The sequence below is a fragment of the Pleuronectes platessa genome, chromosome 21, assembly GCF_947347685.1.
Source record: "Pleuronectes platessa chromosome 21, fPlePla1.1, whole genome shotgun sequence".
In the NCBI taxonomy this organism is placed as follows: Eukaryota; Metazoa; Chordata; class Actinopteri; order Pleuronectiformes; family Pleuronectidae; genus Pleuronectes; species Pleuronectes platessa.
In genome coordinates, this window is record NC_070646.1 from 7,242,505 (window position 1) to 7,312,265 (window position 69,761).

Here is a 69,761-nt window from a genome sequence, read left to right on the forward strand (position 1 = left end):
GCTTGACGCAGCTCGGAGTGCGAGCCCTCTGCGCCCTTTGGTACAGATCCGAGTCTCCAAAGTAGCGAGCTCTGTATAACATGCCTTCCTCTGCAGGAAACGATTCATGAAAGACAGAAGAGAGGAGGGAGGTGACAAAAAACAGAATATGTTTTTTAATCATTTGCCCAGAACTGGCAGAATAAACAGTCCATATTCGCAGCTTAATAAAGAAATCAGCCTGATTCGTTCTACTGGCACACGTACTTTGTTGTTTCTCCTTCCAACAATTGTTGCGAAGGTTGGAAATGTAATCGTCCTCCACCGAACGCTCTAAATTCCTCCGATTCATCCCCGTAAACTCTTTGGAGAACTGATCCCCCACGTAATATGGCACCTTCAGGTGCTCGGTTAGCCTCTTCTGGGTGTAACCTGCTGACCTGCACGGGGGATAGAACAAAAGTGTGAGCGATGTGTCACGTGACCGGTGAGGACAAGGTTGACAGGCCTGGCACCGTCTGTCTCTGTGAGCACGACTCTGATGATGATAACGGCTGGAGTGCGGGCCAGAAACAACAGAAGTGGATCAGGGACACAAAGGCAGGAGAGAAACGTGGAGAGAGGCCAGACACACGGAGCCAGCAAATCATGTGGAGGCGGTTTGGAACCGTTCTTTCCAAAACAGACAAGTCACAATAGATCTGAGGCTGCAAAACAACTAGTAACATGACAACAAATCTATGAACCTGAGACATTTCAAATTGCTTTTGTTAAAAAAATTCATGAAAATCGAACAATCAAACTCACGGCCTGAAGCTGAGGCTGTAGGGGGGGGTGTTGACCATGATCTGACTGAGCGCCGACACAATAACCAGGATGAGGATGGGCATGACCTGCACGAAGAGAGCGAGTCCCCCCTGCAGAGGAAACATGACATCATTCCAACCTCTCTCTGCTTTAAAAAAACAGACACTTGAATGTTGCGTAGGTAAAAAAAAATCACAGATGACTCGAGGTCACCCCCTGCTGGTGAATAGTAGCATTACATCACATCTGCAGGCTGCAGGAGTTAGAAAGGAAAACATCCAACTCACCTCTCGCGGCCGCTCTCGTCGGTCTCTCCTTGGGGGACGCATCCGCCCGTTAGCGTACACGTTAGCAGTACCTGGATGAAGGAAGCACACGTGGCACTTTACATACAGATCATAACCTCTTTAAACTTGAATGAAACATACTATTTATAAAGTCCAATAACACGTCTCCACTTCCTCCCCTTATCCAGAAATGAAGCCAAAATATTCTGAATATACAAATGCAGTCGCAGTTGAACAACCGTGAGTCCGTCTGTCAATTATAACGTTTCATCCTGTTTTTATAGCATCAAATAACAAATTAAAACCCAATGAACACTAAAATCTGTGTTAGGAGAGCAATATTAAATTTGACTTTTTCTTTTGGTCCATCTATTAACATGGAGGAGGAAGGGTTTATGACCACCAGGGGACGATGGAGCCGTAATGTCCTCCATCTTGATTTACAGTCTATGGTCTGAAAGCACACAGTGTATCAGTGGCCCTCACTTGACGGGTATCCTCCCCCGAAGAACATGTTGAAGAGGTCTTCAGGTGAGATGTCTGGCTCGAAGTTTCCCTGACTGGGTTCCTGTGTGGACGGATGTTGCCTCTCCTCTTCACACTGATCGTACTGCTGCCGTTTGCCAGCGTTACTCAGGACGGCGTACGCGTTGCCGATAGCTTGTGGAAAGGAAAAACACAAAGTCAAATTGTGTTCGAGCATCACAGAGAACAGACAGTTTAATGCATGTTACCTTTAAACGCCTCCGTGGCCCCTGGAGCGTGGTTCTTGTCTGGATGGAATTTCAAAGCAAGTTTTCGGTACGATCGTTTCAGTTCGTCCTCAGGCGCGTCTTTCTGGACCCCGAGGGTTTCGTAGAAGTCTTTGCATTGTTTTATCCTGTGAAGAAGAACACATCACATCAGATTCCATATAAACAGAGAACATATACCCGCAGAGTAAACTCGGTATCAGTCGATCTGACCTCCTCACGGCTTCCAGCTGCTCCGCCGTGTAGGGTTTGGAGGCGTCTGAGGGTTTTTGTTCGGGTCTCGCATCTTCACCGGTGGTCTGCCGCTGTCGAGGCCCCGAGCGCCCACTGAAGTCTGAGTGGCCGCCTGCTCTGGGTGTGAATCCATTCTTCGCTATCAGGTCCAGCAGCACTGGAACCAACACAAAAGCACCATTGTGAGGATTAATAAATATGCAGGCATCCAACACACTTGCATAGAGAGATAAAAACAGAGAGATATTTCCTGTCTGATCTGGTCAGATTAACCAGGAAGGTCCAGAAACACTTTAAGAGGAAACACCATGAAATATCAGAAACAGTGGCAGCCTCAGCGTAGTAATACAAAAAAGGGATTGTAGGTTTCCTTGACTGTGGATGATGTGTAGGTCAAATCTTTATATTCATACAATCCACATTATTTTGAGTGTGTACTTGTGTTTACTACTTCTGCCTTTGTTTCCTCCCACAGTCCAACAGCGGATTGGGGGATGGGTTAACTGGATAAACGACTTCTGCCGTTGTGAGGACCAAAGACAGACATGGCAGAGTGAGGACATTCTGGTTAAGAGAGGACATTTGGGCTGGTCCTCACTTTTTAACACACATTCGTTGAGCAGCTGCAGGATCCAGGCTTAGTTTGAGAGTGTGCGAGTGTGAGTGTGTGTAGGCCTACTTGTGTCTCATTGCAGCCTCCCTCTTGCTCTGGAGCTGGAGTGTGTGTGTGTAGGCAATTGTGTACACATTTTAAACTCAATAAACACATTTGTTACATATACAAATATAAACATACTTTTGTGTTTATGCTGTATTTCTTGCATAATTATTACCTTTAGTGAGTGTATTCCCTTTTTCTGCTGGTGCTGCAACACGGTTTATTTCACAGTGGTGGGACCATAAAAAGATCATCTCCTCTCATCTCATCTCATCTAATGTGCTGACACAACTGGCTGTCACACAACTGGCTGTATTTCTGGCCCTGTAACTGACTTTCTAGGTTTAGCGTTCTAATAAAAACGAGCAGCCAATAGAAAAGTGACATCACTGACTCCCTGTTTACTGTTTCATGTACAGTTAACTACCACCAGGGTGCAATCATTGTAGATGTGCTTCAGCACCCCATCTGCTGTGTGCACACAGGGACTGCAGCTGGGGGGGTCTACGCGAGGCCCCGGCTCATCCGGGACGATGCAGGTGATGCTGCAGGTGATGATCTAGCTGATGCTGTGCACCCCCCTTCTCCCTCCCTCCCCAGCTCCCCCCCTGATTCCCTTTACTCCAGCTCGGCCATTTTGACTCACCCCTGGCCTTCTCGGTCGGGAACAGCCTCTGCGCTTTCTCCAGGAACCGCTGCGCCTTCTCCGGCTGCTCGTCGGTCAGCGCCGCAGTGGCGATGTCGATGCAGCGCTCCGCCTCGTCCCTGTTCACCTCCATCGCAGCAGCAGCGGCAGATACGCGGAGCAGGAGTAAATACAGGCGCCTGCTGATGCCGTCATGTGGATGCTGCGGATCCCGTCGGCCGGTGACATGAAGCCGTCAGAGCCGTGATGCTGCCGCTGGAGTCGGGAGCCTCTGGAAATACGTTCGAGCCCGTGTGCGCGATGTGATGACAGCGTCCGCTCCCTGCGCCGCCTCGTCTCCCCACTAGATGGAGGCAAACCGCTTGTTTTCAGATGAGTCCTCTGATTGGTCCTTGAGGAGTGATCGTGAGTGAGCAGCAACACGAGTTCTCGTCTTGGTTAAGTTTTTATTTCAAATAAAAATATCAAAACATGCAACAAACGCAACAAGTAAATCCCTGAGTAGGAACAAGTCAATGCATATATTGAGTCCTTTCCCCTTTTTCATAGTTCATGAAATCGTTATGTGAAATGTTCCAACTTTTCGTTCCTAACTGTTTCATCTCGTCTGATATTTTCCTCAGTTTCTTGTGTTTCTTTCAGGTCTTTTTGATTTATTAAACTCACTAAATGTTAACAGCCATTTCAAACCACAACAAACTCTGCACTATCTGAACTATGCACAGGCCCCAGGGCCCGGATCAACCCATGACTCAGTTAATAGACTATTTATACCATTTGGAATAAATAGTAAGGGTAAGGGTGGTCTTTATTGTCACTTGTAATTTGGTTTGCAAAGAGTCTTCACAAACCAAGAAGTTAGTGCAGAGCCTTGAGTCTGTAATTCACCACTTGAATGAGAATCATTCACGTTCCTTTTTAGTAGAGATTCATGAACAATTTGTAAAATAAAGAGAACGAAACAATGCTTTAGGAAAAATAATTAGCAGGTCTGTCACTCTGGAAAATAATCTGCAAGTTGATAAATGAAAGTTGCGTTCCAGGGCGCGCTGTTGAGCCATTTTGCCACGCCCATTTAAAATTCAGACTCAAATTCAGACCCATTTTACTCCAGAATACATAAATTATATTCACCACTAAACTTTGGTAACAATTTGAGCACGTTAAAGCCCTCAAAAAGCCATTTAATTTGCCTGGAAAAAAAAAAAAGACAATTTCAAAAGGGCCTTCCAATGTTCGGTGCTCGGGCCCTTATAAGCAGAAAGCCTCATTCTTTTGATTGCTGAAGAGTTTCTATTCAAACATCAACCCAGCACGTATAGAGCACGTGTGTCTATGTAACAGTTTAACATATCATCACTTTGGGGATTTTCTGTATTTGCATTGGTGGGGTGAGGGTGACGTGCCACAGCTGTGTTCTATCTGTGGGCGGGCAGAGGTTTCCTGTAAGAGCGGCAACTAGAACAACCTGTACCCAACATGTCTCAGTGCCACATGATTACTTATTTGTTTTAACGCTTGCTCATGTGACCATGGCTTCAGATCCACGCGCGATCGGACCCACGGTGAAGTCACTGCGTGTCTAGACAGCGGTCCAGCTGCTTTCGTCGCGCGGAGGTAAATATACATCTGGCCGCCCAATGAATAAAAGGTGAACAGCAGATAAACAGCCGGCCAATCAGAGGCCGGGGCTGAGGCGAAGCACTGCGCGCTGATTGGCCGCTTTCACCTCCAGCCCCGGCTCCCATTGATTCTCGGCTGCGGCGGCGCTGACGAGCTTCTCTCTCCCCCTTCAGAGCTGCTGGAGCTCCGCGTGCAACTCGCCAGGCTGCCCCGTGTCCGCCGTTCCCTCCCGGTGAAGGAGAGAAAACGCATCCCCACTCGTCTGTCGTCTGTAGGTGAGTTGTTCTTTCTCTCCGCCGCTCATCCCTCCGTTTTTTCCACAGGTGTAACATCTGCGTTACGCAACCGCCGGCGAGTGTCGTCAGAGAAGTCAGGAGCATCATCGCCACATCCACGCAGCTAGCTAGCTTCCCTGGATAGCGGGATTAATAACAATAATAATGATTTAAAGATGGACGCATTTATTGTAACACTGTGTTTGGATGGTGTTTGAGGCTCAACCGACGTCTCTCTCTCTCTCTCTCCCCTCCGTGTCACAGCATCGCCACAACCGCAGCCACGATGACGGAGGCGGAGGCTTTGGAGAACAAGCCGCTGCAGCAGCGGCACACGTCCGGCAGCGGGAGCAGCGCCCCCCCGGAGCCCCCCAGAGAAGACACCGTGGATCACACGTACAAAGAGAAAGAGGGGCCCAAACCCCCCCGGGTCATCGTGTGGAGGAACGTCGTACTGATGACCGTCCTGCATCTAGCCGCCGCGTACGGCGCCCTCCTCATCCCCTCAGCATCCCCCCTGACCTTGCTCTGGTGTAAGTGCACAACACTTCTACCTGTTACTGGGCAGGGGGTGTGGGGGGGGGGGCTTTCATTCTCTCAGTTATGTATCCGTGTAACATCTCCTCGGCTGTTATGTCAGCAGCCCTGCCCACTCCCTCTGTCTCTCTCTCTCTGCCTCTCTCTCTCTCTCTCTCTCTCTCTCTCTCTCTCTCTCTCTCTCTCTCTCTCTCTCTCTCTCTCTCACACCACTGGTGTCTGCATGCAAAAACACGGTCGCTTACATCAGTGCATAATCCTCCCAGTAGCCTGCATGTAGGGGGGAGTGTGGATGAGGCACACATCCTCACAGATATAATGTCTGAATGTTGCTGCCGCTGCTACCCGGGGAACAGAGAGCTGCTGTTAAGTGACAGCACAGAAGAGAAGACGTGATTGGTTGCTCGGTCGATCAGCAGGAAACAATCCAGCAACTACTTTGGGAATTGATCGATCGTTGTGGGGAATCAATTACAAATCAAATTTATTAGTCTGGAAAATAATCGGGGGAACTGTGGGAAGTACCTGTCAAATGGATTATTCTGGAAAAGAATCTACAAGTGAACTTATAATAAAAAACAACATTTAGTTGCAGCCATACAACAGTATATATATTGGTTATAACATTTATTGAGATGTAGGTTTTTCATTAGAGCAAAGAGGCTGGACTCGTGGGTAGATTTTAATGCCTCCAGTTTCAACATACATGTCAGAGATGCAATCATCAAATGGTTTAATTCGTCCAGTCATCATCTGATATGATGCAATTACACGAGAGTGGAATAGATGCATTGTCTTGTGAAACAAGCAGGCGAGTACAGACCAGTCATAGGTGGATTTTAAACATTAAAATGTTTAAGCTTTTGGGGGTGAATTCACTGATTTGTTGCCTTTAACAAACAGTAAAGGTTTTATACGCTACAAGGTGATTCAAAGACTTTGCAATGAGAAGTATCAGTTCTTTTGTCGGGATCAGATCAGCATAACGTGGTCAAACTAATTTGTCCTTTGCATTTCTTTCCACAGCCGTACTTTGTTTTGTTGTAAGTGCTTTGGGAGTTACTGCAGGAGCTCATCGCCTGTGGAGCCACAGATCCTACAAGGCCTCCACACCCCTCAAGATCTTTCTTAGTTTGGCTAACTCCATGGCATTTCAGGTACCTGAAATTAACAGCTCCACAGGCACACACTTTCATTACAGTGTAAATACCATGTTGTGTCCTTCAATGTGTGTAATCTGCGTCTTAACTTATAACCCTCAGAATGATATCTATGAATGGGCCCGGGACCACAGGGTTCACCACAAGTATTCAGAGACGGACGCGGACCCTCACAACGCCGTCCGAGGCTTCTTCTTCTCTCACATCGGCTGGTTGATGCTCCGCAAGCACCCGGACGTCATCGAGAAGGGACGCAAGCTGGAGCTCACTGACCTGCAGGCCGACAAAGTCGTTATGTTTCAGAGAAAGTAAGTCACTTCATTGAATGATCTATTTTTACACTTGTAGATATAGTAAAAAATATAATTGTAAAAAAAAAAAACCTTTAGACTTTAGACTTTTGTCAGGTGATTTTGACTGGAACCATTGTCTCAAACACAGCGTAAACTTCACCTACTTAGGATTAGGGGTCACTTAAGCAGTGCAGGTTAACTTTGTCATTCTGGTTTAACCAGGTGACAATTACCAACATGTCATTCATGCACGTAGAGATCTGCCAACAGTCACTCTGTCATGTGATGGAAAGTGAGGGCGTGAGCATGTGTGAAGAGCAGCGCACTTTTTGTTCCATGATTATGTTGCACTGAGTAAATACTGACTTCCATTCTTTCCATCTCCACCCGCTGTTTCTCCCTGACAGCTACTACAAGCTGTCGGTGGTGCTCATGTGCTTCTTCATCCCCATGTTCGTGCCGTGGTACCTGTGGGGGGAGTCCCTGTGGGTGGCCTACTTTGTCCCGGCGCTGCTGAGGTACACGCTGGTGCTGAACTCCACCTGGCTCGTGAACAGCGCCGCGCACATGTGGGGGAACAGGCCCTACGACCACGGCATCAACCCCAGGGAAAACAAGTTTGTCACGTTCAGCGCTATAGGTACGGAGAAACATGTCAAAAGTGGAATCTCATTTCAAAACCTGCTCAAGGCTCTGTCGTGCTTTACGAGAACTTTACTCTCTTTAGGTTTTGCCAAAATGTAGAATAAAGTACCTTTATGCACTTTTATCTTGACATAGCATAATCTCTTTGGTGGATTTAATCACATCGAAGTTGTTAAATCTGTTTGCCATTACAGGTTTGGTGACATTTTGAATTAACTGGTCCTAAATCAGTGGAAACGTCTGTCTTCAGTCTGAAGTGCTCACCTATGTTTCCTGTTGCTTACAGGCGAAGGATATCACAACTACCACCACACGTTCCCCTATGACTATGCAACCAGCGAGTTCGGCTGCAAGTTGAACCTTACCACGTGTTTCATCGACTTCATGTGCTTCTTGGGTCTGGCCAAGGATCGCAAGAGAGTGTCCAGCGAGCTGATCCTGGCGCGGGCGCAGCGCACCGGAGACGGGAGCCACCGGAGTGGCTAAGACCGCTGGGCCGCGGTCAGCTTCGAGGGGAAAACAACAGAGAGAGAAGAAGAAGCTTCCCAGTCTTTGACAGCTATACATTTCTCATCCTCAGAGGATGAACGTCAGCTTCATGAGGGCCTTGACCACATTTTGCTTGTTTTTGTGGTTTTTTTGTAGCTGTAACTTAACAAATTGTTCAAGTCGGATTTAAAAAAAACAAAAAAACGTATGTTGCTAAGCTCTTGGCCCTCAGTTTCTGTATTGTTCAGTCGGGCCAAGGTCTTGCAAAGTTGTTTTAGATTTGAAGTAGATACGTTTTAAAAGTCAACTTCATTCTCTGCTGTTTTGCCACTTTGGTGTGCATTTCCTCATGCAAGATCAGTCATGTAGCCATTTTTATGTAGATTTTACTCAATTATTAATCAAAATGGATGAGAAGTGCCGTAACAAAAAAGGAAACAACATTTTATTCGATAAGTTGTGATACTTTTGCCTTTGTTGACGGTTTACATCAGATTTTTTACAGTTCTGATATAAATTAAGATTTGGAGCACTCTAAAAGATGTGTCAAAGTTTAAAGAGAGTTAAAATCACATTTGTTTTGTTGAAACAAAGTAGCTGGCTTTCATGAAATATGGCACCTGATGGATGACTGAGGGAACCCAGACCATCTCTTTACGACTTGACAACCAGGTTGCCAAAAAGTGAACAGAAACCTCAGTCATGTGGTTTGTTTCTTTCTAACTGGGTGGTTCTCTGCCGAAAGCAGAACTTCGAAAAGGACTAATGCTTTCTTTAGTCTGTGTAGTAATTGGAGACAATCTTAAAAAAACTGCCAATAAATATTACTAGTAAAAGATAAATGTTATTTTACCTAAGAACCATGCAATGTGTTGTGTGTTTTTGATGGTTACATAACAGAAGAGCGTGCCTGTTGTCGACTGACTCATTCATAACCATCTCTATCCAGCACGCTGAGTCAACATTGCTTCTGTATTTTTTTTTGAGAAGTTTTACTGTGGTACATGTTCCTCCTTTGTCCACAAACACCTGCCGCAGTCGTCTCATTGGTCGACGTAGCAGCAGCAGCCCGGTCATGTGACAGCTCTGGCATTTTGAAACATCATGCCACCCCATGCATGACGATATACCGTAGTAGGTGTTTGTAGTGAGGTGTTGTTTTTCTTTATCGACGGCAGAGCTGCGTCTGATTTTTGTGACGTAACCGCGGAGATGCATCGCTTTTTTGGATCAACAGAGCTGTTGCCATGGTTTCCCAGCAGATTTCAGGTGTTTACTCTGGTTTAGTCTATTTCTTATTGAATCAAAAGAATATTGCTCTAACCCGAACCTGTTTCTGCTTTGCAAGAATTGGATGAATGTCTTTTAAATATCAAAAATACCAAATTGGAGCACATACGTACTTTTATCCCCCCCCCCAAGAGTCAGGATACAACTTAATGCCTTATATATACATATAAATATATATATGTCCAGTCAGATAGATATAAAACCAGACTAAGGTCCATGTTTACAGGAAGAAGCACCAGGTCCAACGTTATTACTTATTGTTTTTTATTATTTTTGTATTAAATTCAGGCAGCATGACAACATTACGGTATTGTGAATGCAAATGGATCTGATTCAAATTTAACACACAGTGTTTAATCGTGAGATTTAACTTGCAAAACATGGTTCCCCTGCTGGATGTGCCAACTGTGCTCTCACAGCATCTCACTCTTAAAAACCTGCAAACAAACAGGTGCTGTCTTCAGACGTCACTCAAACCAAACCCGACAGTGAAATATCTCCACACATGCCAACATCTCCGTCTCTCTGGTTTTATCTAAAGGACCCGGTGGATGGAGAGGTTGTCAGTCTGAATGATCATGTCAAATCTAAACTGTATTCTATTCTGAAATAAAAGTCACGATATTTTCAATACACTCGTAGTTCAATTCTAACTGTCGTTGCTTTTTAAAATGTGGTTTATCAGGGTACTTACTGTCATTGTCTCAGTGTCGGCTGGCGCGGCTCTTGACAAGAGAATCAGGTGATGTGGCGTCAGCTGCCAGAACACTCCCTCTGATAACATCTGCAAACACGACGCATCAATCAGCAGATAAAAGTGTAAATAATTATTTAGACTTAAACAACAGGAAATGATAATAGTAATAATGTGTCATGAACACTGGGTGCCCAACCTTCCTAAAAACGAAATATTGTAAAGTAAATTACCTAAATACTGTTCTTTTTCTTTGTGTACACACACACACACACTCATGCACACACACACTGAGTCAGATATCTCCTGTATTTAGTGCTGCAGTAATTAGCTGTTGCCCGCAGATGAGTATAAGACTCAGGTTTCCACAGGTCAGAGAGGAATGTAGGACCGATATGTCGACCAGTTTAAAATACATCGGACTCCTTCAGGGTGAAGTCATGGTCAGTGGAAGTTCTGAATGAATACAAAAAAATCTACCTACTCTACTTAAGTAAAAGTGGAAATACTACACTATGGAATAGGTGGCAGGTTAAGGAGATGCATACAAATTTAATAATACTCCTATTACTAGGCCTTTATATTGACAGGTACCGTTATTATAAGTTTTCAAAATAATATGTGATCATAATTATTGATGCATTAGTATCACTTTAGCGTTAATGTATGGCAGGAGGGACTAATTTGAACAACTCTATATACTTTATTCATTACTGTCTTCATTTTTGGTATTATATGATTGTATATGTATTTGATGTGAATCTGTAAATGTAGTGGTGAAGAATTCGATGTAGACGGCAGCAGCTGACTGACTGTTTCTGGTCCAGATGAAATTCTTCATACGTGGAGTTTATATACAACAATAAATATTGTTTGCGCATAAATATGGATCAGATTTCCCTCAGTGACATGTCACAGAGTCACACTCAGCTCTTGGCTCACTTATTCAACTGCTGGTGGTGTGATGCTGCATGTTGCCATCACCCCAGGGTGACATGACACCAGGTTACTGCAGTTCACCATCGGCCCCCAAAACATTCACGCCACGCGGGGTTAGAAGCGTCTGACTGCAGCCGACCAATCACGGGCCAAGATCTGACTTATGATCCTCCTGGACCAATGGGACGAAGGGCGGGTGACGATCCAGATCACAAACTCTCAAGACGTTTCTGGAAGTGACTGTGGATCCAAGCGGCGAGTTTTGAAATCTGCTTTGGTCGCAAATATAGACTGAGGTGCATTCAGCAGCAGGGGGAGGGAGGGAGAGAGAGAGAGAGAGAGAGAGGGTGTGCATGTGTGTGTGTGTGTGTGTGTGTGTGTGTGGGTGTGTGTGTGTGCGTGTGTGTGCGTGTGTGAGTTTACACCCCTGACAGAGCACCAGGCAAATACATGTCTAGTACCTTGTAAAGGAAGAGAAAAATCACGTGTTGTTATAAAATGGAAAACACCCAGTGGCAATACTGCACAAACACAGCAAGAGCACCATTCAAATGTCACTTTACTGACACAAGACAAGTGTACTTGTAGCTAAAGTACACATTGCCCCCCCCCTCCCCTTCAGAGAAGTAAAATACCTTCTGTTCTGTAGGATTGTGTATTTTGTACTTATGACATTTGTTTCCAATTTACCTCTCTCTCTCTCTCTCTCTCTCTTCTAATGAGGCACCTTAAACAAACCTAAAAACTAATGTTTAATTTAGGTATCAGCTGTTGATTAAAACAAGAAGGAAGTTGTTAAAATGAAAAGGTGGTCTCACTATATAAAGCTACTGGGTTTTCCATTTTCAAATATGAACAAAGGGTCACCTGTTGCTCTCCTGCAAATAAAGCAACAGCTCAAATCATTAATGATGAATGAATGAGGAAATATTCAATTTTTTCCTCATAAACGATGCAAACCATCAAGAAAACCAAGAGTTAGTTAATTTTTTGAAGGAACGATTCAAAGCTCAAACTCTTAGAAGAGGGATTTTATTTGAAAAAAGATACTGAAATGAGTAAAGTAAGCAACGTGGATTGTATAAATATCTGCGCAACCAAAATGAGCACAGAGGCACTTCACTGCCTTCTGCTGCCATGATTCACCGAAATGTCCAGCTACAAACCTCAAGAGCGTTTATTTTTTATTCCATTTAACAGTTTATTCATGTTGTATGATCTGATATATGACCGGTATGAATAAAAAAAAAAAAAAAAAAAAAGTAATTCAGAGTTACAAAGGATAAGAGGCGGCCGGAGGACAAGCATCTTTAACAGAAAAGGATGTAAATTCATTTTCAGTTCAGACATAAATCAGTTATCTTTTCTTTGTTCCCTAGCTGCCGTGTGACCTCAGCAGTCAGAGGAGTGAATCAGGTGTGAGGGTGAAAGGAGAAAACTCATTTCCATTCAGCCATTGACACCAACGATGAGGAAACAGGGATCGGTGACTTCCTTCTGCAGAGCTTTGCCCCCCCTAAGAACCCTCATGGCACAATGAACTGGACACAATCGGTTACTGCAGGTGAAGAGAACAATCAGTATGTTTGTTGTTCAACGACAAGCCCCTCTGTAAAAAGAACTTCAGTATCAGGCGGTTTCTCACTCAAACAGACGGTTTACATGGACATCAGTGTACGATACTAACCCGATAAAGCAAATAATCTGAGTAAGACTAGAGACAGCATTTTCTGATCAACTTAACCCAAATGACGGCATACTAGGAATATGCAATCAAGACGTGTGGAGTATTCTGACCTTAGATTATGAAGCCATGGATACTTCTTAATTAAATGCTAGTATCCTATTTGAGTTTTCATTGCATTTTGTGACGTCGACGTGTAGCATAAAGTATTCGCCATCTGCTTAACGCAAAATAAAATGGAGTTGTAGTTTTTGTAAAACTAGAAAGAAAATAACCAAAAGTCTATATGTTAGCATTGTTCATTTAACTGTTTGACTCATAACCAGATCAGCTCTGTAACATGTTAACGAAAATATTAAACTAGCAACTAATGGTAAATACCATAATCGAAGATAATGTCTTATTCGGAATAAGTCAACAGTATTTTAAACCCTCATCCCGACAGTGGAGGTCCAGGTTGTTTGTGTCGGACGTTTAATCACAAACTTGATAAGAAGAAAATTAAGCACCGGTGTCGCAAACGTGGATTATGAAAATGCATCTACTCGTATAAACACCACCTTGATTCAAACTTGCTTCGTATATTACATCAACTGTTGAATTTACACAGAAACACAACTGTCAGAGTACATTCATCTTTCTTTTTTTCATAAAATTACCACAGCAACATCGACACATCTCTACAAGAACCCTCCTCCCGCCCAAAATCAGCCAAGCCCTTCGCGAAGGAGCACGTGTGGAGTGACAAAGATCACAAATCTGCAATACCATCTCGATTTCTCGTTTTCAAAGCACGTCATCAGGTCAAAAAGAAATAAATACATATATAACAATATGATAACACTGAAGTCTGGTTGGTGGAGTTCCCCCCCCCCCCGGGGGAGGGTTAGACGCCCAGCTTGTTGGCGATGGTCATGAGCACTTTGAGGATGGGCATGAAGCCGGAGATCTCGCTGAAGTTGCTGCTGCTGACCACCTGGGTGTGGACCTCCAGGCCGCGCTGGTAGTTCTGGCTCGCCACGCAGCGGCTGATCTCGTGAAGCCCGTTCAGGATGTTGTGAGAGAGCTGAGAGATCGGCAGAGGGACAACATCAGATGTGAAAACAGTCCATGCATCATTTTGTTGCTTTGAGAGATGAAGAACTTATTTAACGATTCCAAAAATCTGTCTATAAATGGAAACATGAGAAACAGAGGATGTTTGTTATCAGGGGCTGAAGGAGGTATAGAGTTGAATTTTGTGCGATTTGGACACGTTGTAAGTTCAATATAAATATACTTTGAATTAACAGGCGACCAGCTCTCTGCAGCAGTAGCAGTGGGGGGGGGGGGGGGGGGAGACTCGCCAATCCCCAAAACAAGGCGATCATGACAACGGCAACTGATGAGTTTGGTATTCTGCATACTCAGTGGAACTTCACTGAACTGTGAATAAAGAGTGGTGAACAGCTCTTTGTGAGGCAGAGCTGGCGCGTCACAGACTAAGTCCTGCAGCCAGTCTTTACTTGCTGTGGCTCAGTAGCTGCAGGTCGCTCTCACACTTTCAGTGAGAAAACATGCAACCAGCACCAGCACAGAGCAAGGACACTGGAAATAGCCAGGTCTAGAACAGGCACAGATTAATGATTGAAATAGTTTTTTAGCCAAGAACATTTTGTGAGTAACACCTGTTGTGGTTGAGAAGAGTTATGCACTGGGTTTGAAAGTTGCCGTCTCACCACTACTGTGTTTTTTATCTTTCGTAATTTAGTTTTAAACAACAAATGTATACTTGGGAAAGTAGTAAGTCATTGATGGGACTTTTTTCTAGGTCAGACATTTTGACGTGTTCCAACAGGTGAAGCAGAGGTGTGGTCTTAACATTAATAATAACGACTGTCTTCCATATAAGGTGAGAGATTAATGACATTCATGCTGTGACAAGTTAAAGTCATGATTATTAAACCTCAGCCTGAGACTGATCTGAGGTTATCTGTGTGACGCTGCTCCGATTTCTATCTGCAAAGTGAAAAGTAATGTTTGACTCAAGCAGATATTAATAAAGTTATTGGGTGATGGTTTAGACTGAATATAGCAAGTTCAGCAAAAAAGAAAGCCAAATGTGTCTCAATCGCCCCCTGGTGGCTAACTCCAGTAAAGGTTATAAACTCATCTTCTCCAAGTCAAGTTTTTCTTTTCTGTCATTTAAGGTGATTTATTATCAGACTGATGTATGATGAACTATTCGTTTTATCCACTAAGTTTGGATTTAATTAGTTATATGATGCTTTTAAAAACAAGGGCTGCATCATCATGATTGACAGCTGAGGCTGACTCGTGATTGGTCAAGCTCATTTACCGATGGGACCTCGCTACTCTTCCGACTCTGAGATGCGTTGTCCATCTTTATATTTATACTGTCATGGGTTCCAACAGTTTCCTTCCTCATATGATTACTGATCCCTTAAGCTTAAGAGGCTTTACTTTTTTCTGAAAGATAATGATTTCATCTGACACTGGGTGTTTTACTTTCAGAACATGGCTGAAAAACTATTTATTTTCTTTGTTGTTCTTTAGAATCATTTTTTTAACAGCATAACAAAGACCTTGGCTACATGTAGTAATTCCTTACCGACTGCTCCCTCAGCTTGTCATAGAGGAATCCCAAACGTTTGCCTGCATCATCAAGTTTCCTTTTGGTTTGCTGAAATGAAAATAGTTTTCCTCTTTTAATATGTCATCAAACTTTTCAAATCAATACAAGGTTTGGCACAAACACTTGGAGGAAACCTGGATGACAGGCAGCAGCAGCAGACAAGGCAGCAGGACTTACAGGGTCTCCTGCTGCGAGCTGGCAGCGCTGCACCAGGCTGTCGAAGGTGGATTTGAGGACCATGTGTTCAGCAGGGATATCTTTCTGCTCCACCCTCTCCGCAGGCATCTGCTGAAGGAGCTGAGCAAAACAAGGACACCAATACAAAGTGTTAGAAGTGTTTGCTATGTGTGTTGCTGCTGAGAATTCAGAGAGCAGCCTTGTGTCACACACGTACCTGCACGCTGGGCTCCTGGGGGGCTCCGGGGGGGACTTGGGCGTGGTCGTGAGGCTGAGGGGCCTCCACTGGGTATCCCATCACAGGGGCTGTGATGGGTGCTGGTGGAGTGTAGTTATCAGGGATCTGTGAATAGAAAAAAGTAACATAACCAGTCTGTGAGGGGGAGGATATGAATAGGAACTCTACACCTTGCTGACTGAATATAGATTTTTAGTTTAAGTCAACTAGTTGCTAACTTTGTGTCAGAGCAGATAATGAACAGTTGCTTTATTAGAGCTTACTTGCTCAAAACATCTGAATCCTGCTGCAGGAAATCAGCTTAATGAGAACAAGTTTTTTTTCCCCACTGTGGGTTCTTTACTACAAAATCTGGTTTTAAACGAAATGTTGTAATTAATTAAATACATTGTTTTGGGAAAACTTAAATTATTGAACAGGGCTCTTGGTGGGTTCAATTATTTACCTTTGGGCAGTATTAATATACAGCAGACTCGTACTGTGCGGACCATGAATTATAGAGAAGTGCTTCTAATCCGGAGAATAATACATTCACCTGAGGGTAAGTGGAGTGTATTGTGGAGCAATTCAGGCATGAAGGTGTAAGTGGTAGGATTGTGTAGCAATTCAGTCATGAAAGTGTAAGTGGTAACCCTGGCTTTTAGTTTTTGAATATTTATTTTTATCACAATAACTAGTAACAAGAAAACGAGTCAGCAGGGGGAGCAGAGAAGTTGACAAGATCTGTAAAATTATGAGATTAATGTCTTTAACGTATGACATTTGATTGGGAAGTATATTATTCTAATTTCACATTTAACTGTTGCAGGGACTGGACAAAACTTAAAAAAACAAAAAGACTGTTTTAATAATGATAAATCTGTGAATACCTTCTTCTTCCTGGGTCCACCTCGGACAGCGGGTGGGTCATTCCAGCCTTCATGAAATCCTACGAGTAGAAGAAGAGTGAGAATTAGAGAGAATCTAGTAACATTTTCTTCATGTGGTCACACTCAAGCAGCCAAATAATGTCTGTGAGACAAGCTTTGTTTTAGTTTAGATGGCAAAACGCTTTCAGTGAGAACACAGCTTTAGTCCATAGACTTGAGCAATGTATGCAAAAACAAAACAGCAAATGTCCAGGCAGCATTCTCAATCATGAGCATTTAACATATAAAGTAAATGCAAATATTGTAAAATGTGACAATAAATATGGGAATGTGTACGTTATCTTAATTCAAGCCTGGAAACTAGTTTTCTTTATCACATTGTGTTTTCTTCGTTATTGCAGTTCCCTGAAACATTGCAAGAAAAGCATACACCATCAAACACACACTGAGTGATCACAGAAATTATATAAAAATAGATTGCAAAAACAGAATGCAATCTATTACAAAGGTATATGTATCAATATTGTATTGTACAGGTGTACAATGTTATAATTGTCACTCAGTAGATGTTTCAATGCATCTAATTCCATATCCAGCCCTAACACTGTCACCTTCAAGGTCACACTGGGAATACAGCCACGGAAAATGTCCTGCAAGTCAAATCAGGAGTAAAAGCATGAGTAACAGAATTATCTGTATTGCTTTGTAGGTTTGTCACTATCTAAAATTATTTGGATAAACATCTGTGAAAAAAAACAAAAATGGAATAAAGATAATTGATTTCTTGACTATAACGTGATCAACATGTACCTGTAGGAGGAGGAGCAAGAGTGGGGGCTGGGAAGGGCTTTACAGCAGGAGCTCCGGGGCCTCCCTGTGGATACCCTGATCCAAGAGGAGCGTAGGGACCAGAGGTCATGGGGGATACTGGCCCCTGGTTGTGGGGGCCCCCTGGGTACATGGGAACTGGTGCTCCGGGCTGGGAGCTGGTTGGCATGAAGTTTGAGGCTAAAGAGGTAGACGGCATGAAGGCTGTTGGTGGCACCCCAGGGCTGGGCATGGGGGGGAGGCCTCCCGGGGCCGATGACGACGGTGGTAGTGGAGGTCCAGATAAGCCAGCAGCTGGCATAGAAGGACCTGGAGGAGGGAAAGAAGAGGGTCCGCCCATGGACATAGGTTGAGGCTGGAATGGCTGATGAGGCAGGAAACCTGGGAAAAGACACAAGTAATTGTAATTATGCATCAAATAAGATCAGCTTGAAATAAGTGGGCTACAGAAAAAGTCAAACCTGGAGCCGGAGGCGGATGTTGTGGGTATGACGGCCTCCTGGCAGGGCGGGCTGCACCGGGCGGCTGTACATGAGAGGAAGGCGGCAGACCAGGGCCAGTGCTGATTGGAGCAGCGTTTGGGGTAAAAAACGATGCCATAGGATTCTGTGGCGCCACTTGGGAAGGAGCAGAGGGCTGGTACTGGCCCTAATATATAAAAAAAAAACGGGTTGCTCAATATGTTTTAAGGAAAAGCCCCAACATTCATAGTTAGATAAGAAAGAATCTTATAAACACACAAATGATTTTAAGCTTTGCTGGTCAAATTAATACCATAATTTGTGCTTTCAGTGCAGGAGTCTGAGCAGCAGGAGCCGGCTTGGCTGTTGACACATCGACTCTGTTGAAGGAATTTGGAGGCTGCTGTCGAACAGCAGCTTCTTCCTGAGCATGGAACAGCCTGTCTCTCAGCATCATGATCCCAGACTGGGGAGACAAAGAGCACAAATACGAAAAGGTGCTTATGCAATCCAAATCAAAAGACGGGGTTTTAAACTAAGGTCAGCTGGGTTCCTTCTCACTTGCTCCGAGTTCTCAGGCAGGTAGGTCATGGCGGTGGAGAGACTGCCCTCTGCAGCAAGTATGCCGGCATAGCAGGTCAGCTTCTCGGCCAGGATGGGGCTCTGGACTTCCACCTCGCTATTGCGGAGGCGTTCGATTGATTTCCTCAGCATCATGACCTTCTCAACCAGATCCTGCGAAACAAACAGCACATGACACTGTTAGTGGGGCAATCCTCAGCTCTCTGAGCTCTTGGGGCTACAATAAGGCATTGCATGTGCAGCCCATCAAAATTATCTTTCAGGTTATTTTTCATTTTGCACATCATAGCGATTCTTTATGATGGAAATTGAAATATGCTTAATTTGTTTAATAGGGGATGGGATCCTTCTGCCATGTACTTCAAGATGTTGTTGTTAAATTATATCAGATAAAAATACATATTTTCGTCCAGTTTCTTCTCTGGCAGACTTGACTTTAGTCTCAAAACATAATTTGCTTCATTGTTAAAGGACCCGACCTCTAAACCCAGAGGGGAGGAGCAGTCTCGATGCAAGGCCCAGCACTCCACCAGCTTCTCCACGTTCCCAGAGCAGATGTAACACAGACAGGCCTGCAGGCAACGCTTCTCCGTCCCCTCATGTTCCAACCGGCCTCCCAGCGTATCTACCGGGAAGTACACAATCAAACAATGGTAAAGAAAGCGTGAAGGCTGACATGAGAGCAGAGAGGATGAGCGTAGGCAGGAATGCCATTCAGCAAGTGAAACAAGTACCGCTGAAACAGTGCAGTTCTCATGGATGTGGGCAAGTCGCAGCACGTTCAGTGTGTGAGAGACTTACCGCACAGACGGGCAAAGTCTTCAGGGTGAGCATAGGTCAGGAGAGCAGCCAGAGCCTCCTTCCAGTTGTCCAATTCACAGCTCTGCACTATGTCTTTCCAGTTCTGGGTCACTACTGATGATATCAGCTAGAGAAGAGGATAAACTTTATTAACTTCCCATTTAGATATTTCTATTCATGTGATTCTTTCGACTGAAGTACAATCGATGAATCAAATGTGACGATATCAGCTTTACACTGATTCTCTCACCATTGAAATGCTGTTCTTTTGCTTGCTTAGGTATTTTTGCTGAGTTTTCTTGAGCAGTTCTTCTCCTCCGCTGATCGAGAGGAGGATGGCTTCAGCGTAGCGACCGTCATTCAGACACAGATCCACAGCTCCCTCAAAGTTCCCGACCAGCAGCGCCTGGCTTATCAACCCATCGGTGTCTTCAAAAGAACAGGGTCATTAGCCATCAATCATGCAAGTGTAACAAGGACACAAAGACGAGGAGCAAGATATATTATCAGAGATAGTGTGTGATAAATGGTATTTACCACATGATACAGGGATTTGGAAGTTGGAGGTTTCTTTTGGGGTCTGAGTGAAAAAGTCTGCTGGTGACACAGAACCTGATGTTCTCGCGTCAACTCCTGCAAATTCATCAGATCTCTGGAAACAAGACAGACACCATTGCACGGTAAACATGAGCTGAAATTGACAAATTACCAGAAAGACGTGAAAAATAAATACTTTTGTGTGCAGACCTCGGTGGAGAGCCGCTGCATCTTTTCTGCCAGATCTTTGGCATCAACTCCATGACCGTTTGGTTGAAAATTCTTCCCCAGGCATTTTGAAATCTAAAGGAACAACATTTTCAAAGCAAAGACACAGGATGATGATGATGAGGATAATGATGATGATTCACGGGCAAATGTTTATGTGTGAAGGTGTTAGCAGATAGCTGCAGTTGTAATCACAGGGAAAATACCTTTCTGTCCAATTCATCTTTGTTGAAACCCAAAAGTCTGAGGAATTTAATGCGAGCTTCCTCTTCAAAATTAACCTGTAACCAGAGAAAGATCATTACTTTAAAATACAAGAGTATAACACCGACTGACAGAATAAATAATATGTCAGTGTGTAAGGCCCCACCAGAAGGAACTTCCATATGTCCTGCTCAGCATCTGACTTGGCGTTCTGAATCTTGGCCTGGCAGTAGTTGTTGAACGAACCCGCCTGCAGCGCTGCCTGCAGCTCCCTGGAGCGCTGGAGGAACTCCGTCTCCGTGGTAACCTGGCTCATAAACACTTGCCTGGGGACGGGCTGGGGGCTCTGCACTGGAGGCATCTTGGGATTCTCAAAGGTTATCAGCTTTCCACCGAACTGCCAAGCAAACAATGGATTCAGACGTAAAGGTAAAGATGTTTGCCTTTTCGATAAACCTGCTTATAATATATTTTACTGTTGCACTTACAGCAAAGGACGCTCCCACTGGCCTGCGCACCCACTTGGGGGGCTTCTTCAGAGGAGGAACAATGGTGTCCTGCGCTGCAGGCTGAGGGACTTGCAGGGGAGGCAGCACCTGCCCTGTACCGAAGGGATCCATTGAATCAAATGAGGATGATATCTGTTGAATAAAAAGTGAAATGTTAAATACAAGCACAAGTCTGGAGAAACAAGATGAAACAAGTAGTCAATCAACAGAAAACTTAATTATCCTGGAAATCAATAGAGAAAAAAATTAATTCAAAAGGAATTCTGGAGTTTTACCCCAGCTCCATCTTGTGGACAAACAATGCTATGAACAGTGCAAGGCCTTAGGAATGAATCACATTAAGACAGAACACCCCTCACCTTATCAGCCGTGCTTTGCTGCTGAGCCTTCAAACTTCCGCCCATCACTGAGTAGACCGTGATTCTCCCATCAAATGATGCTGTTGAAAGCAGGGCTGGATTTCTGGGGCACCACTGGACGTCAAAACACCACTGGTTTGTCGTTGGGAGCTCGTAAATGACCTAAAATGGGGGAAATGACACATGATAACTGATGGCATCATCATCAAGTCACTGTACAGGGGCGAGGCCATTTAGTGAAGCGACAGTTCATGTTTTATACCTCTCCAGTGTTTGGATTCCAGCAGAGGATCCGGTTGTCTTTAGCACTACTCAGCAGGAGCTCAGAGTCGGCTTGACTCCAGGATATGGATAGAATTCCCCTGGAAGAACATACTAACAATGTTAGATACACAACAAGATGGTCAAAGAAAAATCAAACAAATGAAAGTGTTAAAGCTTCACCTTGTGTGGTTCTCAAAGACTTTGAGGGGGGATGTTGCAAAACGGAGGTCCCACATCTGGATGACTGGCAGTCGGTCATCCTCAGAGGCCAGCACCAATTGAGTGGCTACATCCGGGTGCCAGAGCATTCCTGAACAGTGCATCTGAAACCACATAATGGATTAAGGGGAATTTCAACAGGGCGCAACACAAACATTTAAACTTTCTGTCAAACCTTAACAGCTTAAAAAGATTGTCAATATGTATCCTGCCCTTTAAAAGTAGATAAGAATCATCCGTTGAGAAGCTCTCGAGTTGAAAATCAATCAATCAAATAACTGTCTGTTAGAGACACTCCAGGGTGCACTAAGATTTTATTTCTCAACATAAACTTAAGTGTTTACAGCCTGTTTTATACAGAGCTGTTGTTGAATAATTTAAGAGCCCAGGGATCAGAATACACATCGATTACAGTACAGTGGTCAGAGGGTAAGAAAAAAAAAAAAAAAAAAATGTTGTTGAAGTGTGGCCAATGAACCTTCTAGTTAATCCATGACAAACAAACTTGCAATGATTTGGCAGAAGGTTTACTTTGGACTTGTATGAGGTTTTTCAAGCCACCAACCCTGTTGCTGTGGTCACTGATCTTGATGATGGGCTCGTTCTTTCTCAGGTCCCACACCACTGCTTTCCCACTGGGGCTGGCAGAGGCCAGGATGTGCTGAACCTGCCTGTTCCAGGACACTACACTGATGTCTTCAGCAGGCTGAAAGAAGAGATGGAAGCCGTTACTGTCAAAAACCAACCTGCTTTCTGAGACAGCCATTCACGTTGTAAACTTCATAAAACCTGTGCTCTCCCAGTCATGCACCCACCTGTGACTTTGCTCCGGGTGTCATTGGACTGCCCAGGTTGTTTAGATCCCAGATGTATATCTCTGAATCGTTCGCTCCTGATGCGAGCAGATTACTCTGAGTGGGGAAGCAATTTAGAAAGATTGATAACATCCAACACAGTACCAGGAAAGAGAATATAAATCATCCTTCAGGACACTGAAGATTCAGAAGTCAGACATTTACCTGAAAAGGGTTGAAATCAAGAGCTCGAACGGGTCCTGTGTGTTTGTCAGACTGTCCCACAACTGTATCCGGTCCGGAGTTCATTATTTCCTCTGGATTATATATTGTCAATGCGCCATTTTCACTGCCTGCAACCAGTCTTCCTCCAATACCATCTGCTCCCATTCCAAAGTTCACCCACACGATGCTGTGCAACCTGTTGAATATTAAATATCTAGTGATATATTTGCAAATGACTCATAACTTAACCTGAATTTCACCAAGTAATTCAAAAGTTCAGCATAATTTCTGCTTCCATACATCGCGCCATCTAAACGTATCATATTATTGAGCCTGTTCTGTTTGATTACCTGTTTGCGGTGGGTAATGACCCTTTCAGCTTCATCTCAAGACAGGGGTCAGAAAAGTCTGTCTCAAATATCTCCAGGGCAGCGGTGGTGTTGAAAGAGGCATCCAGCTGTTGGGCGGATGTCCCTAAGGCCAGGTGGATGGGATGGTGCTCTGCAGGACTCCATGCCTGGTGGGCAGTCCTCTGGATCTCCTTCAGCCTCATCTTCCTCCGAGTACAAGTTCCAAATCCTGGAAAGGCGTTTGGACCCCTTACAAATCAAAAGGTAAAACATTTGTTCGCCTAACATTTATTATGGACTCAGACTAACGTCAAAGGAGACAAATTTAGAAACACATATATGAAACGAAAGTTGGCTTATGATTTTTAAATAAAAGGGAAAAACATTTGAATGCACAATAATGGTGATTTGGGTATTTTTGGCATTCAAATAACACAGAAAACTGGGTGTATCTTTGTGTGCTGTCAATTGCATTGGTTTCACAAATCAAATGAAGATTTCCCAAATGCAACCTTGGTTTAAAACAATCTTTTTTAACCAGCTGTAATGGCTCTGATCTGAATCTGGGCTAATTTAGTCTAGATGGGGAAAAAGCAGTAAAATCTACTTTTTAAACGTCATAATGTGGGTTTCAAACCACATTTATCTTTTGCTGACTGGACTGATCTACAATATCTAACCCAGGTTCACACAGATAATTTGGACTGGGTCGATCAATACTGTCACTGATGTTTCCTCAATCTGGAGAAAGAGGACAGACCCTGGAGGCACATGTTCCTGCTCTTTACCTGACTCGACTGCAGCAGGGTACCACCCTTACTGACAGATTACCTCCGACTATTTCCTGGAATTGTGGCTAATGCTATTTTTGCAAAAGCAACTACAAACACGAGCAACCATAGAAAAAAACTGTTATTTACACCACGATCTTATCTTATTCAACAGTTGTCGTTACCGCTGATATTGTCTACAATCAATTGTCGACGAGACTGTCACAATTTAAGGAAGTATAACCTGATCGTAGGGCTCCACACACACACACATCGTTAGCTTAATTTGACGTCGAACACAACATGACAGCAGCAATTAACTAACACTAAGATAGTTTTCGAGGGAGTCTGTTAATAACTATAATGTATCACTATATTTAAACAGTAATCATGAAGCTAGCTGGCTAACAGGTTGGTGTAGCATCCTCCCCAGTCGCTTTATTCCAGTGTATAACCGGAGCCTACTTGGCTGCCAGCTAGCAAGCTAGTCACCGGCCACCACCCATTCCAACAGAAACGCTGTGTATCCGGCTCATTTAAACCCTGTAAGACATTTAATAATAAAAAGAGGTCTAAGAGTAACTCACGTCAACTGTCTAGCACAGCCGGACAGTCCGCATCCACAACTAACTGGGAGGCTAGTCCGGAGCTAACAGCTTAGCCACAGGCGAAGTCCGAGCAAAGTGCTTAGCCGTGTTGTCACTGCGCTACGGTGGCCGACGTGGATCACGTTTCATATGGAGTGGCCTTGGTTAACCCCACTGTCTCCGCTCAAAAAAAACATAACCCGGAGTTATCTTATCTTTCACTAACTGAGAATATTTCTGGAAACGTTTATATTATTTATACACATGCAAGAAAGAGACAAAAACACAATCTTAACTTTTATCATACGTTTTTATTCTTCACAGAAATATATATTTACACAAGTAGAAGATTTTAATCGTTTAGATTTCGTAGTTTTTCACTTCCTCCGGCTTTTTTTCTGGATCTCCTCCTTTCTCCAGGTACAGGTCGTTGTAGGGAAACTGTTTCGCTGCCTGGAACACAGACAAACCCTTTTATGGAAATGTGCTTTCAAACAAATGCATTTTCTCCATGACTACTTTGCATTTACTGATATATTTCCACAGAACAGCTGACATTCATGAGAAATTTGTAAGAGTATCATCACAGATTTACTGAAAACATAAGAAATACAGTAAATACAATGAGCATGAGTATCTAAATCATACTTAAAAGTTGTATATCATCACAAACTGTACAATTTGCGTTTTTTTTTGTAAAAATTTAAATCTATTTTGTGTTAATTAGTGCACTAGAACACACATGGGATATTTTCCATCTTGGCCTATGTTCTAAAATGGGACAGTGTTTAGGTTATAATACGCATAGAGGTAATGATGTCAGATCTACTGAGGGGGCAACATGGCTTTCAGAGTACTGCCATACAAGCCAGTAGTAGTCAGATTTAACTTTAGCCACAGAGAATCCTCAACTTTGGCCTGTATCATTGATTACAAGGCCAAAACTCTTGATGACTCTAAGGTGCACAGCCGCAGTTATGCAACTAAAATCTGCTGGTGGCCGATGACCCCTGCTTACATCTTCTGGAAGTTGGTGACTTGAATTGTGCAGAAGACCTTTAACGGTACAAGGGATATTCACCATCTTAGCCTATATTCTAAGATGTGTCACGTAAAATGTATGAAATCAGACCATCGCTCACCAATGTGAATTTGAAGCAAGAAAAGCATTTTTAAAGATAATAGGAGATATTTGGAGAATGATTATCTTCTCCACATCAGTCATTAAGACCACCCTTTGAAAATGAACTTCCAGGCCTTGATCTGTACTTACAACAGGTTGGTACGCTGGGAATTTCTCCCCAAGGTAAAACATAAACAGCATGAACCCGATGAACCCAAACAGCTGTTTGCACATGGTGGACCAGGACACAGGGCTGGGAGACGTATCCACACGGTTCCTGATGTACATATCAAAATCCCAGTGCATCTACAAATAGAAAGAGACCAAACACATAAATAATGTAGGAAAAAATGTATACTGTCTTGAGTGGAGAAAGAAGAGTTTCTGCCCCAGTATATTACTTTACTGAGGACTGATAACATGCACTTTGAACTTATGCTTGTTTTTATTGCTTCCATACAGTAAGGACACAGAAATACGTGTACAACCTTCATCAGACATTATCCATTGTGATGTATGAACGCTGACTTTTTTTTGCTACAGTATTAGACTGCGATTGCAATTAATTTGAAATTGAATTCTGATGCCATAACGTTAAACATGTACAGCTTGGCAATACTGGATTTTTTAGGCAGATAAATATGATTTCAAACAACATGTTATTCAGCCAATATTAATTTTAGTGATTAATTATTAATGACATTTCAAGAGTAAACTTTTTGATTGGATCCCAAAAATATTAATTGGTGCAGTATTAATGAGTTATATTATCTATTGATTCTGTGTATCTAAACAACAAAGGTGATGGTAGAGAGGGATGAGCAGTGTGCATGTGGTGGGGGGTACAGTAGTGTTTGTATTTAATTGATTTAGCAATACTGAATATATGTTTTTACTTAGTAATAAGGTGTAGTGTAATTCAAATGTTTATGTTTTACTGAGCTTGTTGTGTGTTTTCATTAGTTTTCGAATGTAATAAACAGAACCAAATCATTCAAGGAGCAGTAAATAAAACCAGTATCTCACCGGCTCTCCCCAGTTCCTCCTCAGGTCAGGATGGTCCCACTTGTACCAGGGGTCCCTCTCGTGCTGAGATCTATCTTGTAGCTTTGGATAGTCACCGAAGCTACAAAAACACAATGAAGGCATGATTATCTGTCACTTTTCATTGTGAAGTGTGAGTGTACCAGGTAAACAAAACAAAGAACCAGTTGCACACATTCTTTCAGCAACCACAGTTGAACTCCCATCAGGCAGAGATTTTCAAAATAAAGCTCACCCCTCTCCCTTGTCCGGATACGGTTCATACTCCGCCACCGTCATGTTGTACTTCTTTGCTGCAGCAGCTTTCTCCTCTGGGGTCTGGGGGAACGCACCAGGCAGACCATCCTTCGTCAAACCAGAGGCTGAAACACAAGCAAATATATAAGAACAATACAATTTATAAAGCTCTAAGAAGGCGAATGAAAACAATGACAACGACGAAGCTAATCTGTCCAACTTCACTCTCATTCGGGATAGCCGTTCAGCTAGCATGAGCTAACGCTAGCATGTCAAGGTTACGTTCATTGAGGGGCTTGTATTTCACATTTTCACGCACGTATCCACAGAAAAGTACATCACGCTGCAAGACGAAAAGACAACGCAGGACTCACCCGCTCTGCTTCCCGACACCAGGGCCGGAAGGCCGGACCGGTTCCCTCTACAGAGAGCCTGGGCCAAGCGTCGGAAACCAACAGCAGCCATGTTGACTGTCTGACAGAATGAGCAGTGCGCATGCGCAAGGTTGGAAGTAGAGGTCGAGATAAGGACCAATTCAATGCGGAACATTCGCGTACATATTTAATGCAGACATTAAAGAAATAAAGAATTGTACAAAAACATTATTTATAATATTTACATATAGCATTGCAATACAAATATATCAATAACTATCAACAAGTATCATAATGGTGGCGGTAAGGCAAAGAGGAACATTGTTCAAGTAGATAGAAAACTTTAAAGATATTTTTTAAACTTTCTTATCCACTCCATTTCAGAGTGACATATTGTACTTTTCTCCACTACATTTATCTGACATCTTGATTTGCATTTTTAGACTCGAGGACATCATGGAGGGGGATATGAGCAGAATCTGATAGAAAAGTAAAGCGTAAAGTGGAAACAGTTTTTTGTCCAGTTTTACTTTGATACCTCAGTCTGTTGATTATACCTCTACTGAACTGTAGGATTCATTTGTAATGGGATACTTTTACAAAGAGACAACAAAAGCAACCATTCATAGGAGATTTGTTTCGTAATGCTTTATTTAATTCTGTATCAGAGCCCATAACATTAGACAAGAGTGTGACGGTGACATGAAAACTCCTCCAGTGGCTGAAGCGAACTGTTCTCAGAGTGAATGCACTAAAGCTCTGAGTCCTGCTCCTCTTCCCATCAGATCCAGCTCAGTTGCATGTTCGCATTTCCTGGGGGATCGTCACTCTGCCACCAGTGTTCAACTTCAGAAAGTCCGTCAGAGAAGTCCTGCTATGTCCTTCTCCACTTTGTCAATGGGGCAGTGAATTTCATATCTGCAGTATAGGGAAAACATTAGAAGTTATGCATGTTAGACCTAAAGGAGTGCAGTAGCTCATGTTACTTACCTTCTGAAGGGCCGGCCATCAGCAGTTATGAGAAACTTCTCGAAATTCCACCGGATGTCATTGACTTTGATTGGGGACCAGTAGAATTTCTTTATATCTCCAATAACAGGGTTCACAAATGGCAACAATTCCTGAGGTGAACAAAGAAAGGACTAAGGTGACAGCTGCACTTCTGACAGAGAACATATACCATATAACCAGAAATGTGATCCTGTGTAAACATATTACCTTCAGATAGCTGAAAAGAGGCTCTTCATTTAATCCATTCACCCCAACCTTGCCAAAGACAGGAAACTTGGGCACAAACCCTCCACCAGGTCTCACATACTTCAGAATATTGAGGGTTTCCTGATTGACTTCTGAAAAAAATGTGTTATAAATGATTTGTTTTAAACAATAAGTCACGAAAACCATCTCATCCCTCGATTGCTACCATCCAGACTCTGGCCCAAAATACTGTATGCAAGTGGACAGCTTTCCTATCCAAGATATTCTGGCTTCATTTCTGGATAGTGGAGAGAAGTGGAGATGTGTCGCCAATCTTTGTATACAGTGGTGAACATGTAAAGAAACTTTATGTAGGTCAGAGATAGTGGAGTATTTAGGTCCCTTAATTATAAAAAATACCAATACAGTAATGTAAAAACAGTTAAAAAAACACACAAATAGTATAAGCAGTAAATGTATTTAAAATATAAATGTAAAAGTACATACATAAAACTTGGATCTGAATAGTAACTAGAAAATATAGCTGTCAAATAAATATAGTGGAATCCAAATTGCTAAATAAAGCAAAAAGAAGTATCTAAAAAGTGTTCCTTAATAGAGAACTTGAGTAAAAGTACATTCCACAAAGGATTCAAGGAGGCTCCACAGTACAGTATTTCTCTTGGTGCTGTAAAACAGTTATTGTCCTGTCAGATTTACAATCTGTCACATTTCAGAAGCTTCACTGAACCCACCAGGTGACTGAAGACCAAACTGGTTGCAGGTGAATCCTAAGACAGTGAAGTTGAGGTCACCAAACATTTCCATCAGTGCATTCAGTCGGTGGTACTGAGGGAACAGGACACAAAAGCAAACGGCTCTAATAAAAGTGACACAGCTCGCGTTGTTATGGATCTGACCGCAATCAATCAGGGCTCTGGCGGGATATTACCTCCTCTATAGTTGACCCTCAGAAGGTGGCAACGTTGACGATGAGAAGCACCTTACCCCTGTACTTACTGAGCGGAACCGGCTGTCCGTCCAGGGTCTCAGCACAGAAATCATACACTGATTTATTCGCCATGTTTGTGCTCCGGCTTGTAAAGGGGGACTGTTAGTCAGTCAGGAGTGAGGATTCACTCTCGCTTTCCTGTTGGCTCATCTCATTCACGCAAACATAACTCATGGGTCAGCAATTGTTCCTCATGACTGACTTCATTGTTTCTCTGGACAGAGGTGAGCCGGCAAGGGGGGTCAATTGTTTAACACATGTGTATCGGGAAGAGGAGCTGATGGCAGCCGATTGGGATTAGGAGATAAAATAATTTAAACAAACATGTGGGCACCTATAGATGTTTCTACTTATTTTAGCTGCATTATTTCCTCTTTACAACTGACAGTTTGATGAGGTCTCAGAGTAAAGAGACAATCAAGCGCAAAACACATCTTTTAAATTGAATTCCTCAAGTTTTCAACAGATATATATTATTTCTTTTACATGAAATCATCTGAACTTCCTGCTTTGTACTTTTTCTGTAAAATATGGAAGCACTAAAAGATGTCTTTATCACAATAATTAAAGTTATAGTATTTTAATTTATATGACATTCTGACAAAAATTTAATGTTAAATATATTGCTGCATTCACTTGTTCTTTGAAAACGCCTCCATCTTTGATGGTATACTAGACTGAAATCACTCTAGATATAAAGATATATATTAAAGGCAGTTAATAAATTATTTAGCTATTTATATTTAGTGAATCAACTCAATCACCAATTCTCGGCTTTTCCCCCAGAAATGCCAGAAGATTTGTATAATTTTCCACATTACAATTTTCACATTTACGTTTTTTGCAGTAGTATTCAGGGAAGAGGATGATCCTTGTGGAGATATATTATTTAGACTTTTAGCATTTTTATCCCTGTCATCCCTTTCATTTTATACATACAATTCATACACTGTTGGATTTGAATGCTTGTTTTTTTGTTTAGCATGATCTCTTCTATTTTTATTATTAATTCGAATAGTAAGAATAATGGCAATAGTAACATTATTACTGAACTATCAACATTGTTGTCTTTCATTGTGGTTCATTCTTCCGACGGTCCTTGAAGGCAGCACCGGGTTCGGGCTACACCTCAGCCGGTTGAAAGATGCTAAAGATAAACACGTTGTTTTTGTGCTCGCGTGAAGAACAACACACGTTGAAAAACGGTGTCTAACGCATCGGACTCACAATGAGTGAAGACACCACGATACGGACGTGAGTGGCTTTAAAACGCAGTGTTTTTTTTAATTTACAAACCCAGCGGGGTCGGTGGCCCCGGCAGGTTAGCTTCTCCGCTAGCGGCTACAGCAACAACGGCCGAGTCACCGAGCCCGTGTGTCCGTTACCGTTAAACATGGAAGCAGACTTGTGTTGTAAATGTTTACCCCCGTGACACCGCTGGTAGAGACCCTCCAGTCTGCTCATGTAACCCCGCTGCTGTTCTCCTGCCCTTTAAACCCCCAGGTTAACGTGTAACCGTGTTGTTATCGTTGTGTCAGCTGTACACACTGTAAACACTCAGGTGTGTGTGTGTCTCCTCTGCAGATGTCAGCTCCTGGATCTGCCCTGGGAAGATGTCCTGGTCCCCCACATCTTGTGCTACTTGCCCCTGCAGCATGTGGTGAGTCTGCAGAGGGTGAGCAAGCAGTTCCACAGCCTCGCCCTGGTCTACCTGGCCAACTGCAGGACGTTCGATCCGTCCCCGGTGAGTGTGTGCACTGGGTTTCCCTCTCAGTGCAAAGCGGGGTGAAGCTGAATGTCACACGTGTTACACAGATCTCACTGTCATGCCTGTTAGAGATCTAGCAGAAACCTAAAAGACACAATAAGGCCTCTGATAACCAGAGATTGTACTTGAACTTAAATGTACTTCCTAGTTTGCATGCGATTGTTTGATGTATTGAACCTGGACCTAGATACAGTGCCTTGCACAAGTATTCACCCCCCTTGGACTTTTTCCCATTATGTACTGTTACTAACTGGAATTCAAATAGACTTAAATAAACTTTTTCCTGTTTGATCAACAAAACATGCATAGTACTTTGGAGGTGCAAAATAAATTTTATTGTGACACAAACAATAATGACAACAAAAAAGTTGACATCTGTTGGGTGCATAAGTATTCACCCCCCTGTGTCAATACTTGGTAGAACCCCCTTTCGCTGCAATTACAGCTGCAAATCTTTTGGGGTATGTCTCTACCAGCTTTGCACATCTAGAGATGGAAAGGTTTGTCCATTCTTATTGGCAAAAAAGATGAAGCTCAGTCAGATTGGATGGAGACCGTCTGTGAACCGCAATCTTCAAGTCTTGCCATAGATTCTCTATTGGATTGAGGTCTGGGCTTTGACTGGGCCATTTTAAGACATTAACATTCTTTAATCCAAACCATTCCTTTGTAGCTCTGGCTGTATGTTTAGGGTCATTGTCCTGCTGGAAGATGAACCTCCGCCCCAGTCTCAAGTCTTTTGCAGACTGCATCAGATTTTCTTCAAGGATTTCCCTGTATTTGGCTCCATCCATCTTTCCCTCTATTCTGACCAGTTACCCTGTACCTGCTGAAGAGAAGCATCCCCACAGCATGATGCTACCACCACCATGTTTCACTGTTGGGATGGTGTGCTCAGGGTGATGGGCAGTGTTGGGTTTTCGCCACACATAGCGTTTTGCATTGAGGCCAACAAGTTCAATTTTGGTCTCATCTGACCAGAGCACCTTCTTCCACATGTTTGCTGTGTCTCCCACATGGCTTCTGGCAAACTCCAAATGGGATTTTTTATGGATCCCTTTCAACAATGGCTTTCTTCTTGCCACTCTTCCATAAAGGCCAGATTTGTGGAGTAGACGACTAATAGTTGTCCTGTGGACAGATTCTCCCACCTCAGCTGTGGATCTCTGCAACTCCTCCAGAGTAACCATGGGCCTCCTGGTTGCTTCTCTGATTAATTTTCTCCTTGTCCGACTCTTCAGTTTGGGTGGATGGCCTCCTCTTGGTAGGTTTGCGGGTGTGCCATATTCTTTCCATTTTCTTATGATGGATTTTATGGTGCTCAGAGAGATGTTCAAAGCTCTGGATATTTTTTTATAACCTAACCCTGCTTCATATTTCTCCACAACTTTATCCCTGACCTGTTTGGTGAGCTCCTTGGTCTTCATGATGCTGTTTGTTCAGTAATGATCTCCAACAAACTCTGAGTCCGTCACAGAACAGGTGTATTTATACTGAGATTAAATTGCAGACAGGTGGACCCTATTTACTAATTATGTGACTTGCAAATGTGACTTGTGAATGCAATTGGTCGCACCAGATCTTTGTTAGGGGTTTCACAGTAAAGGGGGTGAATACATATGCACTCAACACTTTTCAGATTTTTATTTGTAAATAATTGTGAAATCCATGTAATATTTCCCCCCACTTCCAAATGATGCACTATTTTGTGTTGGTCCATTACATAAACTCACGATGAAATAAATTTTAATCTGTGGTTATACCATGACAAAATGTAGAAAAGTCCAAAGGGGGTGAATACTTATGCAAGGCACTGTAAGTGGCAGAAGATTGATACATAAGTCTAAATGAGCTAAAATTAGCTTCTAGCAAATGTTCCTCTCAATGATTGTGAGGATAACTAGAATGACACTCATCTGCCGCCCATTCCTGTTTTGAAAGCTCATTTAAGTTCACTGGATCAGGATTTTTATTTGTATATTAGAAATATCAATCCCCTTAAAGAACCATTAAGATCCATGAGTTATTCTCCAGGAAATCAATGAAAATGTGGAAAATGTCCAATCACCTAATGTTAAAGTAAGTTTCATGGTAAAATGTCTGTTCCTTTGCAGGAATGGGCAAAAAATGTATTAAATAAACGCATATGAAAACAACGTCTTGGCAGACTTAATGAAAGGCTTCTTCACACACAGTTCACTCGCAGTTTTCTAAGTGTTTTATGTCTCCCACGTACACATGACCTTGTAAATGAAATATCATACTTTCCAATACTTGAATTGAATGTGTTTTAAGGGCTGTCGATACTGAGAGGCAAGTTGTTTGCAGTACTTGAAGAAATCTACTTTCTGCTCTGTTGACAGATTGGACAATGCATTCCCAAGGAAGCGTTTTGCTCCATGCTGAAGGACAGCAAAGTTCTCCAGAGGCTGTCTCTTCAGAACTGCTCAGACTGGGTGACGGACCAGGAGCTGCTGCCGGTCATCGGCCAGAACCAGCATCTGCAGAGAGTGGAAATGAGCGGGTGCGTTTGGCTCACCCGGCACTCCCTGGTGGCCGTGTCGCTGAGCTGCGCCCACCTCCAGCACCTCGGCCTGGCGCACTGCGAGTGGGTGGATAGCCTGTCCCTGCGCAGCCTGGCCGACCACTGCGGGGGGCTGCAGTCGATCGACATCACCGCCTGCCGCCAGCTCAAGGACGACGCAGTCTGCTACCTGGCCAAGAAGTGCTTGAAGTTGAGGTCTCTAACTTTGGCAGTCAACGCCAACGTCACTGACGAGTCGGTGGAGGAGGTGGCCAAGAACTGCAGGGGTCTGGAGCAGCTGGACCTGACGGGTTGCCTGAGGGTCAGAAACGAGTCCATCAGGTACATCTTACTCTCAAGTAGAATCCAACTAACTTTGTGTCGACACTTTGACACGTATCATCTCATTTGTGCGACCATCCGTAATGTCTTATGCATGCTGTGCTCACAGGACTGTTGCGGAGTATTGCCCAAAGCTCCAGTCCCTGAAGGTGAATCACTGCCACAATGTGACAGAGTCGAGCCTCGATCCTCTACGGAAGCGCAACGTTGTGATAGATGTGGAGCCCCCATTACAGAGGGCTCTGGTGCTTCTTCAGGACGTGCTGGGGTTCGCTCCTTTTATCAATCTCCAGATATAACCAAAGGGTCATGAATCTGCAGGACATAGGTAGGTGGTATCAGCAGTATATCTACTCTACACGCTCAATACACGTTCATGTTTAAACTCAAGGTTCAAAAGGCCAGAACTTCAAATCAGTGAATTAATTCGTAATACATTTCATGAACAAATAATGCTGGAAACAGTCAATCGATGGTAATCAACATTTCACATTTCTTTGCCACAGGTGTCTTCATATCAGCAGTCACACGCTCATGAGCTGCTGTGAGACAATCCGAAAAAAATCCTGAATGTGTTGCACTCAAGTTTGAATGTGATCAGAGATACGTATTCAAGATGGTACTGAAAATGCTTAAATGACTGAAGAAAGCCATGTACATTTTAAAGAATTGCTGCCTCATGTCCAAAATATGTCACGGCACTTTTTTGGGGTGTTGTAATAATCTGGGTTTTTAGAAAATAAGCAATTCCGACCAAAGTTTAGTGAGTGTGTTGTATTGTATGTACCTTGTGTACATGATATTGTGAGAGAGAAAAAAGACGCCGTAAAACGTATGTTTCATTTAGAAGCATTAAAAAAGTTGAATTAAACATGATTGAGTTGAATTAAACGTCTAATTTTGCATGTTAAGTGTCCATTTAAAGATAACAGTTTTTATTAGTCGCGTTTTTTTTTTATTATCTTCCTGTCTGATACCTCTGCCTGCCATCACAACACAGTGAAGGCGCTTTGTTTGTTGTGTAGATCATGGGTCTTCCAGGAAGAATGTCTCCTCAGGATCATCATCAGACCTCATTGTTTACAGTGCTTAAATGTTTCCTGATGAAAACTGTTTTAAGCAACAGTTATAACAATTCAATCAAGTCTTAATGGCTAAATGATGCTGGGGTAACTGGGAATGTTTTGTTTTGTTTTGTTTTGTGTGATGCAACCCTTTAATCTACATTAGTAACCTGAATGGCATTCTGTTGAGAGAGTATCTCCACCAAGGCCCAACAGTCCCTTAATTAAACCACAATTAAATACATTAGATCCAGATTCTTATTTGGGTCTGCACCAATTTGCAAATGGTTATAAATGTATCATTCCCCTTAACGTCACTTTTTTTATCACTATCCATTAATTGTTCCAGGAGAAATCCATGAAAATGTAGAGAAATGTTATAGGAAGTATAAAAAAATTGTATATATTGGTTTCTTTTTTTCGTGCACTGATTGCTGGTTGTACATCAAATTGCCCTTGAAGGATAATAAAGATTTTCTTTTATGGACAACTTTAGTTAAGCTGCACAAACCAAGCAAGCTTAGCAGAGGAACCCAGCAGCCAGCAGGGGGCAGCCTCAGGACATCACATGGAAACAAGCAGCAGCAGACTGCTTGGAAATTAAGTAGCAAAGATCCAGGGATTTGTTGTTGTTGTAGATTTGTGCAGTAGTGAGGCCTCACCTGGTCTGTGCATGAAGGGGAAGTCAACCTGAGAAGCTAAACTTGAATGGGGACATCCAGAGGGGGACAGAGAGACAGCTCACTTTCAAAGTAAAAGTTCAGGAAGCCGGAGGTTTAATTTGAGTAATGAGTGACCCTTACTCCTTTTGCTAGTCGATGGGAAGAATATGTCATTTATTTGATCACCGAATATATAAACTAGAAACTCAGGCAAAACTAAAAGGTTTTGCATGAATTTTCAGAATTATATTAGTTTAAATGTGCCCACACTGTGATTCTTGTAAGGTGTCAGAAGCCAAGGTTGGAAACTACTGGGTTATTCTCTAACAATATTAAAGCATGTTAAATCATCCAGTATTTAAAATTCTAAATATAAAAGTAGCTTTTAAGTAAGGCCGTCAAATATATGTAGTAACGTAGAAATGTAGAAAATACTCTCTGAAATGTGTATCAAAAGCAGCAGAGAATGACACAGACACACACAATAATTTGTCCATGTTCTTGCTGTGCTAAGTTTCTGATGGGGACAAGAAGGTTGCTGGTTCAAATCCCAAAGGCAACCCCAACTGAATGCTGAAGTGTCCTTGGAAAGACACTGAAACCCTATGAATAGGCAGAACTTCAACCACCTTTTTATTGCACAAAATCTTACACTATGTAAATAAAAAAATAACTGAAAAATATTAAATTAAATAAAATAAATAAAAAAAATAATAATAGCAAAAAAAAATCCTGCGCAGGATGTGCGCAGTTGACTTCTGTGCAGGAGGTAAATAAAACACTTGAATTAAATAAAAAAGTAAAGTTTTGAGCAAGTTAAAGCCCTCAAACAGCCAATTAATTTGCCTGAAAAAATTATTATAATAACCTTACAATTTTGATAGGGCATTACTGTCTGTCAGTGCCTGTCAGTGCTCGGGCCTAACGGATCCACCGAAATCATCGTCCTTACATCAAGTCCAACCCTCCAAATAATGTCATGGAAATCAGTAAAGTAGTTTTCCCATTATCCTACCACCAAAGAATCGAACAGACAAACGGATGAAAACATCCTTGACGGAGGTAATTAATGTATTGGACATGTTTGAAATAAGTATAGGAGTTTATTATGACTGTTTTCCTGTTAAGCCTTTGAAAGGACTTTTTTACAAAGCACCTGTGTTGAAATTATTCCCTGTAACAAAATGTATGATTTATACAAACAAATATTAAATTATAAAATACAACACCATCACTTTTCCTCCTTCGTCTGTTTGGACAAAGCAATAAATGGTATTCTAAAATTATATCAGCAGCATTGAAAAAGCACAAAATCCTAAATCTATGACTCAAAGAGGCACAAGGTGGCAGCAGTGAGTCGGGATGTTTATGTTATACATGTTGCTTGATTGCATCTAAACTAACAGTGCATGCAGGTCTGTTATTTAAATATATCAACTGTCAGTATCAGGAGGAACCTGCATGATAAGGCCAAGAATCTTTTTTTCTAAGATTTAGATGATGGAAAGTTTTTGTTTGATTACTAAGGAGGTTTGTGAACAGGAGCATCATCTACCTGATGCAGTGAATGCACAGTAAGAATCCCCATGCCTCAACAGCTAGGTGTTAAACTCCCTCAGTTTCCCCTGGAGGTCCGGTGGGCAGACTATATTGTAACTTGTCTCTGTGACAACACAACAGGTCTATTTTCCACTTGATGGCACGGTTTACCCCATCTGCTGTGGGCCGTCCACTTGCTCAGCGTGCACCTACAGAGAGTTACATTTGGAGGATCGACCGGTTTTCCTTCTGCCACCGAGGAGACTTTACAGCATCGGTGGTTGTGAAATTTCCATTCGCAAAGCCACTCACTCGCTTTGAATAATCTCTCTGTATTTTATTCACACTTAAACCAAAAACCATCAAGTGATCAAATGATGCACAGTGGAGAATATTCCTATGCACGCAAAGGGAATTATACAAATCAGCTGTAACTGCTCAGTCTCAGTAATGCGTGTAAAAACACCTCATGTGCTCAGTGAACCGTCCTCGCTCCTGTCCAGCAGCCAGCGGGTTAAAAACGTTTCAGACTACATTCATCATGTAAGACTTCAATTAGCATTGATCTGCAGGAGGGGGAAAGAAACATCGCTGCGTTATTATATACCATGGAGCAATTTCTGTTCCAGTGATTGAGTGTGTGGGGGGTTTTCTCAAACGCAGCCGGCCCAACATATTTTGTCTGCCTGCCAATAATCTGGCACTTGTCTAAATTATTGATCAATAGAAACTGATCATTTTATACCGAGGCACAACAATGTGGTTGCTTCATTTTATTCAGAATGCAGCTTGAGCCCCTGGCAGCATGTAATATACTGTACTTATTAAAAGAAAGAATAAATTTGAGTTCAATCTCAGGCTGCTTTTCGATGTCCTCCCTGACAGAGTAACTTACTGACTGTGATCCTTCCAATAAAACAATTAGATATAATATATATATATATATAGCTGTGCTACCACTGTCAACATTAGTATTATATACTGTATTTAGAAGTTTAGCTGTAAAGCTAAAATTGTGACATATTGTTAACATTATATTTAGACATTTGATGTGAAAAGTTAAATATCACAAAACATAATTTTGTTCTTTTCATATAGTATCATATCTTCCAGTCTGTTCTGAACATCAATATCAGAGTTTTCAAAATATGTGGCCCTATGTAAATATGACTCTACCACTGTGTTTGGTGACATAAAACGTGAATTATGGGCGAGTTGAAATATACATACTACACATACACAAACACTCAGACACATATAATACACTTCATTGTATTTCCTTAAATGAGAAGCAGGAAACTAAATACCTCAAATCGAATTTTTAAATACATCAATTCACCATAAGTTGTTTGAACACAATTAAACCCACATACTTTTTAGTAAATTATTATTGAATCTCATCAACCATAACCAAACACTTTCATTCTCTGATAAGAAGAAAGAATATGTATAAAATATATAAGGCTTCCCCCCTTATGACGGTATAATAAGTGTAAGTCTCAAGTGTAAGTTCTCCTTTTAACTAGCTTTGGACCTCATACCTACAGGTCAGTTACCATTTGTTTCATATCGTATAACAACCAGTCAAACAAAAGACTTGAATGTCAATGTAACTTACGTCCACCTGCAAATAAAACCACATTGAAGTTGAAAAAAAAAACAAGAGAAATAAGTAAACTTGGGAATATTTTTCATGTAACATCAACCAACTGAATAATAAAGTAAGAATTAGCTAAATTCTTCAGTCATTTATACATCATCTTAAAAATCTGCTCAGGAAAATAATTAGAAACTGCTTGAGGATACTTTGCAGCCTCCGGTTAATTAAATGAAGTTCTCAGAAGGTGGAGCGAGGAATCACTGTAGCTGCTCAGACGGGCCCAAAACTGTGTCAGAGATTTTGTTCATTTTCATATTTTTAATTAACAGACTTTTTTTCCGCCGCCGTCTTCCATCAGTGAAGGAGTCTTTCCCCCGTTTATTTGATGTAGTTTATCTCCCCCAACCATTCACACATGGGCCCGTTGGATCCTGGGACTTAGGTATCCATCTTTTGCCCACCAGAGAAGCATAACTAATGACAACATTAAAGTGGCTTTTGTGAGCGTGGCCATCGAAATGTCGATCAACCAAGCAGGAAATAATGTCGGGGTTTTAAAATCTCGTCATGAATAAACATGTGTGTTTAGAATCTGGTGGGGCTCAGGTTTGGGAGGGGAGTGAAGGTGCTGGTGATGGTAAATCTTCAGGCTTCAGGGATGTGAGCAAAACAAACTAGAATATGTGTGTTTGCAGCCTCAGAGGGGAATGGATGACAACACCACACAAGACGTCTTCAGGGTGCCGTCTAATTGAAGCGACGTTTCCAGCTTTCCAGGGACTCAGACTTGTCAGAGCCATTAGCATCCTCCCTAATTACCACGGCCCCAACCACCGGGCCCGGACGGGGGAACACATGGTCAGCCGGCTCCGGCTCCGGCCCCGCAAACCGCTTAGTTAGTCCGCACTAAGTTTACCTCTTCATTAAGACATTTTTGGTGTGATTTGCCCTGAATGAATGGAGCCTCACAGCCAGAGAGACTCGACTGTTCACTGACTGCATGGCTGAAGAATGTGCTGGCCCAGTTCTTTGGGAGGAACCCTGGGTTTCACTCCAGCATCGTCACTGTGTGGTGTCTTCATTAACCAATCAGTGCTTATAACAGAAGTTGTGATTAAGAGAAACAACAAAAAATTCACTAAAATAAAAGAATGACAATATTAATTAAAATATCTGTCACTATTTTTATGGCATTACCACCAGGTGTCGGTTTCTCCATCTGCTACACTGCTTAATCCATCACCTTGAGCTGAGGGAACTTATGATGTGATATTCTAGTGATTAAATAATGAGTCGATCAATTAAAAATGTCGGTAATAACAATAATCAATAGTTTTGATGCTAGTACCGTAAATATCTGTGTAAAAGAGACACTTGAGTAATGGTCTATAGCTGATGGACTTGAATAATACTCCAATACTCCAGCACTATATCTTTTAATATTATCAGACTCATGATGGGACAGTTGTAAAAAGGTATACAAGTCGATGCAGCAGAACCAGAGATATTGTCTGACAACAGCATCTCGCTCACATGACCCATAATGCAACTTGACTGCAGACAGTTTGGAAAGTGGCAGAAAAAGCTGGAGGTTTCACCTGTTTAAGCCATTAAGCCTTAACCTTACCATGGACCTCCTAGCAACTGCAAAGAACCCAGTTGTTATATAATACATCTTACAGTATATCAATAATAATATATATACATATAATAATAATATTATATACAGGGGAGGCATAAACGTGGCTGTGTGTGTAAAAGGTTTCAGTATTTCTTACATTAAGACACTTCATGGTCGTTCTGAACATCCAGTGAAACAATAGATCAACGGAGGAGATATCAGCTCTGAGATCATGAAACCTGAGCTGAACAGACCCACGTGTCCTCCCTTGTTTACTGTCAGGCTCCAGATGTTTACGATGGGGCTTCACAACCAGGTGAAACTCTCCTCGTGCACAGTAGCCGGCTGATGGAGCTCCTGTCACATCCCTGATCCACTCCAGCCTCTCCGCACAGGGAACTGCTCCTTCCCTTTTTCCTGAGGCCTTCTCAAAATCAGACATGGGATTTTTTTTTTTTAACTGAAGATGGGTCACAACTTCCCTCCCCTCCTCTGCAGATGCTGGTCGGTTAATGAAGTAACAACAAATTGGGCCGCGGGCTAATTTGGAGTGGCGTTCCCTGGCCCCTCTTGGCCCACAGAGATGTGTTTCATTTTCTCTTATCAGTGATTCAGTCATGTGGATTCACGCATGGACGCCTCTGTCTCCCCCGATCGCTGCGCTAATGGAAACTTCGTTAATGTCATTAATCTACGGGCCGGGACATGTACTAAACACATATTTTGCTGTTTGTGCTCCATTTGTCAAATAATACTGCGAGTTTCCTTCATGTCAGAGGGAAGCAGCTCGGCTGAATGAGACAGACGAGGCTAAGGTGATGTTTTTGTATTTTTTTTTTTGGAATGTGTTAATCATTTTGTGGATTCGAACATGGAGAGATATCCTCCTCCAAATCATCACACTTCATTTCTTGTATATCCCCATCTACAGACATGGATGGTGTTTAATTCAAATTGGGCGTTTGTTCACTGAATTCAGACTTTGGATTTGTCGTGAAGCAGATCTTTGTGTTCCTGCAAAGTAAATGACAGCCTCCGGCATCTCTCAGTGTCCACTAAGCATAACAAGATGTGATCTGCGATTACAGCACAATGCTGAACTCTGATCTCTGTTGGCTGGAGGACACAAGTTCAACACAGTTACTCACAATTTAGCAGCCCAGATTAGTCAGAGGTCAAAATGCTCCTGCCAGGACGGATACTCATCATGTTTTTTTTTTTCTTGTATGCGTATACTGTATTCTCTATTAGGTAAATCAGCGTGTGTTTATATCGTTGGCAAATGAAGCATAACTAAAGAAACTTGGCCTCTGGGTGCCCGGGTCTGGGCAGGGACTCAACCCTGGGTGTCAGAGGGCTGGGGCAGGAGGGGGGGGGTCAACTCTCTGGGCTGAGAGACTGGAGGAATGAACCTTCTTTAAACCGAGACTTGTCCAGTCCATCAACTTATATTTGAGGTAATTGATTAGGAAGTGTCAGAATGCAAATGAAATGCCTGAATAAGCTCAACATATGCTTGTGAACAAGGTTTTTCAAGTTTTTAACTTCAATGATTCTGTGCAGAGCATTTAAAGCATAATGTTTTAAACACTAAAGGTTAAAGGCCTTAGATTCAGCTTTTATACCCAAAAACAGGCCATGGCAAACATATTTCTTTATTTTAGGTATATTTGAAGTAGGTTTAAGTTATTCTAATTTGATGTCAGTATCTCCTTTACTTATGGTTGTGCAATGAAAATTACCTTTTATAGAAAACCAGAGTTATGACTGTAACTAAAAGACTAATGATGACCCTTTTTTATTTTCAGGCTACTTTGTCTTGTTTTAGTTATAAGTGAAGATGCATCCTGGGATGAGAACTGAAAGGAAATGAGTCTCAATGTAAAGATATGAATACATTAGTGATATTTCACATGGACAAGTCGAGGGGCGAGTTGTTTATTGTATTTAATTACCTGGTTATATTGTGTATAAATATATTTCTTATTAATACAGACGGACAGGTTGTTGAGGTCTGGTTCTACGATCTAAAACTTCATAGTTGTTTAAATGACCATTTACGGATACACTCTTTAGTACAATAATATCCCACATTTCTGACTAATTGTATTTGGAAGAGTGATTTACTGGATTATTGTGTTTTGTGAAAAATGTTGCACATTTGCAACAACTTGATCAATCAGGACCCTTGGAAACCCTCATAAAAACTGAAAAAACAAATAAACACTAAATTATTGATAATATACTTATGCAGTATTAGCAACTTAAATGTAAGAAAACAAAAAGAAAAGAAAAGGAAAACTTCTGGTATTGAGCTCTGAAAGGTCACAGCACATCCAGCCTGTAGTAGATCAGAGGAGGTTCAGATGGAGCTGATCGGCCTTTTCATCTCTTATCTGTCCCTGATGGTCGTGGATGTCTGGGGTGGCTGGTTTCTTATCTTCCATGGCCCAGTAATATCCACAGGGGACCAACACCGTTTGGCACCCTGAAATCCCCTCTCCCCTGCACCGGATGGGAAATCAGCCCACGCGGATCACAGGGCTTGAGACATGGATGCCATATGTCGTCCTCTTTATTCCCTGTGGAGCTCGGGCCTCTCTGATGCCCGGCGTCTAAATGCACACGAGAGACTTGGACAATATGTGACGTGACAAAGGAATTTGGGCAGTTTATGTTGTTGCTTGTCATCATGAGAAGATCGACGAGACGCATTAGCATCTTTTCAGCACTGAAGACACACTATCATAAAGAAGCAGTTGTCAAGACTCTAATGGAAAAGTATATAAATGCAGTAATTATTAACACCACCATTCTCGGACTGAATCTCCACTTAATATGGTTTTGTTTTTAAAAATCAAAGCCTCACATCCCTGAACCGTGTTTTGATTTTTCTTGCTCTTATTAACTTTTGAAATATTTCTTTTTTTCAGTACATGCCAGCCACATAAACACAACTTACAACAAATCATGACCACAGTGAAATAAACAATAATAATAATAATGATAAGTCAAAATACAAACAATTATTAGAGGAAATAAAAAAGTGAATTAAGTTTAAGCTGTTTCTTAGGACACTTTTTAAAGTATAATTGAAAGATTTTTAAGTTTTTCCCCAATAAAAACATACAACCACATTTTTCTATATAAAATAGCATTTAATTATATTGGAGATTCGATATCAGGCTTCAATTTACAAACACAGATAAAGTGTGGTTGCATCTTGATTGACAGGCCTGCTATAAAAAAAAGGGTGCACTACTGTGTGTGGCCAGCGGAGGACGTGCTTTCCTCAGACTGGGGGAATAGGGAACATAAAGCCACACAGAGGCCATTGTGCATATAGATCTTTACAGTACCTACATAGAGAAAACTAAGAAAGTGGATACCAGAGGCTTTACTAGAAAGAAATATACCACATGTACATTATGAATGAAAACAGTTTTTAATATAATTATAGGTTTTAAAAGTTGAGTTAAATACAATCAGTGAAATAAAGAATTCTACAGTTTGTAGATAAATAAATGTGTTTGTTAAATAACCTCCTCCCTGTACGTATAGATGAGTGAGAACTGGCCCCACAACTTTCAACCAACTTTTCCCACGCAGGTGTAAAGCCCAGCGAGATGAACCCACCACAGCACGATGCGTGTGTGACGCAGACGTGGGAGACCTCCATGGAAACTTCTTTATGAAGCAGATTGAGGACAATTTGGCTGCTGAAAGGTGGTCCCTACCTGGACGGACGGGGGCTCTCTGCCAGCTGCATGTCATTTCTATCAAATGTGGCCAGGGTCTGTCAATTAAGAAAACACAGGGCAATCTGTGGCCGCTGAAAGAGATCCCCTTGGCCCGCTCCCAGGCTGAGAGACGGCCTTTTGTTCCCAGGCATGTCTCACATACTTTCAGAGCCCAGATAAGCTCAGGCTTCATGAAGCCCTGCTTTATATTTGCCCACTGTATGTCTCTGTGGGGTCAGGGAATATGGGGAAGCACTGTCGGAGAAAAAGGTCCCCCCCCCCCCCCCACCCCAGCCCCCCCAACCACACACACATTAAGGGTTCAGGAATAGAAGCCACAGGTTAGGTGGTCCTGAGGCCAGACCAGGGGACTTCTTTCTCTTTTCGCTGAATGATCCCACCATCGAATCTTTCCTGCTGCGGACGTAGACTGCAAAACAAGCAGGCAGCTTCGGCCGTTTCCTTATATCTGATAAACAGGTCCCCTCTGCCTGGGTCTGCCAGTGTGTGAGGGGGAAGGGACTTTCTTTTTTAAAGTTCCAGCCGGACCACCCACAGTCACGTAAACAGGTACACCAAAGGTTGGTTGAAATATAAGTCGAGGGGAAAGGGAGGGTTGAGGCCATCAGGTAAAGAGGGGGGGGGGGGGGGTCAAAAAGGGACCTCTCGATGACTCAGCGTCATTGTGGTTTATCATAAAATATGTCTTTTAAGAGAACGGAGGAAAATACCAAGCATTCTTTGTACAAGATACTCTCTCGTGAATCAGAGTGACTTACCTTAACGTAGGATAGAACACACAGGTATGTGCATTTTTATAAACCAGACTTTATGAACAATGTGTTTGATTAGTTGCCTTTTTGTTTTTGTAGTTTATTTACTTTAGTTTGTTTCGTTTTCACACGGATTTCAATTAACCAGTTTTAGTTTTTCATTTCGGACATCGTGCAGAACTCAGGTATTGCTATCGGTAAGGATAACACATTCTATATGACCAAAATTTAAGTTAGGAATTTGGCAGTTTATGGTTTAGGCGAGGCTCCTTCAACAATCTTACTGCCAGAACATTTCTTCCCGACCCTCAGTAATAAAAAGTGCGAAAAATGCATCACAATAAAGTCCTTTTGTCTTTGCCTTTGTAATATATGATATGAGGAGATGAATAAATGAAATAAGTGTCTTCAAAATGAGACGTTGTGTTGAAGTTGAAGCTCAGTGGTGTTTTCACCTGGCAATGTATCGAATAATTGGTCTTAATAACTTATCTGTAGATTGACTGATAATGGACATTATCATTAGTTGCAGCTCTATAGTTTGGAAGAACTGGACTGACCTTAATAAAACCCTTTCACCCAACATCAGAGCCATTATCACAGATGCTCTTGTGGCTGCGTGGAAGTAAATATCTACAACCTGGTTCTGATAAACAGTTTAAAACCTTCACAGAAGAGTAGAGTAACTAATATTTATTCAACAATCACATACTGGTTTAACGGTTAGAGCATCCACATAGTTTTGGCTGTACAGTAAAGTGTTGCATGTTGGGAAAAGCTCTTTCTCCATCATTTCTTATGTCTTTCTCTTAAATTTGAATTTGTGATCACTCCATTCGTCATTGTCAGCAAATTGCCCATGCAGAAGTGGAGGTATTTAGCGTCCGGCCTGGGTGTGGTTCCATTAGACAGCTTTAGGAGCATGCTGAGTGCTCTTGAAAATTAGTTTTTGGGCAACTTCCCGGGGATGCACAGTCTCCCAGCAAGCCACCGAGGCTTTGTCAGGACTGTGCTGGTTTAAGCTCGCAGCTTTTCAAGCCTCCCATTATGCCTGACCCAGTCGGGCAGAAAGCGAAAGAGCCTTTTCTGCAGTCATGTGGGCACACCGGCATTATACACAGTTCAGTATTAGATATTTGTGAGTCATATAAACAGAAGGGAGGGCACTGAGGCTTCTTGAAGGGGAAGGGGGGGAAAAAACTTTATAATTGGGGAGTTATATAAGTGTCTAAATCCTCCTCCAAGGATTTAATTTTCCCTCTTTGTGTGTTTTGAAAAGCAGGAAAACCTCACAGCGGAGGTGACAAATCCTCTGGCACACACAGCTCAGGGTTTTCAGAATGACGTGTTTAAGGTGAGAGATAGTTAACAGCCTCCTACTGTAATCCCTTAGTTATATTTTGCCTTTTTTTAATACCTATAACCAACCAAAAACATGTACTACTGAATCTAAATGTTTTGCGTGAACTTCCTTTTGAACATCTTAAACAAAATGAGGGAAAGCACAGACTTGACAGATAACACAACAGACACACTTATACCCTTGCACTGCTCCAAATGTATTTATCATATCTCCCCTCCTGAAATCATCCCCCCTTTTTCTGAGTCTCCTCTCAGACATTCAGGTCTATTTAGCCTCATGCACCCTTGTGTAGATTTGTTATGGTTCTCTTCTTCCTTCAGTAGCCTTCCCCCAATTATAAACTGTATAGATTTCCCCATGGTGAGTCCCTGTCCTGTCTTCACAGTGATAGTGTGGATGTGTGTGTATCTGTGAGTTAGCTGTGTGTGTGTGTGTGGCTCCCTGTTGGCCCAGATGCTGGGGTGTGTACAGTGTGTAAATCTGGGGCTCGTCGGGTCACTCAGGCTTGACCTGGTCTACGTCGGGCCTTGTCCTCCGAGCGCCTCCAGCAGTGTTCCCCTCCTCAGCTCTGACCAGCCAGCCTCACAAACAAGGATTTAGGTCATCTTGACACCCCCCAGCCCACCCCAACCCCCCACTGCATCCGCCATCAGTTTGTTAACATGGCAGGGAGTCACTGCCTCCGATGACATGTGGATGCAGAGTTGACGCTTACAATAGGTGTTTGGACAGAACAGTTTTTTTGCCTTGTTGCTTTATATTATGCACATTGTGTTTCTTAATTCAGTTGCTCAACTTTGTACCTGGAGAGGAATTTCTCACCCATAGTTACAAACAGCTCCCTATAACTATCATTGTCTGTGTATAAAGATGGACGACGCGTCTCCACTTCCTCCCATTGTCCAGAAATGAAGCCAGAATGTCTCAGATACTAACGCGGCCATCTTGTGCATTTAGAGCCAGAATACATGGAGAAGGGATCAGGGAATGAGGCCAAGGCATCAAGGTCCCATTCATAAATGTACTCGACCAATCACAAGTGAGTCAATCAAATAACTAACGCTTGAACAAACTTCAGTATGGCAATACCTAAAATCTAAAAAATACATTTGACGTGTACTTTTAGTTTGATCCATGTCCCATCCACTAACATGGAGGGATTTATGACATATACCGCAGCCAGCCATCAGGTGGCGACACTTTGGCTTACCTTTTTGGGAAGCCATTGTCTCTCCCATCTTTATTTACAGTCTATGTAATCTATACAAATTATTTTAATAGCATCCCTATATCCAAAACGCCCATATAATTTGATCCCAACAATTCATAGAACCCCTTTGCACATCCAACCAATTTTCCAGAAATGATCTGGAGTTCATGTCTGAAAACAGCTGATGAATTGTGACGTGACACCACATGCTGTAGCCTTCTAACTGATTTTCATGGACCCGCTGTTATCTATATGTTTTACCTTTTTATTCACAAATCCCACCTCACGTCAGCGCTGCAGACAGGAGAGAGCAAAGGCCTGTCCCAGTACAACATTTACATGGTGCCGCTGAAATCAGATTATGTATGGGTTCAATTGACTTAATGGATTTGAAGAGACTAGATCCTATTAATGAATAGGCTGCCCTACGGCGCTGCCCCGACCAATAGCAAGCTAATCTGGCATGCAAATTAAATCCTGCCTCAATATGCCTGCCTGTTTAATGCGATCCATTACACAGTTTCACTTATTTATATATACTATTATAAAAGAATGGGCTTATAAACAAACCGCGGGAGGGGTTTGCTCTATAAATGGGGTTGTTCTGGCTCGGGGCCAGTGGAGGGGGCTGTGACGTTCTCTGCCAGTCACCGACACTGGGGCTGCCTGTGGTGTGGACTTGATATATTAAAGTGAAAATGATCAGTTCACGTCTAACCATGAATTTATCTTATCTCAAGTTCTTCCCGTCGGTGTATTTTATCATTATGGAGTGTTTTGCTTTACGTTGCAGGCTTTTTAGTGAGGTTGTATAATGCATCATGAGAGTATGTTAAGGGGAAGGGATTTGATCTGTTTCCGATTTGATTATGTTTGAAACATTTAATCTCCTGTGCCTCTTTTCCACTCCACATTCCCGCCACTTTAAGCCTCGCTGTGCTGCGGGGCGATAAGTGATTTGTAGGTAGCAGTATGTGTGTGTACTGGAAGTCATAATCTGGCACATGATCACGCTGAAGGCTGAGCAGGACCTCTGCCGAGGAACTCCGGCGCTTCCAGCCTCCTCGGTTCTGCCAGGGCTCGTCATGCCTGGTTACCTTAGAGGCTGCTTTGTTAGCGTCGTCGGGAATGGGGGTCAGGGGGAGGCCAGATTTCTCCTGACCTCTGCTGAAATATTACAGCCAGGTTTACTTACCGGGGGGAATGAGGCTCCATAACTGGGGAGCAGTTCGAGGGAAGAGGAGGGGGGGGGGCCTGAATCTGATGAGGCTTTTTCCAATGGTGAGGTTAAATCACAGCCACACTATAATTCCAGCCGATCCCCTGCATCGTTTCGCCTTTAAAACGCTCCCACGCTGGACGAGTCTCATGTCGCACCAAGGAGGATAGTCTGATTCAATCTGTTTCAGGGAATTTCCGAGCATACTTCAGCACAACCGGCTTCTTTTTGAGCAAAATTGAACAAGACGTGAATTGAATATTTTCTGACATGGGTTCCCTGACAAATATAAATAAATAAAACCTTCCCGATGCAGGTATGCTTGAGTGTGTGCACCTCATTTCAAGCACAATTAACTTGAAATGGAGTGCTGCAGGATCAATAGTCCCCATTTGATCCAGAGGGGGTCTGTCACTCTGTGGAAATGGCACACGCATGGTAATACGGGCAGCTTAACAACAACTTAGAGGATTTACAGTTGCTGTTTTCGGGCAAACATGAATAACCAAGCCGTGGACCACACTTAAGGAGCCATCTTCTTTTATCCCAGCTTCAATTAATCTTAAGGAGAGATGCCGTTCACAGCTAATGAACAAGGGGTGAAGCTAATGCAGATGGATACCGAGAGGTGAGAGCGTCAGAATAAGATTGTCTGTAATATTCAGAATCATGGCAGGGGGGGGCTTGGGCTGCATGGTGTTGCTATAGGCATCCTGGCTGTAGCCGCTTGCCTTAGAAGAACACAACATAAAAAGATAAACGAACACTGAATGACCCTGACGTAGCCGTGTTCCTTCATCATATAAATAACAAAAAGCAGAGCGAATAAAGCAGACTGTGCCGGGGCCAATTCCCCAACGGGTGCTTATATGAAATGCAACTTTCAGGCGTTCTCCCCTCTCCGAATGTGGCATTTATTTGCAGGACTCTGTTTCAATTTAGAGGGAATGGCAGCTGAAGGAGGCACAGGGGACAGTGTCTCATCACCGCCACTTACCACTCTTATAGGCCTGCTGCCGGCGAGGAAAACCTCAGCAGGCAGCTCCACTTAAACAGTGAAGACCTCCACCAGTCAATGTAATGTGCCCGCCTCTGATAGCCTCATATTCTCAATCCTGTGTGGGTGCGTGGGCGTTTCGGTGCACATTCAAAAAGGTTCACAGGGATTTTTGAGGAGCAGCGAATCTTCTTATGCTCAAAGGTATTTCATATTTGAATAAAAGGAATTTAGACACCAAAAAAGGTTTCCCCCTGTTATTCAGAATGTGTCAGTTCACGTGTTGACGTTCAAAGGTAAAACCCACAAATGATAAATCCTTTCACTTTTACATCTGACAGAGATACTCACCTGAAATCTTTCTGGTAGGGTTGTATGTGGGAAGAAATTCCCACATACAACCCTACCAGAAAGATTTCACACATGCACAACGCAGCGGGAGGTTTTCTGCACAGACGCGTTCACAACAGCAACAAATCCTCTGCATTATTCAGGCGTGAGGTGGATCAGCCGGGTGCAGGCAGAGGCAGGAAGTGACGTTTTAACTGCAGATTTTCTTAGGATACATAGATATTTGTTTTCTACATTTTTGCGTATATGTTGCAAGTTAGAAGCGTCATCAACTTCACTTGCTTGCGGTGAATCGAGGGGGGGGGGGGGGGGGGGGGGTCACATGCTGTGTTCACACATCGACTTTTCTTGGATTTGAACAGACAGTACAAATGATAAAATCTGTAAAGGCCTTTTTCTAACACTTGACGGATGCAAACCTGAAATAAAAGACACAAACAAAAGGAATATATGTGGATGAAAGAAAAGGTGCCATTCAGTTAGAAGAAGGAGACAAAGACTTGGAAGGAAAACAAGATCTGTTAGCTTTTGGCGATAAAAGGCCAACATCAGTATCGATGCGCTTTGCACAAAAACACATGATTTCCGCCGCGCAATTTATACCTCATATCTGGTCCCCTGAACCCAGACACCACTCTTCACCTGAATGTGCAGGACATTTTGGTTGCTGTGAACGCGTCTGACCCAGACAATCTCCTGCTGCCTTCTTAAAATGTGTGAAAGGCAAATGTCTGGATCCAATTTTCAGGGCATTTCATGAGTTGCTCTCTGAAAATGTCTTTATTTGCTTTGTTAAACTGTAAACAGTTCAGCTTTGTCCAACCTCTCAGCAGAAAACACTATGTGCTCACTTTGGACAAAGCTCTTTCCCCCTGTTTCCAGTCTTTGTGCAAAGCTAAGCTAACCAGTTACTGGTAGTCGCATTAATTATCTCGTATTTTCACCCTGGGAGTCACTGAGACGCCAGACAACTGAAACAGTGTGACTCCCCGCCCAAGGACGTTCCTTGGACTGCTCTTGAAAAGGCGGCATACGGACGTTCCTCGCCCAAAGGGTTAATGTTGATGGAAAACAAACATGCCCATAAATAGGTGCTTTTCCCTGGAAGAGAGGCTTTATATGCTACGAGCTCATTTGAAATTCAGCTGAATGTCTCACACGATGGTTGAACATACAGGGCTGACGATGGGGGGTAAATTAGAGCTCGGAGATGAATTATCAAACAATTAAAAAAAAACAAAAAAAAAACAGTGAGGCTGAGCCAAAGGGAAACAGAGCACAGATGATATTGGCAATGGTTCTGAGATGCTCTCGTCTTTGTGGGTTTGTCTTCTGGTTTGTTTTATTCTCTTACTTTTGGGAATTTTGGCTGCTTTAAAACATTGTTTGTCATAAAATGTAAAGGTCGATTTCACATTTTATTTTTCAGGAAATCAAATATGTAGTCACACAAGCTGACGAGCTGGCAGAGAATGTAGTCCGTGCCCACCCCCCCCAGCTCTATCTCCACCCTGCTCTCTGTGCTCCAGCCATATTCATTTTGATTTCAATTAAAGATCCTGAGTGTGACTCTCGGAGAGAAATTGCCTGCCTTTAATTAGGTAGTCTAAGTTCATGGAAGCAATTGTTGTTTCCCCAACACTTTCAATTTGATGAGCCAAGACTCCCATTTTATAGCTATGAGTGAATATGGTTGCATACCCCTCAGGTTCCTTGTCCTGCTAACTATCTTGCAACCAAACAGAGAATATTACTCGTGTGTGTTTGTCATTAGTCGCCGGGGTTATGCTGCCATGGGAGTGTGTGCGTGTGTGTGTGTGTGTGTGTGTGTGTCCCCTCCAGTCTGCAGGTGGGCTCTTCCGTCTGTGATGAAGAGGTCAGTAGCTGGCTAGGACCACATGGTGTGGTGCAGGCCGCTGCCCGCTGGTCAATAATCTATTACAGGATGTCCCTCCTCCTCCTCCATGTGACTAATGCACTGCACAGAGATGGTCTCCCAGAGGTTAATGCTGCTCGGCTGACCCCGGCCCCCCCTGACAAACACTGTCAATGCTTGATCCAGAAAAGCTCTTCCTCAGCCAAATATCAGGTCAGTCTGTTCGGAGGGAGGCTCAAGGGGTTAATCAAAAAATCCAGTAGTGTGTCACTTTTTTTCTTCATCATCAAGCACAGTTGCTTTCATGATTCAGAGGTGATCCATTAATACGTGCATAGGGTGCAGGCCTGGTCTTAGGAAATGAGTCTTTCTGCTTGAGCGTATTCGTGAGCGAAGCTGAAGACGCTGAGGAGATAAAGAACAACTCAGGTGTGCAGAGAGATCTATTACGGAGGAAGTCTTTTCACTTGTGCGGAAGTAATTTCATTCGTCACACGGTGAGCTCAAAGGACAGAGGAAATCTGACATTGTGTTGGCTCTGTACTCACTATGACCATGACCGTAAAGTACTGAACTTGAAAGAATATTTTATCATTTGTATGGGTTAAGATAACACTGGGAGCTACAGTAACATGGCAACATTGCTAAAAGAAAGAGTGATGACATGGGGCAAGACACAATAGCTGCTTTCAGACTGAAATCCAGACATTTTCCTGAAATGTGTCGGAGAGGCTGTGTCTGAAAACGCAAAGATTCCAAGTCGGTTGTTGAGAACATTTTCTGGGTCTTTTCCTGCCAGCCTCCTATAGCCAAATTTCCAGAAAATGTCAGAGTAAGCCCAAGTGTGTATATAGAAATTACAGTTAAAACCAAAAGAATACAAATATCTCAAGGGATGAAAAAAGGGTGCTGATGAATTTGTCAGCAGAAAGGCCAAACATAAGACATAGGAGTCGGGTGGTTCTCATACTGAAGGATCATGAAGTGTTTGACACCCTCTCTGAGTCGTATGAACTCACAAGGCCTCCAAGACTCCAGATCACAACACAGCAACACGTGTAGTGTGAACTGCGCTTGGTGTTTGCTTCATCTCAAGCCCAGTATGCTGGAGCTACCACATAGATAACATCACCTCCCTGTCCTGACTGCACTGGAACTGTCAGGTGTGTTTTGCCTCCGCACTCCACTTGTATCCATGTTTGGAGCTGTGAGGTGGAAGGTGCCTCTGTGGCACTGCGATAATCAGATCTCTTTATGGGACCCTGATTGGTAGAACATCATGTTATTCTGACAACCCTCACTTCCAATCAATTTATGCCTCAAATTCCGACTCGTATTCACTCAAGCATCGCCCGTGGCCTTGTTCCTCCATTCCCCGTTTTTTTTTTCTTCCACAGCCTCTCTCTTTCTGTTTCAGATCAACAAGCAGCAGTCGGCTCGATCAAATGTTTGTCATCGCAGCTCTGTTCACGTCCCGACACTCCACCTGAATCGGACTATTGTGAAACATGCGAGCAAAATAAATGTCGCTGTTTGTTTTTCCGTCTAATTTGCATCCAATGGTATTTACACTAGTTATGCGCCTCATAAATGAGCTGCATCATAGACTCTGAAGGCGCCACAGCTACACTACACTGTATTCACTGTGAAAATAATCCACAACATTAGGGCCACTTCTCTTTGTTTTCACTGCTCTGTTTTAATAAATCACCTGCTGCCTCCGCGAGAAACTGTCATTGGAAATTCTAGCAGCGGGTCTGGTCTGAGGCGCGATGGCGACCACGGGCAGGCCTCACGTCTGCGTGTGGAGCAGAAGGAAATTAGCCGCACCTGAATGACAAGGCAAAGGCTCCCACCCCCAGAGGGACCGTGATCTACACACAAACTCCCTTTTAATAGACTTACACCTCATTTGGCCTCTAAAGCTTGTTGAAGGGTCCCAGAGGACGGGGAGGGGGGAGGCGGGCCCCTCAGAGGTCAGCCCCGCTGCTCGCTGTAAACCAGCTGCAGTGAAAGGCAGAGCTTGATTAGATGGCCATTCACACCCAGAAGGGGACTGCCGTGGAGGGACAATGCCACATTTTCCCTTGCAAAACAACAGGGACATTCTGTCTGGCCTGTCGAGAGCAATGTCTGTTAGGTTGTGGAAAAACTCAGCGGGGACAGAGCGTCACAGCGTGTGGCGGACGACTTACAATGAGCAGTTGCTACGGTTAAAACAAGGATCATGTGTTGAAGTGGCTCCTGAAGAGGCCGTTTGACTTAATCCCCTGTTTAGTTGGATAATATTTAATCTTATTTTAAATATTGATGGATGTTAAGGGGTTAATGTTAACACTGATTGTACAGTCAACTGCTTTTATGGGCTGTGGGTTTTTAAGATAAGATAAGACTTTATTAACACAGAGGGAAATTCTTGTGCGAGCTTACTCCAAGATTACAGTATCAACAATATATAACAGAGTACAGTGAATCAAACAATAGAGTATAAACTCTCAGAAATATACGCAAGAGTAAAAATAAAAAGTATAAAGAGTGTTATAAGTGAAATAAGAATATAATGTGTAATAGGTCATGTGAGACAGTAAGAAATAACAATATTTTACAGTCTATTAAGATTATATGATTTAAAACACATTTCGTTGTGATGGATTGATTAATTGAGAATCTGAAAAAACAGTTATTAATCAATCAATCAAACAGGTAACAATTTCACAACTTTAAATGTAAAAAAACTCACAAAAACGATTCTTTAAAAAAGTTAAAATGTTCTATAAGGAGTTTGAAATGTTGAAAAACTGATGATCAGGTTAAACATCTTGAAAACACCCATACCTGTGTCAGAGGGGGTAATCTGGGATCTACCAGTTGAGCCTCATTCTTGTGATTGATTAGTGATGCCTGCAGAGTCCTGAAGGGGGAGCTCTCGGCCACCATGCCTCTTTCTGGAAGCAGCCACCACAGAGGAAGTGTTGCGTCTCACCTGTTCCCGGTATGTCATCAGCATGTTAGCTCTTGACCTTTTGAATATGTTCCCAGTGTTTTTTGTGGATTGTTGAGTGTGTTTTGTTATTTCTTAATTGGAATGTTATTTGTTAGCTAGCTAGCTAACACTCAGTAGCTGGTACAGGATGTTAGCATGACTGCAACACATACTACACATGTTTTGTTAATGTTTAACCCAGTAAGGAACACATACAAGGTGATAGATTAATGCTTTTTAAATATGTTTAAACATGTGTCGCATAAACTTTCGAGTGAATGAAACACAAAGTAAACTTCACACACGTACATAACAAACCCACATCGCCTGCTGCCCCAGTGTGTTGGACACTGTGGTCACTGTGGTTGATGCTGGACAGTTTTTACCACGATCTTTACACTGTGGTAATCAACCCTGCGGTTTTAATGGTAATTTAACTTTTCCACTGTAATACTAAGCGCTGGGAATCCTTCAGTTGTTAACCTCTAGCCGTTCCATCCTAAGGAGTGACCAATACAAACAGTGGAAGGTTACAAACAGCCGCCTGGCCAACACAATTTATAAGTGTAAGATTTTAAATGAGCTAACTTATTAGCTGGGAAAGTCTTAAAACATATGTCCTCTCAGCAACTTCTGTTTACTGAAAGTAAAAGACGTTTTTACTCTATATTTTACCTTCCTTTTCTCTGCTTCTCATGCTCTGCCCTTACGTTAGTCTGTGGTGTATTTCCACAACTAAAGGGCCCCACTTTAAACACTTGAATGGTACCATGTTCCCTGTCGAACCAAAGGCTTGTAGCTTCACACTTAATTTGAATTCACTTTTGCTCATTTCAGCATCAGGAGCGCTCAGCTGCTCCTGATTGTCGGAATAAACCATGTGACCTGGACAATGGTGCAGAATAATAAGCAAGATTATCGTCTTTTTTACAGAGAATATTACACAAAGTAAATTGCAGTACAATTCATTTGTCAAGGCTTTTATTTTGACATTACCGATCTATAAACTATAGAGCTGTCCCACGGCACAAGCTGTGATAAAAAGGTTTGAATTATTATTCACGATTAAAGATTTAAGTGGATTCAAATAACTTAGAGAAAATGTACTTTGGATCTTGGACTGGAAATTTTTGCTTCTGACATTCTGTCTTCTCGGGTTACTAAACAATAGACCCCCACCATTGTTCGATCATTGTGTGTGTGAGCCTGACTCCATGATCTCACTGTGCCTTTTTCTTTTTTTCTATTGCACTTCATTCAATGACATCCAAAAACATTAATGGTTAATTATTTCTGAGGAGCCTTTTTGCATAGCTCCTGTATCTCCGGGTTCATTCAGAAGCATTCCCTTATCTTCCCTGGGGTATAGAGTTTGCATTCTAAGTGAGGCACAGCACAGACACTCAGCAGCATCTTAACTTCCGAAGCTGAAGTGTGGCCGGGGTTAAGTGGTCCCTATGCTCACAGCACCTATCTCAGCCCAAACATGACAGCTGGGGACTTGACTGTTGCTATGGAAATCACAGCCCCCCCCCACTCCTCCTCCCCGCCTGTCCCCCCCCCCCCCCCCCCCCTCCTGGGGTGCATGAAAATGCCCCAGACTGCAGACTGCTCATTTGAGACCATACAAGTCCTCCTCCTTCTCCCCGTGTTAACAAGTCAACTTTTCTGTTGTTCTGCCCTGTTTCAAACGGGGTTTATTGCAAATGGAAAATGGCTCGGGGTGCACTCGGGTGCTTAACGGCGCTCAGCTAGGCTTTGCAGCTGGAAAATTTCCTAGAATGGGCTCCCGTAAGCCGTCCAGAGATGAAGACTGATAAACTGTTGTGCTTCACAGTCTTCTGCCTCATTTTTAAATGACCACAACAGAAATAGAATGCAAGTTGATGCTGTATATAAATAGAAAAGATTGTTTATAGAAAAGAAAGTCTATAGATGAAGACTATTGATCATGAGTACATATATTATTGCTTATAATTTAAGGAATAATTCTTAAGACACCTTATTAAACAATACTTTTTATTCTTTTGTGTTCAGAAAAAACTCGCCAATGTATTTACATTCTGTTCTCGCCTCCCCAAATAGGTTTTCATAGTTCCTGGAAGAATCCTACACCAACAGAGTCCAAATGTACTTCCACCACACAGCATGTAAGATCAGTATTCCCCATGATGTCTGTGTGAAAGTGTAGCATAATGTGTTACAATTAACAAGGGGTCAGTGACAATTACACCTACTTCACCTCAAGTGTGTGTATATGAACTTCGGGGATATGGAATATGGTCATCTGACTCCTGTTACGATGCACAGTGTTGACATGTATCCACCTGCCTGGTGTCAGGATGTTTTACTCAGAAGTTATTTAACATGGCAAAAGTTTATGGCATTGTTGAGGATGAAGATCTTTAAAAAGTCCCATCATGTCATCAATTTGAAATTAACAAAGAATGATTGATTGAATTAATTAAACTTTATATGTAAAGTATCTTCCACACGAACAAGGACACACAAGATAGTTCAGATAAGAGAAGATATTTACTCACCGGACTAAAACCCGAAATGAAATGTAAGGAAAGTCATATGTTAAGTCTTTCATTTTCAACTAGTTTAAACTTCAAATTGTTCTTCCATCATGATAATCTTTCATTACTCCTCAAATCAAGAGGAAGCCATCAAACACAAGCATGGGGAATTCATCTTTAAGCTGTCACTTCAAAGTTTTAACACTCAAACTTGTGGTGTATAAACAATGTTTATTTCCTGAGAAGCTCCCAGCAAAAAAAAGAAAGTGCTGGAGGAGCTTCACAGCATCACCACTATAAATAATTATCTGCTATATATTTCATCACTCCCACTCCTTTCCTGTCTCGATCAATCCTGAGCCGAGGAGCTCCGCATGCTGCTGTAAAATGACTGGAAGCTGATGGATACAGTCCCCGGCAGAGCACGTGACTTGTCTCCATCGGCGCCTATGGCACCGCATTTAATCTAAATGAAGTCCTTGACAACGGAAGGAGCTCTGCACTTAGAATGTATAAAATATATACGTTTCTTTCTTGTGTGTTTGATTGTAAAAAATGGGACAGGTTGCATCTCTTAATGTTTTATTTTGAGTACACGGACAATAAGAAAACTAAATACGAGTTAATATTTTTGTATTTGACTCGATTTAAAGAGCAACAACAGATAGTCTCAGACTGATGGTGACACGCTATAAAGTTGTTAAAGTTGTACGAGCGGTGGCTGTGAGGGTGCAGGTGGGATCTGGCCAACCCTGTGCCAGCTCTTCTCCACTCAGCTCCTTTCTCCAGGGCAAAGCTCTGGCCTGCTGAGAGCACACATGAGCGGTCTGTGTGAAGGCCGAGATCCCGGCAGCCCTCACCCCCCGCCGACACTTCATCCGTCTTGCAGTATGTTGGCACTGTGAAGGGTAAACTGGGCTGATCCGTGGGACAGGCGGGGAGGGCACAGGAGAGCAGTCTTCCCGCCGGAGCCCCCGGACCAGCACGCTCAGATTAGAGGAAATTTGTTCCACAATATTGTGGCCTCCTGCTTTCCAAGCCTGGGCCCGCACAGAAGGCAGAGGCAGAGATTTGGGCGCTGGCCAAGCCTTTTCGTCGGCTCCTTGTTCGCACCACATGTGCCGAGCTAGACTCCCCACTGATCCGTCGAGCTTTATAGCCTCCCCGCCTGATGGAACAAATGCTACATCGCAGAAAATAAACTTATCTCATTTGGATGACAACACATTCCCCCAGGTCATAATGTTGCACCATTTTGAAAAGGCAGACAGGGTCAATTGTACATTTCCAGCTCAACCAGGGAGTCTTTAGCTGTGAAAACGCCTGTCTCTCCACATGCCTGACAGTGAATTTGGAACACTTTGCCTTATTGACTCCCTTTGTGTTTCATCTAAACTATTCCCCTAGCATGGTGCTAAACATATGCATTTCTTATATATACAGAATTCACGTGAGCTCGCTTTTCTTTTTTGTGTGACTTGCTTTGTAAAATGTATGTTTCAATCCATTATATCAGCCCGTGTCTTCTTTTCTTTTTCTTTTTAAGAGGATGCGTGACATGATTGATGACCTTAGTAGATTATCCCCAATACAAAAGCCATCATTGAACAGCAGGGCTGCCATTGTGTGTGGGATGTCTCCCATTGATTTAAGTAGTATATTTTCATGATCTATAAAGAGACCAGCTGGAGAGAAAATTGTTTGCTCTCAAACATTTAGTGTCTATAAGCCATCACACTTGTGATTAGAAAATGATTATCACTCTTTGAACTCCTTTGTTGTTTTTTTTCTGGGACAACAGTTACATTCTTTACAAAAGAAAATTGGCTGTAATGAGCCGAATTACGCTAAAATGTCAGTTAACCTATATTACTAATGGAAAAGAAACAGGTTTTGTCACTTAAACGGGTATATGTTTTTATTTAGATGGCTGTAAAGTACGAATATGTGGAGACTGGAGTTGGTGTGTTATGACCCATGAGTGGCTGAGGTAAAAATTCCCTTGGAATAATAGAAGATCGTCCCTTTGGATAAAATAGTCTAAATGTAAGTGCTTCCAGTCTCATGCTTCAAGTCAGCATTGATTTTTTTTTTTCTGTTCTGTTTGTTGAATCCTGCTCCAACCCCTCCACTAAATTTCTTGGAAAACAGTTCAGGTGTTTTGAGTAATCCTGCTAACAGACAGACTAATGGCAATGAAGCCGTAACCACCACAATACCTGTGTGGCTGTGCCAGGAGAGTTAACTGAGAAACTCTGTGCTAGTTTGGGTGAACTAATCCTTTAAAGAATCGTCCATGGTACCTCCATCTGTTGAATCTATAGCGAAAAGAGAACATTGTTTGACCAACTTAAAAAACTTAATTCATTAACGATACACAATTTAATTAAGTGTGTTCAAGCTGAAGTTATATATTTGACGATTGCTAACTCTACTTGATACATTGTTGGTAAACATTTTGCCTTTTTCATTGTCAGTAGTATCTGTAATCTTCTCAAGAGCCGGTCAACCCCACAGAAGAGCAGCTGTTTGTCAACCCTGTTATCAGCGTCCTTTCTTCTGGTCACTTCCTGTCCTCCCACTCGTTACAAAACAACTCTCCAATAGACTTCTTTTGTCCACTGAGGACCTATTAACCACAGATTTGTTTCCATCTATCTGACAAGCTAATGGAGGAGTGTACTCGCCACACAAAAGGGCCCCCAAAAAGCCGTGGAGCTAAATATGTGAGTCAAAAAACAGAAGAAAAACCATTATATACAAATTAATTCTCTCTGGAGCAGTTGCTGCCCTGTCTTTTGGATAAGAATTGGAACGTCTTAATTGCTTTATTGCCTGGCCACGTCCTTCCCAGCCTCCATTTATTCAAGTGCCACGAGATGAGGAGCGGGTGGCCTCTCCCCGGCCCTGGAGCACATTAGACGGTGGAGAGTGAGGATACACCCTCCAAATTGGAAAACACTGGGCCACAGATTAACAGAAATGAACGCCATTAGCCTGGCGATGAGGAAATCATTTCCCCCCCTCAGGTGTTTTGGAAGGCACTGTCACAATGTGGCTGAGGTGGTTTTTTTTTTTAAACTCACCCTTGTGAATATTAATGAGCCGAGGGATTTGAGACAATGTTTAGTATCAATTAACACTTTTAATAAAAATCCAAACATAATCCTGTTTGAAGAAAAATATTAATTACAGGGGGCAGTGACATCAACAGATAGTAGGCCGTCTTTATCTTGGAGAGGAGAAAAATGATCCCTTTCCTGTTTTTAATTATTGTCTTTGTTATAACAGTTTACTCACAGTTTTCAGCTGGAAAATAGTTTTTGCTTATAAATTATTGTATCCATGGGTTTTTGACCCGTGCCATTATTTAGCCAAAACTAGTTTAAAGAACCAAATACATCAGGTTTTTTTTCTCCTATGGAATCGTCTACAGAGTCTGGTGCAGAATGACGTCATTGGCGCAAGATGGACCATCGGCATCTTGGTAATTTTGGCTTTGTTTCTGTTTAGTTAGGAGTACACGTTCTATTTTGCTAAAATTAGCTAACCAGAATAGCGTTCACTGTAAACCTGAATGCTGGTTAGCTTAGCTTGCTTGTGGAATACATTCTTTAAAGCATAGTTACACCTGACAATAGTTGACACAAGACGCTAAATCACTGGTGTGTTGAAGTTAATAAGTGTGGCGTGACAAGGGGGAAGGGGAGGATACTGCTTCCTTGCAAAGTATGAAAGATACTGAGTTGAGCGATTGACAGCCTTCATGTCAGTCAACAAATATGACCAAAAAAGCTTTTATGCCATTTGGAAGAATTTAAAACTCTTTCTACTTCATGTTTCATTGCAGCGGTTTGATGTGTCGATGTTTTGTGTTGCTAACAAAGCAGACATCTGCAGACGTGAGACTGTTCACTGATCTTGATCAGTGAAGGCTGTTCTCACACTTCACCATCACTTTAGATAGAAGTGATTGACAGGTGCATACATTAAAAAAAGCCTCATTACAATAAGAGCTTCAATAATACTCTTAGATGTGACAAGTATGAATAGCTTATGTTTAGCATTTCATTTTATTTTTGTCTGTGTGTAAATGCCGTATAAGATTTCAGAAAAGTTGACGGCTTTTTTGTGAGTGTCTTCATGTTTCTTTTCAGCCTGTTCAAGTCCACCTAAACTCTTCCTCCACTTCCACTCAGGTTAATCAGGAGTAATTTAAACTCCAAAATTCCTGACAGTACATTTTCTGATGGTATTGCCTGTATGTTCTGCATGGCTGTTTGGATCAAAGACTGGTTATCTCTTCTATTGAGCTGTTCTAACCTCTGTCCACTCTCATTACACACAGGCACCGCTGAATTTCCTAAGCAATCAGGACCAGCGTTCTCGGGCAGGTATAGACCATGACACCTTAACAAGTTAAAATGCAAAGCCAAGTAGAACATTAAATCAGAGTGAATGAGACAGCCGATACCCAGTGTCATCAAGTTCCTAGAAGAGAGACGAGACACCCAGTGACATGTCTGTACATACAGCAGGAAAACAGATGCCGTGTAAGGTATTAAATTACTTTAACAGCTATTGTCAGGGTTATAAGGGTTTGCAATCATAGATCACTTCCCTGTCTTTGACTGTCTTAATTTCGTATTTTTAAAACGCTTGAAATCCAATAAGTGACTCTATATAAACATTAATATATACATTTATTCGAAAAAACACACTACCGGTCATCCACTTAAAATTAATCTCTGCTTTAGTTTTGACTTCTTTTGATGTCGGATTCAGATGGTACAGGCATACAATGAATTCACAGGAATTGATACATGCATGTATTACACAAAATCCTGCAACAGCTGGTGCTTGTGTGCATTGCGTGTAATTTGTGCGCATTTGTCTGTATATATTGCTATAATGCCAAAGAGCAGAACAGCTAGCTGGGGGCATTTTGTAGAAAAAACTATACTTGCGTTATTATAGCAGCATAGATTTGTAAATAGGAAATCAGATTTTCATGATAGATAATTCCACCAAACCACAACCACAAAATTATAATATAAATAACATATGTAACGTGTAACTATAATGGAATATTTTTGGAAAGTTACAACAACATCAAATGTTTCAACAAAAGCCCCAAGTCTCTAGTGGTTGCAGTAAATATGACATAATTTTGTTTCTATCGAGATGTCAGATCAACGCATTTTTTGCTCTAGATTATTGCACATTTCCCTTAATCCTTATCATAACTGTCAATAACTATTATCTGTGCTACTCAAATAGTTTGCACCTGGACAGGCTGTCTATTCAGTGTAAAATCTGCAATGAATATGTTTTGTATTTTTTTTTTACTCGATGGAGTTATTCCTCTATTTCTTTGTTTTGTAATTGAATTTGTTGTTTAAAATCACATTATTTCTCAGTTTACACCAACAGTAATGCAAATAAAATAGGCAAACCCGGTTTTGAAGAGACTCTGAGTTTTAATGTCTCATGCTGATGCACAAGCTTTCTCAGTGGCTTTTTAACCCCGAGAAATGTCTTTAAGTCCTGACGGCAACGCTGAATACTTGTAATTAGTTGACATGAACTCTTGTTGTACCCGCCGCTCTGATTAAGGAATCCGCCAGCATCGTGAATCTGGGTTATGCGTGGTATTCTGGGTAAACTGGGGGGCTCTTTGGTGGGGAGAGGTTGGGAGGTGAGGGCAGATCTGAGGGTTTCGACGCTGAGACGCACCAGCTGTGTTTATAGATTCCCTCTGCACCTGCTGGGGTTATGGAGCAAGTGCACTGAGGGATTAAGCACTGGGGCACTGGGAGAAGTAGAACAAGGAACAACAGATTCATGTTAAGGAAGCATGTCAACACCTCCCTGGTGTCTGTACTTAAAGCTATTCATTGTCGGTTGCTATGTAGGTTTCTAACTAATCTCTGCTCCTTTTTTTTTTTCCTTAGCTGCTAATCAAATATGCTCAGCTGAAGAGGAAATGTGCCAAACTGTGCACAGAGGAATTTGTGCAGACACAAGAGGACAGAGAACATTAAGATGGAGATGAGGAAGATAAAAGCCGTTGGACATTTAAATTTAGCGTCCGAGGACATTTACTGTTTTGCTGGAGTGTGCTAGTTCTTGATTACAATGTTGACATTTTACTCGGAATTAACCTGATTAAAATTGAGCGTAAAAGCCCACAGCTCAGCATTTCTCATGATCACAGGAGATGGATTAAGAAAGAAGGCTTTCAAATTGAATATACCTCTCCCTGCTCAGCCTGCTAATTGTACCATTTACCACTGCTTGAGTCACTGACCGACGCTATTTAGTCAAACTAATGATGATGCACAGTCCACGCCATCCCACGATAATTAAAAAAGTGCTCTCTTTTTCTGTATTAGCTATTGTATTTTCTAAATAAACGGATGCACGCGATAACAAAAAACTTTAAGCTTCAGTTACTTTGTATCTTTACATCACACCCCTCACTGATAGCAAGGATATACATTTTTTAAAGATCCATTCTCTGTCTTGTGTTATTGATTACGCAAAGTAAGAACTGTTAATCTTGTTATTAACAGTCAGGAAAATCTCTCTTACCTGGATTTAAATTTTTAGACGATATAATAGTATAATTTGTTTATCTCATGTTCTCATTGATTCTACTTTAGGTTGTTCCTAGAAAGCAATAATTGCTTTATAATTTAACTCAGACCTATGACATATTTTGTGGTTACTATTCTCTGATTATGTATCTTATTTTCTTGTATAAGATGTTCTTGAACTAAAGCTGGTTAACCAAATACTGAACATCACCGGAAACGGAATCAAATCTCTTGAAATGCTTAAAACGACCTTGAGCTTTCCTGACATGTGACTTCTCTTCTGTGGAGCAAACAAAGTGTAGCGTTATAGAGCCAAAAATACAAGTTGGCATTAATCAACAAAGGAGAACATTAATTGGCATCCTGTCGACATTAATCTTTTCCTATCATTACTTCAATCTTTCACAAATTTGCCTCCTGCGACAAACTAAACCAAACTCTGACAATAGAGTTGATAGAGCATGTAAATTGTTTTCATAATGGTCATATATTTAGATTTGGTTTGGTTTTATTCTATTAAAGAACAACCTACTCCTTTTTCATATTTACGCCTAACCTGTTTTGTCACACACTTACAAGGACTTCTAAATATAGAAGACTGAATTATTTACATCCATGTCCCAGCAGGATATTTTTAACTGTACTGTTTATTCTTGCAGGTTTATTTACACTTTAAAACTAAATTCAGAATTCATCCATCTTGGGAGAAGAGAAAAAATGGTTTTGCTGTGATGCTCTCCCTCCTCTGGCCCGACTGACTCTGATGTCAGCGGTGTCTCTAAAATAAAATGCCCATGTGTCCCCGTAAACACACAGCATTTGTTCTGAGGCAGAGAGGCACTACAGAGAGGGGAGCGCGGCTCCTCCCCGGCAGCACTGAGCCTGACCGAGCCAGGGAATAAGTAAATGAATAAATAGGCTGATGTTGAATTTTCCCCCCACTTGCCTCCACTGACACAAATAGGATCTACAGTAATTTATAATGCTGTTAGAGAGGCGGCTCTCTCTCTAACCGAGGTGTCTGTCACCTCCAGAGCAGGAAGCCTCTCAGTACCGGAGTGGAGGACCTGCAGCACCCTGACATCCTGCTTTGCTATTCCACACACACACGGCCCAAAGGCTAAGTGACATCAAGCCTCATTATTGTCATCACATGCCACATTTGTAACTGGTTAGCGAGCAAATTGTGATAAAATAGGCTGATGCCCCCTCTGAGCATCTCTGGCTGCACTAGCTGGACTTTCCATAATGTGGTGAACCACATGTGTGAGCAAAAACAAGAGGATCTTTTGTGGCACAATACAAATTCTCTTACATGTTGTACTCTAGTTATGTAACAGAAAGGTTATTCGTGCTGATATCACTCTGGATCCTTTACTTTTTCTGTTGGACTTGTATTGCTGGAATTCTATGTAGATAACACAAGAGGCAGAGAAAACATCCATACTATGTTTTTGTTAATGAAAACGTTCTCTGTCTAAACAAGGGTTTTGACTCAGATTTAATCCCCGTCCATACAAACACGTCTGAAAAGACACATGTGACCGCTTACTTACACTGTATATGTGTGTGATGGTGTAAACTGGAAGCGTTTGGCTGTTAGTTGTGGAACTGTTGCTCATTGCTTGAGTACCAGCTCGTCTCCTATACGTGAGCAGTTATAGGAGCCTGACAAATCAGTGAAGGCTATGACGTGACTGAAAAGACCCAATCAGCAAGTGGTTGTTAAAGTGTTTGCATCGTTTCTGCCTCTCCAGACTAAAAAGCAGCCCCGGGAGTTTTCACACTAAAACGAGCATTTCCAAACTTCTCTGTTGTGGCGGCTCTAAAACTCCGGAGTGGTGTGTACGCCAGTGTGCACGTATCCGTTGCGGAGGTGATGCATTGTCAAACAATGGCGTAGCAGTGCATATCCAGCCTGAGCAGCCTATGATGTAAGCCCTGCGCTTCAATTCATATGCGCAGTTTCTCTAAATGCTCCGTGTTGTCTCCGGTGAGCTGCTGCACATATAGTTTCTCAGCGGTACAAGTCTCTCTCTCTCTTCTGTTATTTTTTTTTTGTCTTTTTAAATCCATGAGCAGACATAATGAGGAGGAAAATCTCTGGCTTGCATCAAGCTCAAATTGGCAAAATGAAAATCTGTCTTAAACAAAGGGAGAGACCCCCATGGCGTCTGGGTCTACAGTTTCTGTCACATATATTCCTTGGAGGTTTCATGTGACAAAACACAGAAAGTTGCTTTGTCCCTCCTCTTGTCACGTTACACCCCTTACCCATAGGTTTTTTTCTTCTTCCTGTTGTCTGGCTGTCTGCGCTGTCAGCCCATAGCCTGGCACCTGCTCTCATGTTCCTAATTAGTCTCATTTAATTAATTATATACTGCAGCTCTTCTTCTTCTTCTTCTTCTTATTCCTGCTTTCCTCTGGATTCCAGAGCCTTTGTTTCAAACTTGAAGAGAAGCAGCTCTCAGTTGATTGCGGGTCCTCACTTAAGGGTCGTAACTATGATACCAGTACGGATTAACAGACTTATTTAGCTCAACACTGTGGCAACACACGTGACAATGAGGGTATCGGATGAGAAGTAATTGAACGTCCCTTCATTAAGTTTCTGTGTGTGACCTGTTTCTCTGAAGTTCTTTGTGATGCCGGCATTGCAGGTGAATCTGTTGTTGTCGTGCTGCAGGTTGTTGTGTCATGGTGGTAAGGAATACCCTGGTGAATTAGCAGCTTCCCAGCTGCTAGCACCATCCTCCTGTTACACCAGGAGGTAAAAATGTGCTAAAGAGAAAAGGTTCCATCAAATATTTACCAGCTGATCAACACGGCACAAAAGAGAAAGATCAAACCTTTGACTGAACGGGTCAACGGCGGTCTCATCGAGTTTCCAGCAGAGCAAACTGACTCAAGGAGGACATGCTGTTGTCTAGAAAAGAAATCCTCATGTTCATCTAATTTGTTTCAGGTTAACACTCCAAAGTTAGAAAAAGATAGAGGAACTCAACAGTTATTAGGTCAGCCATTCATTGTTTATAAATTTGTCTTGTTTCATACAGTAGTGATTAAACAGAGTGACTTGCATTTGGTGCAACAGCTCATTGGACTCAGTTTGAAGTAAAGGAGTCAACAGTAAAGAGAAAGCATAGAGGAAAAGGAAAGATAAGAAAGCTTGGATTAAGATAAGATGCACGTTTTGATGATAATCAACAGAGGTTAAGATACAGAATACAATAATACAGATATTGTGCACGTTCCTGCGCCTTGGCCCTATTTTCCTTGCTGGATTTACAATAGCCTTAGTTACCAGCCTCTGTGTTGGTGTCACCTCCTGCTTCTGTCTGTTGGTTTGTTCTGTTTATTTGTCAGCAAGACTGAGCAAATAGAACAGAGCTGATTTGCATCAAACCTGGTGGAGGGATGAGGCCTGGGCCAGTGAACAATCCAATAAATTTGGGTGTGAGGTCCAGGGACCCTCACAAGGGGTCACGCATGACTGTAAGGGAGTCTGATCACTGGGATAGAAAGACACTTCTCTGCAATCTTCTCCTTTCATTGTGAAATACTGAACAGTTTTACTCCTTCAGGCGTGTCGTAACTTACACATGCAAGGATCAGGAAGATGTATTTCCTTTGTATTGGGGAGGTCAAAGGAAAGGAAACTAGAAGGAAACTTGTTATAGGAAGTAAAAAAGGGAAAGCTGGATCTATTCCAAAGCTGCTTCACTCCTCCACAAAGATTTCGATACATTTATATGTTCACTGAAGGGTGTTTACATTTGGGCTTTGTTTTGTATGGAGAGTTGAGAGCGACCTCTCTCACCGGAGCCCCCCCCACTGCCGCCAGAGATCATTTCCTCAAAGACAAACAAGTGTTTTCGAAGGGAGGGGGGGCGTCGCGCTTCAACATGACGATTGACTTTATTTAGCGCAATAAAAACATTTATTTGTTTGAACAATTACGTGCTCTGCTTTCACTCGGGCTTGTGTCATAAGGACCTGTTTATGGAGGGGGGTAATGACAAGAAGTCGAGTTGACAGGCCTGGAGTGAGACAGTTAAATGCCCCTTGCTGCTCTGGATAATTAATAAATAAAGTACCAGGGGAGTCCTGTCATGGCTTTCTCTATGACAGGGGCTGTCTCCAGTGCGCTAAAGCATTAAATGACCAATTCCTGTCAGGCTAACTTCCACTGCACTCCCCTGGCACCCTCTCCCTCATTCTCCCTCTCCCTCTCTCCCTCTCTCCCCCTCTCTCTCTCTCACACACACACACTGTCTCTCTTTCTTCCAAAGAGAGCTACTTTGCTCTCTTTGCTCTGAGTTTTTCAGCGACTGATGGCTCTAGTTCATTTCTGCTGAATTAATTGGTCCCTGAATGAATTCTGTTGACAGGGCAATTCATCATGTGTTTGGCCTGACAGTGACTGGGGTGTTGGGAGTGCGGTGGTGGGGGAGGCGAGGGGGCGAGGGGAGCTGCAGGAGACGCTGGGGTTACGGCGGGGTGGGGGAGAAAGGATGGGGGTTGATGATTGTGCCCTCTCTTCTACCCCGCTTCGTTTTATTCCCAGCTCTGCTAACAGGAATAGCCTGCATCAAATCCGGTGGAATATTTCCCCCCGGTTGCAAACAAACATGGCGGGCTGACAGATCCAGCTGATTAGGGAGCTCTTCTGTCGGCTTTGGAGGATACCCCCCTATTACTGGCCAGTCAGGTAGCAAGCCCCGTTAGCCCGGGACCGCTGGCGCCTGTTATTGTGGGACCTGACACGTTCGCTAAGTGAGGTGCATTTCATTAGGCTTTAATTGCATCATGTATCACACAATAGCCATTAGGGTAATTATTTACTGGTGAAGGGTAAATGGGTTTTGGTGGCGGGTTGAGCCGGCGAGCCAGCTCTCCTTGCCTTGGCAAAAGGTGTGGCGCTCACCTATGTGCTAACAGGTATAATAACGGCTCATTTGCTACGTTTGGAAATGTGTTGTCATCCAAACCCCTTCCCAAGCCCCCCCCACCCCCTTTTTTTTGGGGCTCCCCCTTTCCCCACACTTTCTTTCAAGCGAGCCGGGCACTTATTATGTCCAATCAATCAATGCTCACTCATTAGAAACCTCCCCTCAAGTATCCTCTGGATGGCCTCACGCAGCCAGAGTCAAAAATTACCTCATAATTGCTGCTCAGGCATCATAACAAGCGAGGCTGCCCCGCTGACACGGCCATACAAACAGGTCTAACACAGGAATTGATGGATACTGGAGAATCGTATTATATATTGCCAAATCCAATTAGATACAGCACATAAAGCAGCAGATCCATTCCCCTCTTTTCATAACGTCCAAGACTACTGCTCGGATATAAAGACGTGAAATGCATTTTCATATATTCTCCACGCGCC

General features: G+C 42.5%; 6 protein-coding genes across 10 annotated transcripts in view; 2 read left to right on the forward strand and 4 right to left on the reverse strand.

Annotated features, from left to right (window-relative positions):
* Positions 1 to 3,626, reverse strand: part of dnajb12b (DnaJ heat shock protein family (Hsp40) member B12b) — a 4,876-nt gene extending 1,250 nt beyond the window's left edge. The window contains exons 1-8 of the mRNA XM_053413748.1: positions 3,364 to 3,626; positions 2,039 to 2,216; positions 1,808 to 1,953; positions 1,560 to 1,733; positions 1,074 to 1,144; positions 787 to 896; positions 247 to 419; positions 1 to 90 (exon numbers count right to left, since the gene is read on the reverse strand). The exon at positions 1 to 90 is cut by the window's left edge and continues 27 nt beyond it. Coding sequence (XP_053269723.1) covers positions 1 to 90; positions 247 to 419; positions 787 to 896; positions 1,074 to 1,144; positions 1,560 to 1,733; positions 1,808 to 1,953; positions 2,039 to 2,216; positions 3,364 to 3,496 — 1,075 coding nt within the window. The 5' untranslated portion in view covers positions 3,497 to 3,626. The remainder of the gene's footprint in view (positions 91 to 246; positions 420 to 786; positions 897 to 1,073; positions 1,145 to 1,559; positions 1,734 to 1,807; positions 1,954 to 2,038; positions 2,217 to 3,363) is intronic.
* Positions 3,627 to 4,798: 1,172 nt separating this feature from the next.
* scd (stearoyl-CoA desaturase (delta-9-desaturase)) lies at positions 4,799 to 10,306 on the forward strand. Of its 3 annotated transcripts, none has more exons than XM_053413866.1 (7): positions 4,799 to 5,014; positions 5,160 to 5,261; positions 5,526 to 5,794; positions 6,825 to 6,955; positions 7,061 to 7,266; positions 7,659 to 7,891; positions 8,183 to 10,306. In XM_053413866.1, exons 1-7 carry the CDS (start codon positions 5,004 to 5,006, stop codon positions 8,380 to 8,382), a joined length of 1,152 nt encoding a protein of 383 aa, XP_053269841.1. In that variant the 5' UTR covers positions 4,799 to 5,003; the 3' UTR covers positions 8,383 to 10,306. The 3 variants fall into 3 exon arrangements, with proteins under 3 accessions (XP_053269841.1, XP_053269842.1, XP_053269843.1); XM_053413867.1 differs by having other exon boundaries at positions 4,803 to 4,980; XM_053413868.1 differs by lacking the exon at positions 4,799 to 5,014 and having other exon boundaries at positions 5,052 to 5,257.
* A 2,018-nt stretch (positions 10,307 to 12,324) lies between these two features.
* On the reverse strand, positions 12,325 to 24,761 carry sec31b (SEC31 homolog B, COPII coat complex component). 3 transcript variants are annotated; one of them, XM_053413709.1, is made up of 26 exons: positions 24,630 to 24,761; positions 23,273 to 23,501; positions 22,923 to 23,118; positions 22,719 to 22,814; positions 22,469 to 22,609; positions 21,865 to 22,007; positions 21,683 to 21,782; positions 21,421 to 21,582; positions 21,041 to 21,193; positions 20,719 to 20,949; positions 20,555 to 20,629; positions 20,331 to 20,423; positions 20,121 to 20,235; positions 19,834 to 20,012; positions 19,584 to 19,710; positions 19,262 to 19,407; positions 18,762 to 18,935; positions 18,514 to 18,666; positions 18,201 to 18,387; positions 17,722 to 18,120; positions 17,523 to 17,561; positions 16,912 to 16,970; positions 16,022 to 16,147; positions 15,805 to 15,924; positions 15,604 to 15,675; positions 12,325 to 14,058 (listed from the first exon to the last, which is right to left on the reverse strand). In XM_053413709.1, exons 2-26 carry the CDS (start codon positions 23,473 to 23,475, stop codon positions 13,879 to 13,881), a joined length of 3,669 nt encoding a protein of 1,222 aa, XP_053269684.1. In that variant the 5' UTR covers positions 23,476 to 23,501; positions 24,630 to 24,761; the 3' UTR covers positions 12,325 to 13,878. The 3 variants fall into 3 exon arrangements, with proteins under 3 accessions (XP_053269684.1, XP_053269685.1, XP_053269686.1); XM_053413710.1 differs by having other exon boundaries at positions 23,273 to 23,521; positions 24,630 to 24,758; XM_053413711.1 differs by lacking the exon at positions 17,523 to 17,561.
* A 159-nt stretch (positions 24,762 to 24,920) lies between these two features.
* ndufb8 (NADH:ubiquinone oxidoreductase subunit B8) lies at positions 24,921 to 27,525 on the reverse strand. Its single transcript, XM_053413767.1, has 5 exons — positions 27,408 to 27,525; positions 27,032 to 27,158; positions 26,779 to 26,878; positions 25,903 to 26,058; positions 24,921 to 25,082 (listed from the first exon to the last, which is right to left on the reverse strand). The coding sequence occupies exons 1-5, from the start codon at positions 27,496 to 27,498 to the stop codon at positions 24,990 to 24,992; spliced, it is 567 nt and encodes a 188-aa protein (XP_053269742.1). The 5' UTR covers positions 27,499 to 27,525; the 3' UTR covers positions 24,921 to 24,989.
* Positions 27,526 to 28,101: 576 nt separating this feature from the next.
* gpx9 (glutathione peroxidase 9) lies at positions 28,102 to 31,350 on the reverse strand. Its single transcript, XM_053414285.1, has 5 exons — positions 29,557 to 31,350; positions 29,360 to 29,453; positions 28,626 to 28,756; positions 28,398 to 28,528; positions 28,102 to 28,325 (listed from the first exon to the last, which is right to left on the reverse strand). Exons 1-5 carry the CDS (start codon positions 29,686 to 29,688, stop codon positions 28,268 to 28,270), a joined length of 546 nt encoding a protein of 181 aa, XP_053270260.1. The 5' UTR covers positions 29,689 to 31,350; the 3' UTR covers positions 28,102 to 28,267.
* fbxl15 (F-box and leucine-rich repeat protein 15) lies at positions 30,709 to 35,809 on the forward strand. Its single transcript, XM_053414284.1, has 5 exons — positions 30,709 to 30,870; positions 31,201 to 31,360; positions 33,748 to 34,250; positions 34,360 to 34,578; positions 34,757 to 35,809. The coding sequence occupies exons 1-4, from the start codon at positions 30,845 to 30,847 to the stop codon at positions 34,547 to 34,549; spliced, it is 879 nt and encodes a 292-aa protein (XP_053270259.1). The 5' UTR covers positions 30,709 to 30,844; the 3' UTR covers positions 34,550 to 34,578; positions 34,757 to 35,809.
* Positions 35,810 to 69,761: the final 33,952 nt, after the last annotated feature.

Bases quoted from the DNA above. Each gene is read 5' to 3' on its own strand.
- scd (XM_053413866.1), top strand. The intron at 7,267-7,658 runs GTAAGTCACTTC...TCTCCCTGACAG, and splicing joins GTCGTTATGTTTCAGAGAAA to CTACTACAAGCTGTCGGTGG. The intron at 7,892-8,182 runs GTACGGAGAAAC...TGTTGCTTACAG, and splicing joins TGTCACGTTCAGCGCTATAG to GCGAAGGATATCACAACTAC.
- sec31b (XM_053413709.1), bottom strand. From the start codon at position 23,475: ATGAGGCTGAAGGAGATCCAGAGGACTGCCCACCAGGCATGGAGTCCT. The intron at 15,925-16,021 runs GTACGTGTGTGA...TGTTTTGCTCAG, and splicing joins CCCAGGAGCCCAGCGTGCAG to CTCCTTCAGCAGATGCCTGC. The intron at 15,676-15,804 runs GTAAGTCCTGCT...TTTTCATTTCAG, and splicing joins AGCTCGCAGCAGGAGACCCT to CAAACCAAAAGGAAACTTGA.
- ndufb8 (XM_053413767.1), bottom strand. From the start codon at position 27,498: ATGGCTGCTGTTGGTTTCCGACGCTTGGCCCAGGCTCTCTGTAGAGGG. The intron at 27,159-27,407 runs GTGAGTCCTGCG...CTTGTGTTTCAG, and splicing joins GGTGTCGGGAAGCAGAGCGG to CCTCTGGTTTGACGAAGGAT. The intron at 26,879-27,031 runs GTGAGCTTTATT...GTGTTTTTGTAG, and splicing joins TATCCGGACAAGGGAGAGGG to CTTCGGTGACTATCCAAAGC.
- fbxl15 (XM_053414284.1), top strand. From the start codon at position 30,845: ATGAGTGAAGACACCACGATACGGAC. The intron at 30,871-31,200 runs GTGAGTGGCTTT...TCTCCTCTGCAG, and splicing joins GAAGACACCACGATACGGAC to ATGTCAGCTCCTGGATCTGC. The intron at 34,251-34,359 runs GTACATCTTACT...CTGTGCTCACAG, and splicing joins GTCAGAAACGAGTCCATCAG to GACTGTTGCGGAGTATTGCC.